Raw genomic sequence first — 68,977 nt, 5'->3', positions numbered from 1 at the left:
AGGATTTAAATGTAAAAAACAAAAACACACATTTTCTAGAAAAAGCCCTGAGGGAATTTCTACAGAAGTTCAGAGTAGGGAAGGCCTTTCAAACTATGACATAAAACCCAGGAGCCATAAGAGAGACTGATACATTCTACTACTGAGAGAGTCAATTCCTAAGCAGGTTGACAAAAAGTCTCGGGGTCCCCAAGGAGAGAGGGGTCTGCGGTTCTCGAGGAGATAGAAGTCTGGAATTCTCAAGAAGGAGGAAAGGACACATTTTTTTTTTCCTCCACATTCCTTAGTCTTAGTCACATAAAATGTTTTTATCTTTAAGCCTCAAACTGATGGCTACACAACAACTCAGTTTAAATGCTATACTAAGGAGTGGCCAAGAGGAGCTACCCCACGTCTGAGGTCAGGGGCGGCGGCCGGGAGGAGCTACCCCACATCCAAGGAGCGGTGGCTGCGCAGGCACAGGAGGGCCAAGAGGAGCTACTCCACCTTCAAGGTCAGGAGGGGCGGCCATAAGGAGATAACCCTCGTCCAAGGTAAGGAGCAGTGGCTGCGTTTTGCTGGAGCAGCTGTGAAGAGATATCTCCACGTCCAAGGTAAGAGAAACCCAAGTAAGACGGTGGATGTTCCAAGAGGGCATCAAAGGGCAGACACATGGAAACCATAATCACAGAAAACTAGTCAATCTGATCACACGGACCACAGCCTTGTCTAACTCAATGAAACTAAGCCATGCTGTGTGGGGCCACCCAAGACGGGTGGGTCATGGTGGAGAGGTCTGACAGAATGTGGTCCACTGGAGAAAGGAATGGCAAACCACTTCAGTATTCTTGCCTTGAGAACCCCATGAACAGTATGAAAAGGCAAAATGATAGGATACTGAAAGGGGAACTCCTTAGGTTGGTAATGCCCAATATGCTACTGGAGATCAGTGGAGAAATAACTCCAGAAAGAATGAAGGGATGCAGCCAAAGCAAAAACAATACCCAGTTGTGGATGGGACTGGTGATAGAAGCAAGGTCCGATGCTGTGAAGAGCAAATACTGCATAGGAATCTGGAATGTCAGGTCCATGAATCAAGGCAAATTGGAAGTGGTCAAACAAGAGATGGCAAGAGTGAATGTCGACATTCTAGGAATCAGCGAACTAAAATGGACTGGAATGGGTGAATTTAACTCAGATGACCATTATATCTACTACTGTGGGCAGGAAAACCTTAGAAGAAATGGAGTAGCCATCATGGTCAACAAAAGAGTCCGAAATGCAGTACTTGGATGCAATCTCAAAAACGACCGAATGATCTCTGTTCATTTCCAAGGCAAACCATTCACTATCACAGTAATCCAAGTCTATGCCCCAACCAGTAACGCTGAAGAAGCTGAAGTTGAACGGTTGTATGAAGACCTACAAGACATTTTAGAACTAACACCCAAAAAAGTTGTCCTTTTCATTATAGGGGACTGGAATGCAAAAGTAGGAAGTCAAGAAACACCTGGAGTAACAGGCATTTGGCCTTGGAATACGGAATGAAGCAGGGCAAAGGCAAACAGAGTTTTGCCAAGAAAATGCACTGGTCATAGCAAACACCCTCTTCCAACACCACAAGAGAAGACTCTACCCATGGACATCACCAGATGGTCAACACTGAAATCAAATTGATTATATTCTTTGCAGACAAAAATGGAGAAGCTCTATACAGTCAGCAAAAACAACTGGGAGCTGATTGTGGCTCAGATCATGAACTCCTTATTGCCAAATTCAGACTGAAATTGAAGAAAGTAGGGAAAACCACTAGACTGTTCAGTTGAGTTCAGTTCAGTTCTGTTGCTCAGTCGTGTACGACTCTTTGAGACCCCATGAATCTCAGAACGCCAGGCCTCCCTGTCCATCACCAACTCCCGGAGTTCACTCAAACTCAGGTCCATCGAGTCAGTGATGCCATCCAGCCATCTCATCCTCTGTCATCCCCTTCTCCTCCTGCCCCCAATCCCTCCCAGCATCAGAGTCTTTTCCAATGAGTCAGCTCTTCGCATGAGGTGGCCAAAGTACTGGAGTTTCAGCTTCAGCATCATTCCTTCCAAAGAAATCCCAGGGCTGATCTCCTTCAGAATGGACTGGTTGGATTTCCTTGCAGTCCAGGGGACTTTCAAGAGACTCTCAAGGGACTCTCCAACACCACAGTTCAAAAGCATCAATTCTTCAGTGCTCAGCCTTCTTCACAGTCCAACTCTCACATCCATACATGACCACAGGAAAAACCATAGCCTTGACTAGACGGAACTTTGTTGGCAAAGTAATGTCTCTGCTTTTGAATATGCTATCTAGGTTGGTCATAACTTTCCTTCCAAGGAGTAAGCGTCTTTTAATTTCATGGCTGCAGTCACCATCTGTAGTGATTTTGGAGCCCAGAAAAATAAAGTCTGACACTGTTTCCCCATCTATTTGCCATAAAGTGATGGGACCAGATGCCATGATCTTCGTTTTCTGAATGTTGAGCTTTAAGCCAACTTTTTCACTCTCGACTTTCACCTTCATCAAGAGGCTTTTTAGTTCCTCTTCACTTTCTGCCATAAGGGTGGTGTCCTCTGCATATCTGAGGTTATAGACCTACAAGACCTTTTAGACCTAACACCCAAAAAAGATGTCCTTTTCATTATAGGGGACTGGAATGCAAAAGTAGGAAGTCAAGAAACACCTGGAGTAACAGGAAAATTTGGCCTTGGAGTACAGAATGAAGCAGGGCAAAGACTAATAGAGTTTTGCCAAGAAAATGCACTGGTCATAGCAAACACCCTCTTCCAACACCACAAGAGAAGACTCTACACATGGACATCACCAGATGGTCAACATTGAAATCAGATTGATTATATTCTTTGCAGCCAAACATGGAGAAGCTCTATACGGTCAGCAAAAACAAGACCGGGAGCTGACTGTGGCTCAGATCATGAACTCCTTATTGCCAAATTCAGACTGGAATTGAAGAAAGTAGGGAAAACCACTAGACCATTCAGGTATGACCTAAATCAAACCCCTTATGATTATACAGTGGAAGTGAGAAATAGATTTAAGGGCCTAGATCTGATAGATAGAGTGCCTGATAAGCTATGGAATGAGGTTCATGACATTGTACAGGAGACAGGGATCAAGACCATCCCCATGGAAAAGAACTGCATAAAAGCAAAATGGCTGTCTGGGGAGGTCTTACAAATAGCTGTGAAAAGAAGAGAAGCGAAAATCAAAGGAGAAAAGGAAAGATATAAACATCGAAGGAGTAAGTGTCTTTTAATTTCATGGCTGCAGTCACCATCTGCAGTGATTTTGGAGCCCAAAAAAATAAAGTCTGACACTGTTTCCACTGTTTCCCTATCTATTTCCCATGAAGTGATGGGACCAGATGCCATGATCTTCGTTTTCTGAATGTTGAGCTTTAAGCCAACTTTTTCACTCTCCACTTTCACTTTCATCAAGAGGCTTTTTAGTTCTTCTTCACTTTCTGCCATAAAGGTGGTGTCATCTGCATATCTGAGGTTATTGGTATTTCTCCCGGCAATCTTGATTCTGGCTTGTGCTTCTTCCAGCCAGGATTTCTCATGATGTACTCTGCATATAAGTTAAATAAGCATGGTGACAATATATAGCCTTGATGTACTCCTTTTCCTATTTAGAACCTGTCTGTTGTTTCATGTCCAGTTCTAAATGTTGCTTCCCGACCTGCATATAGATTTCTCAAGAGGCAGATCAGGTGGTCTGGTATTCCCATCTCTTTCAGAATTTTCCACAGTTTATTGTGATCCACACAGTCAAAGGCTTTGGCATAGGCAATAAAGCAGAAATACATGTTTTTCTGGAACTCTCTTGCTTTTTCCATGATCCCTCAGATGTTGGCAACTTGATCTCTGGTTCCTCTGCCTTTTCTAAAACCAGCTTGAACATCAGGAAGTTCACGGTTCACGTATTGCTGAAGCATGGCTTGGAGAATTTTGCGCATTACTTGACTAGCATGTGAGATGAGTGTAATTGTGCGGTAGTTTGAGCATTCCTTGGCATTGCCTTTCTTTGGGATTGGAATGAAAACTGCCCTTTTCCAGTCCTGTGGCCACTGCTGAGTTTTCCAAATTTGCTGGCATACTGACTGCAGCACTTTGGCAGCATCATCTTTCAGGATTTGAAATAGCTCAACTGGAATTCCATCACCTCCTCTAGCTTTGTTCGTAGTGATGCTTTCTAAGGCCCACTTAACTTCACATTCCAAGATGTCTGGCTCTAGGTCAGTGATCACACCATTGTGATTATCTGGGTTGAGAAGCTCTTTTTTGTACAGTTCTTCTGTGTATTCTCACCACCTCTTCTTAATATCTTCTGCTTCTGTTAGGTCCATACCATTTCTGTCCTTTATCGAGCCCATCTTTGCATGAAATGTTCCCTTGGTATCTCTAATTTTCTTGAAGAGATCCCTAGTCTTTCCCATTCTGTTGTTTTACTCTATTTCTTTGCATTGATCGCTGAGGAAGGCTTTCTTATCTCTCCTTGCTATTCTTTGGAACTCTGCATTCAGATGCTTATATCTTTCCTTTTCTCCTTTGCTTTTCGCTTCTCTTTTCACAGATATTTGTAAGGCTTCCCCAGACAGCCATGTTGCTTTTTTGCATTTCGTTTCCATGGGGATGGTCTTGATCCCCTGTACAATGTCACGAACCTCATTCCATAGTTCATCAGGCACTCTATCTATCAGATCTAGGCCCTTAAATCTATTTCTCACTTCTACTGTATAATCATAAGGGATTTGATTTAGGTCATACCTGAATGGTCTAGTGGTTTTCCCTACTTTCTTCAATTTCAGTCTGAATTTGGCAATAAGGAGTTCATGGTCTGAGCCACAGTCAGCTCCTGGTCTTGTTTTTGCTGACCGTATAGAACTTCTCCGTCTTTGGCTGCAAAGAATATAATCAATCTGATTTCAATGTTGACCATCTGGTGATGTCCATGTGTAGAGTCTTCTCTTGTGGTGTTGGAAGAGGGTGTTTGCTATGACCAGTGCATTTTATTGGCAAAACTCTATTAGTCTAAGCGCGGCGGCTGCAGCTGGCGCACTAAGCGCGGCGGTGGCGGGGGCTGCGGCAGCGGCTGCGGCGGCAGCTGCAGCGGCCACGGCCTGTGCACTAAGCACGGCCGAGAGCAGCTACCCCATGTCCGAGGTCAGGGGCAGAAGCCGGTAGGACCCCATGCCTGAAGGGCGGCAGCCAAGAGGAGTTACCCCACGTCTGAGGTCAGGGGCAGCAGCCGAGAGTGCCAGGCTGCAACAGCACAGGAATGGCCAAGAAGGGCTACCCAAGTCCGAGTTCAGGGTGGCGGCCGAGAGGAGCTACCCCGTGTCCGAGGTCAGGGGCAGCGGCCAGGAGGACCAACCCCACATCCAAGGAGCGGTGGCTGCGCGGGCGCAAGAGGGCCTAGAGAAGCTATCCCACGTTGAAGGTCAGGAAGGGCTGCAGTGAGGAGATACCCCTCGTCCAAGGTAAGAAGCAGCGGCTGCGCTTTGCTGGAGCAGCCATGAAGAGCTACCCCGTGTCCAAGGTAAGAGAAACCCAAGTAAGACGGTAGGTGTTGCAAGAGAGCATCAGAGGGCAGACACGCTGAAACCATACTCACAGAAAACTAGTCAGTCTGGTCACACTAGGACCACAGCCTTGTCTAACTCAATGAAACTAAGCCATGCCCATGGGGCAACCCAGGATGGGCGGGTCATGGTGGAGAGATCTGACAGAATGTGCTCCACTGGAGAAGGGAATGGCAAACCACTTCAGTATTCTTGCCTTGAGAACCCCATGAACAGTATGAAAAGACAAAATCATAGGATACTGAAAGAGGAACTCCCCAGGTCAGTAGGTGCCCAATATGCTACTGGAGATCAGTGGAGAAATAACTCCAGAAAGAATGAAGGGATGCAGCCAAAGCAAAAACAATACCCAGCTGTGGATGTGACTGGTGATAGAAGCAAGGTCCGATGCTGTAAAGAGCAATATTGCATAGGAACCTGGAATGTTAGGTCCATGAATCAAGGCAAATTGGAAGTGGTCAAACAAGAGATGGCAAGAGTGAATGTCGACATTCTAGGAATCAGCGAAATAAAATGGTCTGGAATGGGTGAATTTAACTCAGATGACCATTATATCTACTACTGTGGGCAGGAAAACCTTAGAAGAAATGGTGTAGCCATCATGGTCAACAAAAGAGTCCGAAATGCAGTACTTGGATGCAATCTCAAAAACGACAGAATGATCTCTGTTCATTTCCAAGACAAACCATTCACTATCACAGTAATCCTAGTCTATGCCCCAACCAGTAACACTGAAGAAGCTGAAGTTGAACGGTTGTATGAAGACCTACAAGACCTTTTAGAACTAACACCCAAAAAAGATGTCCTTTTCATTTTAGGGGACTGGAATGCAAAGAAAAAAAAGACCGTTCAGGTATGACCTAAATCAAATCCCTTATGATTATACAGTAGAAGTGAGAAATAGATTTAAGGGACTAGACTTGATAGACAGAGTGCCTGATCAACTATGGACAGAGGTTCGTGACATTGTACAGGAGACAGGGATCAAGACCATCCCCATGGAAAAGAAACGCAAAAAAGCAAAATGGCTGTCTGAGGAGGCCTTACAAATAGCTGTGAAAAGAAGAGAAGCAAAAAGCAAAGGAGAAAAGGAAAGATATAAGCATCTGAATGCAGAGTTCCAAAGAATAGCAAGGAGAGATAAGAAAGCCTTCCCCAGAGATCAATGCAAAGAAATAGAGGAAAACAACAGAATGGGAAAGACTAGAGATCTCTTCAAGAAAATTAGAGATACCAAGGGAACATTTCATGCAAAGATGGGCTCGATAAAGGACAGAAATGGTATGGACCTAACAGAAGCAGAAGATATTAAGAAGAGGTGGTGAGAATACACAGAAGAACTGTACAGAAAAGAGCTTCACGACCCAGATAATCACGATGGTGTGATCACTGACCTAGAGCCAGACATCCTGGGATGTGAAGTTAAGTGGGCCTTAGAAAGCATCACTACGAACAAAGCTAGAGGAGGTGATGGAATTCCAGTTGAGCTATTTCAAATCCTGAAAGATGATGCTGCCAAAGTGCTGCACTCAATATGCCAGCAAGTTTGGAAAACTCAGCAGTGGCCACAGGACTGGAAAGGGGCAGTTTTCATTTCAATCCCAAAGAAGGCAATGCCAAAGAGTGCTCAAACTATGGCACAATTACACTCATCTCACATGCTAGTAAAGTAATGCTCAAAATTGTCCAAGCCAGGCTTCAGCAGTACACGAACCATGAACTTCCTGATGTTCAAGCTGGTTTTAGAAAAGGCAGAGAAACCAGAGATCAAATTGCCAACATCTGCTGGATCGTGGAAAAAGCAAGAGAGTTCCAGAAAAACATCTATTTCTGCTTTATTGCCTATGCCAAAGCCTTTGACTGTGTGGATCACAATAAACTGTGGAAAATTCTGAAAGAGATGAGAATACCAGACCACCTGACCTGCCTCTTGAGAAACCTATATGCAGGTCGGGAAGCAACAGTTAGAACTGGACGTGGAACAACAGACTGGTTCCAAATAGGAAAAGGAGTACATCAAAGCTGGATATTGTCACCCTGCTTTTTTAACTTATATGCAGAGTACATCATGAGAAATCCTGGCTGGAAGAAGCACAAGCTGGAATCAAGATTGCCAGGAGAAATATCAATAACCTCAGATATGCAGATGACACCACCCTTATGGCAGAAAGTGAAGAAGAACTAAAAAGCCTCTTGATGAAAGTGAAAGTGGAGGGTGAAAAAGTTGGCTTAAAGCTCAACATTCAGAAAACTAAGATCATGGCATCTGGTCCCATCACTTCACGGGAAATAGATGGGGAAACAGTGGAAACAGTGTCAGACTTTATTTTTGGGGGCTCCAAAATCACTGCAGATGGTGACTGCAGCCATGAAATTTAAAAGACTCTTACTCCTTGGAAGGAAAGTTATGACCAACCTAGACAGTATATTGAAAAGCAGAGATATTACTTTGCCAACAAAGGTCCATCTAGTCAAGGCTATGGTTTTTCCAGCGGTCATGTATGGATTTAAGAGTTGGACTGTGAAGAAAGCTGAGCACCAAAGAATTGATGCTTTTGAACTGTGGTGTTGGAGAAGACTCTTGAGAGCCCCTTGGACTGCAAGGAGATCCACCCAGTCCATTGTAAAGGAGATCAGTCCTGGGTGTTCACAGGAAGGACCGATGCTAAAGCTGAAACTCCAATACTTTGGCCACCTTATGCGAAGAGTTGACTCATTTGAAAAGACCCTGATGCTGGGAGAGATGGGGGGCAGGAGCAGAAGGGGATGACAGAGGATGAGATGGCTGGATGGCATCACTGACTCAATGGACCTGAGTTTGAGTGAACTCCGGGAGTTGGTGATGGACAGGGAGGCCTGGCATGCTGTGATTCATGGGGTCACAAATAGTCGGACAAACTGAGCGACGGAACTGAACTGACCGAAAACTTATAGGATGTAGCAAAAGCAATTCTAAGAGGCAAGTTTAAAATGATAGATGCCTACCTCAAGAAACAAGAAAAATTTCATATAGCTTAATTTTATACCTCAAGAAACTAAAAAAAGAAGTACAAATAAGATCAAAGTTAGCATAAGAGAGTGCCAGAGGAGTGTAATCTCCTTGGTTCTGTCTCGTCTCAACAAATATTTGAAGCGAGGGACTTAAAGTCCTCTGCATGTCACAGCTCTCAGATTGTGTTATAGCTCTCGGACCGACCATGTTATAGCTCTTAGACAGATCAGTGTTACAGCTCTGTGTTACAGCTCAGTTTTATTTGCAAAATATATCCTCGAGGCGTGAGGGCATGCCTACTGAAAGAGACGAAGAGAAGAGAGGGCCCGGCCCTTTGGCTCTTGTATGTTTTGTTCTCCCCCCTGGGCCTGCCCTGTGTAAATTGGGCTAGCCAGGAGTGCTGTTTGTTCTACCTGAGGTCCTCACTCTGGTCCTTGGACCTTCCTTTGTTCTATTTTCGTGGGCTTTTCCCTTGTCTTTTAGCCACCGCCATTCTGGACTCCTGTTTCCTATTCTACCTACCTAACAGGAGGTCTTTGTAAATAATAAAGATCAGACTGGAAATAAATAAAACAGAGACTAAAAAGACAATAGAAAACATCAATGAAACTAAGTAGTTTTTTTTTTAAAGATTTAATAGACAAAACTTTAGCTACACTCATTAAGAAAAAAGAGAGGACCCAAATAAACAAAATCAGAAATGCAAGAGAAGACTTAACAATTGGCACCATGGAAATACAAAGAACTATATGACACTACTTTGAGCCAACAAACTGGTTAATAACGTAGAAATGAATAAATTCCTAGAAACATACCACCTACCAAGACTGAATCATGAAGAAATAAAAAATCTGAACAGATACTTTACTGTTGTTCAGTTGTTAAGTTGTGTATGATTCTTTGAGACCCCATGGCCTGTGGCACGTCAGGCTCCCCTGTCGTTTACTATATCCCAGAGTTTGCTCAAATTCATGTCCTTTGAGTCAGTGTTGCTAGCTAACCATCTCATCCTCTGCCACAGACTTCTTTTGCCTTCAATCTTTCCCAGCATCAGGGTCTTTTTCAGCAAGTCAGTTCTGCACATCAGGTGGCCAAAGGATTGGAGCTTTAGCATGAATCCTTCCACTGAATACCCAGGGTTGATTTCTTATAGGACTGACTAGTTTGATCCCACTGCAGTCCAAGGAACTTTCAAGAGTCTTCTCCAGCTCCACAATTCATAAGCATCAATTCTTTGATGCTCAGCCTACTTTATAGTCCAATTCTCACATTCATACTTGACTACAGGAAAACCACAGCTTTGACTAGATGGATGTTTAGTGACAAAAAAAAAAAAAAAAAAAGTCTCTGCTTTTTAATATGCTGTATAGGTTTGTCATAGCTTTCTTTTCAAGAAGCAAGCGTCTTTTATGGCTGCAGTCACCATCTGCAGTGATTTAGGGGCTCAAGAAAATAAAATTTGTCACTGCTTCCACTTTTTCCCCTTCTATTTGCAATGAGGTGATGGAACCAGAGGCCATGACCTTAGTTTTTTGAATGATGAGTTTTAAGCCAGCTTTTTCACTCTCATTTTTCACTTTCATCGAGAGGCTCTTTAGTTCCTCTTCATTTTCTGCCATTAGAATGGTATCATTTGAATATCTGAGGTTATTGATATTATGTTTGTGATTGATCTAACCTGGCATTCTCAAGATGTACTCTGCATATAAGTTATTAAGCAGGGTGACAATATACAGCCTTGGTGTATATTACTAGAAGGTTACGAGACAGATTACTGCTGCTGCTGCTAAGTTGCTCAATTCTGTGCGACCCCAGAGACGGCAGCCCACCAGGCTCCGTTGTCCCCGGGATTCTCCAGGGAAGAACACTGGAGTGGGTTGCCATTTCCTTCTCCAATGCATGAAAATGAAAACTGAAAGTGAAGTCACTCAGTCGTGTCCGACTTTTCATGACACCATAAACTGCAGCCTACCAGGCTCCTCCGTCCATGGGATTTTCCAGGCAAGAGTACTGGAGTGGGTTGCCATTGCCTTCTCCAGACAGATTACTAGTAAAGAGATTAAATCAGTAATCAAAAATTATCCAACAAATAAAAGTCTAGGACTAGAGGACTTCACTACTGAACTCTATCAAATATGCAAAGTATTAATACCAAGAATTCTCTAACTCTTCTGAGAAATAGAAGGGGAAGAAATGCTTCCAAACTCATTTCACAAGGACAGCATTATTCTGATACCAAAACCAGACAAGGATGCCACAAGAAAGAAATTTCTGCACTTCTGAAAATACCATTAAAAACACAAGCCGCAGAGTAGGAAAACATTTGCCACATATTTGATACATACATGATTTGATACAAGAAGTCTCAACACATAATAAGAAAATAACCCAATTTAAACATGTTCAGGGGATTCCTTGGCAGGCCAGTGGTTAGGATGCTGCACTTCCACTGCAGGGGGTGCAGCCTCAACCCCTAGCTGGGGAACTAAGAGCCTGCATTCCATTTAGCATGGCCAAAAAAGCAATAATAAAAAATAAAATGTTCAAAAGATTTGAACAGACACTCTGAACAAGATACATGGATGGCAAATAAGCTCATCGAAAGATGCTTGACATCATTGATCATCTGGGAGATGCAAGTTAAAACAACAGTGAGGGACCACTAGATACATTTGAGGATGCCTACAATTAGGACGGCCACACCAAGTGTTGGTGAGGATGTGGAGCAGCTAACTCTCTCATACACTTGCTGGTGGTACAATCAGCCTGGAAAACAGTTTGGCATTTTTCTTTAAGAGGTAAACATATACCTACCATGTGACACTTACATTCTATTAAAGAAATTTATCCATGAGAAATGGAAGCATATGTCCATACAAAGGCTTGTACACTAATGTTCACAGTAGCTTAACTTTAAAACAAAATATGTTTGACCACATTGGGTCTTAGTTGTGGCATGCAGGATCTTTGTTGCATCATTTGGGATCTTTCATTGAGGTGCACGGACTCTCTAGTTGTGACCTGTGGGTTCCAGAGCACTCAGGTTCAGTAGCTGTGGTGTGGGGGTGAGAGGGTACCAGACAGGAAGGCTAGGGGTCTCCAAACGGAAGAAACAGGCTGCAAGTGTCAGACATTTTTTCTCTCTCTCTTAAGCAGCAGGAGGAAACAAACTATAAGTGTTAGTGTTTTTATCCCCTTCTCTGGTGGTGGTGGTGGTATAGTCACTAAGTCGTGTTGAAGGAGGAAACAGACAGAGCTGGACTCCATCTTAGGCCAGGCTGAGAACATTAGGCTACAAGCATGCTCACTCTCCCAGTAGACTCTGAACTTTGTTCCCAGTGTCTATAGAAGTGGCATACCAATGGAAAACCAGACCCCGCCCCCACTCCCTGATAAAAGAGCCTCAGGACTTGTACTTGGACTCTCTGTTGCCTAAAAGAATATGCTAATTATCTCTGTAATAGATCAAAGTGGTAAATTCCATTATGTTTATCGGAATATGACCACAGTCCTATTGATAAATATCCACTGTTCATCTAGTCTTGTGACACATGAATCATGGGTTAACTTTGATCATATCTTTTACCTTGTCCAGACTAGTTTCAAGAAATTTGGGGAGGTGGGTTTGAGCAAGTACACTTAGGATATATAAGGTTTTCACAAAAACTGGTCAGGGTTCTTGGCTAAGAGGAAACTCCGCCTTGGGCCCGCCGGTGTAATAAACTGCACTCCACTATCTGCATTGTCCTTCTGAGTGAGTTTGTTTCCCGGAATGCATGGCTACAACAGTGTCTGACTCTTGCAACCCCATGGGCTTCAGCCTGCCAGGCTCCTCTGTCCATGGGATTCTCCAGGCAGGAATACTGGAGTGGGTTGCCATTTCCTTCTCCAGGGGATCTTCCTGACCCAGGAATTGAACTCAGGTCTCCTGCACTGCAGGCAGATGATTTACCAACTGAGCTATGAGGGAAGCTCTCCCCTCCTCTATATAAATTTAAAAAGAGGTTTCTTTTAAGATCTGTGTTGCCATGATGACACCTGATTCCACCTGAACTTAACTTTTCTCAAACCTTGAGCTAACCAATGTATTTTTCTTATGGAAATGTCTGTCTTAAGCTATGTTAATGAACTATGTATTTACCCTAGACTCTGTCTTCAAGTTAGTTCCACCTAAGATTAAGAACAGACTTTGGAGTCCCAGAGTAGAGCTGGAGCGCAGCCTGGAGCAAAATGGGGGCTGCAGAGTCTGAAGTGGAGACTGCAGCCCGAGAGGTCCTGGCCAAGGTAGCAGACATCCTGGAGCCTGTTGGTTTTCAGGAGGAAGCTGAACTGCCTGCCCAGATCCTGGCTGAGTTTGTGATGGACTCTCGGAAGAAAGACAAGCTCCTTTGCAGCCAGCTTCAAGTAGTAGACTTCCTGCAGAATTTCTTGGTTCAGGAAGGCACTGCCCAGGACCAGAACCCCTTGGCTTCTGAAGACACAAGCCGGGAGAAGGCACTTGAAGCCAAAGAGCAATGGAAAGAGCTGAAGGCCACATATCAAGAGCATGTGGAGGTTATCACAAATTCCCTGACCGAGGCACTGCCCAAGGTGGAGGAGGCCCAAATAAAGCAGGCACAGCTCCAGGAGGCCCTTAAACAGCTCCAGGCCAAGAAGCAAATGGCCATGGAAAAACTCAGAATAGCCCAGAAGCAGTGGCAGCTGGAACAGGAGAAGCATTTGCAGAATCTGGCAGAGGCTTCGTCAGAAGTGAGGGAGCGTCAGACAGGAGCTCAACAGGAACTTCAACGACTATATCAGGAACTTGGAACCCTGAAGCAGCAGGCAGGGCAGGAGAAGGACAAGCGGCAGAGGCACCAGACCTTCCTCCAGCTGCTATACACCCTGCAGGGTAAGCAGCTATTCAATGAGGCAGAGGCAGAGATACCACAGGAGTTGGATCTTCCTAAGGATAAGCTCCAGCAGGTGACCCAGCCCCAGGAACAGAACACTCAGGACACCATGGGAAGAGAGGCTGACAACCCACAGCCTGTTGGAGATGCAGGCATACCATGGCTTCCTGGCAGACAGGAAGGAATCCTAGAGCAGGCCCTGATTTGCTATGAACTGAAGTTGCAGACAGGAAGAATCCTAGAGAAGGCCCTGATTTGCTATGAACTGAAGTTGCAGAAGTGGACTTAACTGACTAGTCACTGGCCACTTGGAGCATAATGATAATGAACAAGTCAATAGGATGATTTCAGCGTGTGTGACAACAGGGTTGCAAACTGAAACATTAATAAAGAGCAATAGTGAAAAAGTATAGAGACCCGCCCCCCCAACCTCTATATTGGTCTATGATATGTGCGTTGGTATTTCTATTTGTGCTGGTATGTTTGTGTTTCTATATTTTTGTTTGTTGCTTTCATTCTCCATTCCTCTGTGTGTCTCACTGAATGTATGAACAGTGGGATCACTACTGTGTTTGAGGAAGTGATTACATCCCTGATCTGTAGCCTATTCTAGGATGTCCTAATGTTATATTCCTGATACATTTTTTGTGTTCTACTGTTTTTTTTTCCTTGACTCATCCTTTCGGATTGTCATTCATCTTCAAATATTCGAATGCTGAAAGACTGGCTTTTGTGATTCTCTGTTGTATGTTTTGTTCTGGTTCATTGATTTGTAGTAGTATCTTGATCATTTTCTGGCTTCTGTTTTTAGGTCAAGAATATGTTTTTTTTTTGGTAAACTTTTTATCAGGTAATAAACTTGTGTATTTGGACCTTTATTTGTTTTCTCAAATAAACATTTAAAGTTATTTTCTTCTGGCTTCCTATTAGTATTTTCACAATCATTCAATTCATAGAATTTTCTATTAAAATTATTTCTTTGATTCATGAGTTTCTTAGAAAAATAATTTTCAAATTTTTTACTCTATGTGAGAGGATAATCTTTCTAGGTTTATTCTAATTTAGTCAGAAAATGTCAAATCTATAATAAAAACTTTGAAATTTAGTGACGGAAGCAGTTGTAGCCTTGAATGTGATTTCTTTAATGTTTCATGTTGATTTTTTTTTCTTTTTTTTTTTATGTTGATTTTTTAAAAGAATGTCTTTTAGAACTGTTGTTTCAATATATGACAGAACCAATACAATATTGTAAAGTTTAAAAATAAAATAAAATTTTTAAAAATTAAAAAAAAAAAAAAAAAGAACAGACTTTGACAAACCAGTATGCTTTACTCATGCAAATGTTCTCTTAAGCTACATTAATGAGACTGTATTTGCTTGGAAACCTGCCTCTCTTCAAAATACATGTCAATCATTTTATGGCCTGGGACATCTCACCTTGTGCCAATGTTATTTCAAAATGCATGTTGTGCGTGAGGGGCCTAGTACCAGTCTCTGAGCTTTGAGACATTTCCTTTCTCTAATTAGCAGACTGCTAGTAGCTATACAATGGCAACCCACTCCAGTACTCTTGCCTGGAAAATCCCATGGACAGAGGAGCTCGGTAGGCTGCAGTCCATGGGGTCGCTAAGGGTCAGACACGACTGAGTGACTTCACTTTCATGCATTGGAGAAGGAAATGGCAACCCCCTCCAGTGTTCTTGCCTGGAGAATCCCATGGACAGAGGAGCTCGGTAGGCTGCAGTCCATGGGGTCGCTAAGGGTCAGACACGACTGAGTGACTTCACTTTCATGCATTGGAGAAGGAAATGGCAACCCCCTCCAGTGTTCTTGCCTGGAGAATCCCAGGGACGGGGGAGCCTGGTGGGCTGCCGTCTATGGTGTAACACAGAGTCACACACGACTGAAGTGACTTAGCAGCAGCAGCAGTAGCTATATAACATCTAGCTAAACACTAGTAGGGGGGCACTCTTTCTGCCCCCTTCTGATGTCTATGTCAGAAGCTTTCTCTGTCTCTTCTATACTTTAATAAAACTTTATTACAAGTTTTCAAGCAATCAAGCCTTGTCACTGGCCCCAGATTGAACTCCTCTCCTAGAGAGGCCAAGAATCCCATCATTTTTCATGGCTCAGCAACAACCTTTCAGGGGCTTAGATGCTATGCAGCATGTGGGATCTTAGTTTCCCAACCAGGGATCGAACCTGAGTCCCCTGCATTGCAAGGAGGGTTCTTAACCACTGGACCACTGGAGAAGTCCCCATAGTAGCTTCATTTGTAATAAGCTACTGTAATAAGCTATGAAAACTGTTAACAACTCAAATATCCATCAAATTCAGGAGAGTAGATAAACAAACTGTTATAGATCCATACAATAGAATACTACTCAGTGGAAAATCAATGGATACATACAACAGTATGAATGACTCTTAATTATGCTGGATGAAAGAAATCAGACAATAAAAGTAGATATTGTATGATTCCAATTAACATAAAATCATAGGATGTATGTGTATGGGCTTAGTCACTCTGTCATGTCCAACTCTTTGTGACCCCATGGACTGTAGCCTGCCAAGACCTCTGTCCATGGAGATTCTCCAGGCAAGAATCCTGGAGTGGGTTGCCATCCTCCTCCAGGGGATCTTCCCAACCGAGGGATCAAACCCAGGTCTCCCACATTGCAGGCAGATTCTTTACCATCTGAGCCACTAGGGAAACCCAAGAATACTGGAGTGGGTACTCTATCCTTTCTCCAGAGGATCATCCTGACCCAGGAATCAACCAGGAATTGAACTGGGGTCTTCTGCATTGCAGGCGGATTCTTGTAAGCCCAACTATAGGAAAGGCAAACTAACTCCAGTGACAGAAAATAGATCAGTGGTGGCCTGGGAATACGGAGGGCAGGAAAGAGGGATCACAAAGGGGCAAGAGGTATTTGGGAGGCAGGGAGTGTGACTGATATATTCATTACCTTGACTGAAGCAGTGATTTCATGTGTGTGTACATGTGCCAGAATTTAACCAAATGATACAGCTTAAATATGTGTAGTTTATTTTATGTTAATTCTACCTCAAGAAAGCTGTTAAGATGGAGCACATATTTATAAAATACGTATTGGGTATAACATATAATGAAACAAAACACTCCCTGTGTCCATCACATGGTTTTAAAAAGTAAACATTACCATTATTTTTGAGCATTTCTATGTTTCCTGAACACCCTAAGGCCCAGGTTTCTGAAAATATTTTCTTAACACTTTAAGTTCCCAAAAGTGAATATTCTGGGGACTATTTTTATGTAAGTTAATTCAGTCGTGTCCGACTCTGTGCGTCCCCATAGACAGCAGCCCACCAGGCTCCCCCATCCCTGGGATTCTCCAGGCAAGAACACTGGAGTGGGTTGCCATTTCCTTCTCCAATGCATGAAAGTGAAAAGTGAAAGCGAAAGTGAAGTCGCTCAGTCGTGTCTGACTCTTAGCGACCCCACAGACTGCAGCCTACCAGGCTCCTCCATCCATGGGATTTTCCAGGCAAAAGTACTGGAGTGGGGTGCCATTGCCTTCTCTGGTAAGTTAATTCAGTAATGTAGTAATTTGGCACAGTTTGAAGGTGAAACTTGCCCTTTAAAAATGGGCAGCCCAAAACAGTGACTTAAAAATAATCCCACTGTGCAGTTATGAACATCTAAGAACCTCTGCCTAGAATGCAAAAGGGAAAACTCTTGCTGTGACCAGACAGGCATGTGCTTTCACTTCTTTTTTAAAAAAAAATGAGGCAGAGGTGGGAAGGATGGAACAGAAGTAGGACGGGGCACAGAGTAATAAATCGGGTTTACCAACGGCCTTCTGGTGTGTTTTAACCAGGCTCCACCCACAGATTGTTTTCTTAGGCGACTGGAGAACAGAAGCTGTGAGTACACTCTGCATTTAAAACTGCAGCAGTAGTCTCCAAGCAGGAATAAGGGGCTGTAATCAGCTTTCCTTCTAAGGAAAAGCTGGGAACCTTCTCATTTCACTTCATGAAAAATAAGCCATGAGGCAATTTCTGCCAAACATCTATTAACGGAATAAAATGGGTCTCTTGCCTGAGATCTGACTTCAGCTGTGTATTTCCAGCACAGCCAGTTCTTCTTTCCTCTGCAGCTGATTGGCTCTGGAGTGTGACCAGAAACCTACTTCCTGCAATTAAAGGAGTCAGCTCTTTGACTGCTGGCCTGTTTTCTTCTCTTCTGAGTGATGGCGCTCACCATTTTTATCCTCCGGCTGGCTGTCTGCATCCTGGCATTTCCCATGTACCTGCTGGACTTTCTGGGCTTGTGGAACTGGATATGCAAACAGTGGTTCCCTTACTTCCTGGCAAGGTTGACTGTGATGTACAATAAACAGATGGAGAGCAAAAAGCAGGAGCTCTTCAGCAACCTGCGGGAGTTCACGGGCCCCTCTGGGAAGCTCTCCTTGCTGGAGCTGGGCTGTGGCACGGGGGCCAACTTCAAGTTCTACCCCTCTGGATGCCAGGTGACCTGTGTTGATCCCAACCCCAACTTTGAGAAGTTCTTGATCAAGAGCATTGCCCAGAACCGACACCTGCAGTTTGAGCGCTTCATAGTGGCTGCCGGGGAGAACATGCACCAGGTGGCCTCAGGCTCCATGGATGTGGTGGTCTGCACCCTGGTGCTCTGCTCCGTGAAGAACCAGGAGCAGATCCTCCAGGAAGTGTGCCGAGTGCTGAGGCCGGTGAGTGTGGGCATGAGGAGGGCTGCTTAGTGGCAAGCACATCACCACGGGCAGTCCTCCCAATTTCAGTAGATCAAACACCCTAACATAAAAGTAAAGCTACTAGAAAAAATACTGTTGAATTTTTAAAAAAATATTCGAGTGCAGAAGCTATGAAGCAAAAGATTGATAGTACATGAATAAAAAAAAAATGTTAGAACTCCTGCAGGGAAAAGGACCATAAATAAATTTGAAGTACAAAAATATTTTGTAAAAAATATTTACCAAGGACGATAATGAGTTAACTTCCTTCATAAAGGTGTTACAAATCAACAAGATCAACAGGATTCTTAAATTATTTTTAAAAAGAGGGAAAAAAAGCAAAGCACAGGAACAGAAATATAAATAAAAATAGCCAATATATGATTTAAATATCTAGTCTTGTAATTAAAGAACAAATTAAAGCATGATATTTTATAGTGGAATCTTGAAAATAAAACAAATGAATATAATAAAACAGAAATAAATTCATAGATATACAGAACAAACTAGTGGTTACCACCTGGGAGAGGGAAAAAGGGAGGAGCAAGAGTGGTATGGGATTAAGAGATACAAACTAGGATGTGTAAAATAAATAGGCAACAAGGATATATTCTACAGCACAGTGTAGTCATTATTTTGTAATAACTTTAAATGGAGTATAAACTATAAAAATTTTGAATCACTTTGTTGTACACCTGAAACTAATATTATAATCAACCATGCTGCTGCTGTTCCTGTTAAGTCGCTTCAGTCGTGTCTGACTCTGTGCAACCCCATACACGGCAGCCCACCAGGCTCCTCCGTCCCTGGGATTCTCCAGGCAAGAACACTGGAGTGGGTTGTCATTTCCTTCTCCATAATCAACCATACTTCAATTAAAAAGAAATTAAAGCAAGACCCTTTTTATCTATTATTCTGTCAGAGACTTTTAAGTTCAATATGGTATTGGGGTGGGTCTGGGGGTCTGGACACCCAACTGGAGGAACTGTCCTCTTTGGAGGGCAATTTAATAATATCAAATTTTCAAGTAATTTACATCTTCATCCAACAGGAATTTATCCTATAGCTATTGTGCAAAAATACACAAAAACTCATTTAAAGGTAAAAATATTCATTACAGTATTTTTAATATAATAAATTGGAAATAACATCCATCAATGGGAAGTTGTTAAGTAAATTGTCACATAGTATAAAGGATTTCTTTGCAGCTGTTAAAACAAGAAATTTTTACCTATGTCAATGAAAAACATCCTCAAGAGACAGTGTTAATTTTAAAAGCAATGAAAACGGAATATTATGTAGAGTGCTAATCCATTTGTGTGGGGGATAGAATATACTTATATAAGTATTTATGTTAATGGGAATTATAAATATGTAACGATTAACAGTGGTTACCTTACTTAACATTTTAAGTTAATTGGGAAGGGAACTGGATGAGGGGAAAGAATTTCTTTTCATTTTATACCTCTCCGTACAGTTTGAAATTCTTTATACCTGTATGTAATTTTCACATATTACCTTTATTGTTTACTTAAAAGCTAGTTTTAAATAGAAGCTTGGTGTGCTGCAGTTCATGGGGTTGCAAAGAGTCAGACATGACTGAGAAACTGAACAACAATTCTAAACAAAGCTGAACATACATAAAATATGAGTATTTTAACATTTGAATTTACTCTTCTAGGGGGAAAAGATGGTCTGTAATCCCCAGTTTTATTTTCTCCCATCCAAGTACCAACCAGACCCAACCCTGCTTAGCTTCTGAGATCAGATGAGATGGCCATGTTTAGGGTGATACCACCGGAGACCTCAGTTTTATTTTCTAACAGAGGAAGTTCCTCAGGAAGAAATGGACTTAAAGATAGTGTTTAGAGGCAATAATATACAGTTGTCCCTGAGAGTCACTCCCTACCCCCACCACAGATACCAAAATCTATACAAGCTCAAGTCCCTTACATAAAATGGTATAGAATCTGCATATAACCCACACATAACCTCCCACATACCTTAAATCATCTCTAGATTATTTTAATATCTAATACAAAGTAAATGCTACATAAATAGTTGCCAGCATGTGGGAAATTCAAGTTTGGCCTTTTTTGAACTTTCTGGATTTTTTCCTAATATTTTTTATCTGTTGATTGAAGCCAAGGATACTGAGGGCCGACTGTAATTCTGTGTTTGGCTCAAGAATAGGCCGACATCAAAACTGTAACTGAAAAAGGTCTGATTCTAACATTCAAATCCTGGGTTCATCTGTCCCAAGACTGGGCATTAACTGGGCACATTTAAGAGACATTTTGCTTATGTGTTACTAATCTCACAACGCCTCTGCAAAGCAAATAATGATCACCTCGGGTTTAAGCACTGATAATGCTCTTAGGGGATCATATTCTTCCTTTAGCTCCTACAAAGCACCCACTCACTGCTGAATAGAACCAGAGGCTTTCCTGCATTGTCATTCACCCCATCACACAGTCCTTAACGCAGGGACTGTCTTCATGTTGGGCTGGGGAAACAGACCTAGGGAAGTTAAGAAACTTGCCCCACATTACGCAGTCAGCTGCTGCTGCTAAGTTATTTCAGTCGTGTCCGACTTTGTGCGACCCCATAGATGGCAGCCCACCAGGCTCCCCCATGCCTGGGATTCTCCAGGCACGAATACTGGAGTGGGTTGCCATTTCCTCCTCCAATCCATGAAACTAAAAAGTGAAAGTGAAGTTGCTTAGTCGTGTCCGACTCGTAGTGACCCTATGGACTGCAGCCTACCAGGCTCCTCCATCCATGGGATTTTCCAGGCAAGAGTACTGGAGTGGGGTGCCATTGCCTTCTCCGACGCAGCCAGCAGATCTGACTTTAACGCACATATTCTTAACACTGCACCACAGTGTTTATCACTGGGGCTTTGTATTGCTTCAACTTCAACATTTCTACCATTTTTGCCGGCTATTCTTCCTCTGCCCATCCCTTAAACACTGGAGTTTCTATTTTGGCTCTAATTTTGCTTATATACACCCCCTGTGTAATCTCATGTACCACCAAAGTTTTCAATTACCACACACACAGATGGTTTCCAAATCTAAGTATCAAGCTCAGATCTCTCTTCTAATCCCAAATCTTCATGCCCAGTTGGCTACACAAGTCACCTGAAAGGGTAACAGGCTCTCTAGTCTAACCTGTGCAACCCAGAGGGCATCAGCAACCTCCTCAGACCTGGGTCTCCTCTTCTCTCCTGTCCTCTTCCATGGAAAAATTTTTTTCCATCAGGAAATTTCAAGTTTTCCATTCCTGAACACATGTCTCGTACTTGCCCACAGAGGGGCAAGTAGGGGGAACTCCCTCTCTAAACTCTGCCTGGACAGCTAAGACTAGGGAAGCTAGAAGAGGCTAAGGAGAATGGGTTTTGGAGGTACTCATTGGTCCCTTTCCTCCTTCTCGCCCCAGAGGTAGGTTAAGTAGAAAACTTCTGAAGACTCGTTAATAATGTGTACCCTCTACTGTGTCCAGACTTGATCTATATTTACAGGACTGTCCTAGATGAAACCAGCAGTTACTGCTATTTGACAGTTATTTACATACAGTATCCACTGATTGGGGAAAAAAATCAAATTACAAAATATTATCATGAATTCAGTAACACTTTTAGATGGCTCAGTATCTTTGTCTTTTTTTAAAAAATAATATTTTTTAGTTGAAAGATAACTGCTTATAGAATTTTGTTTTCTGTCAAATCTCAACATGAATCAGCAATAGGTATACATATGTCCACTTCCTCTTGAACCTCCCTCCCATCTCTCCCCCCATCCCACCTCTCCACATTGATACAGAGCCCCTATTTGAGTTTCCTGAGATATACAGCAAATTCCCATTGGCTATCTATTTTATATATGGTAATGTAAGTTTCCATATTACTCTCTCCATACAGCTCACCCTCTCCTCCCCTCTCCCCATGTCCATAAATTTGCTCTCTATATCTGTTTCTCCATTGCTGCCCTGCAAATAAATTCTTCAGTACCATCTTTCTAGATTCTGTATATATGTGTTAATATATGGTATTTCTCTTTCTGACTTACTTCACTCTAATAGGCTCTAGGTTCATCCACCTCATTAGAACTCACTCAAATGTGTTCCTCTTTATGGCTGAGTAATATTCCATTGTGTATATGTACCACAACTTCTTTATCCATTCATGTGTCGATGGACATCTAGGTTGCTTCCACATTCTAGCTATTGTAAATAGTGCTACAATGAACAATGGGGTACATGTGTCTTTTTCAGTTTTGGTTTCCTCAGGGTACATGCCTAGGAGTGGGATTACTGGGTCATATGGTGGTTTTATTCCTAGTTTCTTAATGACTCTCCATACTGTCTTCCATAGTGACTGTATCAACTTAAATTCCCACCAAAAATGCAAGAGGGTTCCCTTTTCTCCACACCTTCTCCAGCATTTATTGTTTGTAGACTTTTTGATGATGGTCATTCTGACTCATGTGAGGTGGTATCTCATTGTAGTTTTGATTTGCATTTTTCTAATAATGAGTGATGTTGAGCATCTTTTCATGTGTTTGTTAGCCATCTGTATGACTTCTTTGCAGAAATGTCTGTTTAGGTCTTTTTGCCACTTTTTGATTGGGTTGTTTGTTTTCTGGTACCGAGTTGTATGAGCTGCTTGTATATTTTGGAAATTAACCCTTGTTTCATTTGCTATTATTTTCTCCAATTCTGAGAGCTGTCTGTTCACCTTGCTTATAGTTTCTTTGGTGTGCAAAAGTTTTTAAGTTTAACTACGTCCCACTTGTTTACTTTTGTTTTTATTTCCATTACTCTAGGAGGTGGGTCACAGAGGATCTTGCTTTATGTCATCAAGTGTTCTCCCTATGTTTTCCTCCTAAGGGTTTTACAGTTTCTGGTCTTACATTTAGGTCTTTAATCCATTTTGAGTTTATCTTTGTTTATGGTGTTAGGAAGTGTCCTAATTTCATTCTTTTATGTGTAACTGTCCAGTTTTCCTAGCACCACTTACTGAAGAGGTGTCTTTGCCCCATTGGATATTCTTGCCTCTTCTGTCAAAAATAAGGTATCCATATTGCATGGGCTTATTTCTGGGTTTTCTATCTTGTTCCATTGGTCTGTATTTCTGTTTTTGTGCCAGTACCATACTGTCTTGATGACTGTAGCTTTGTAGTATAATCTGAAGTCAGGAAGGTTGATTCCTCCAGCTCCATTCTCCTTTCTCAAGACTGCTTTGGCTATTTAGGGTCTTTTGTGTTTCCATATGAATTGTGAAATTTTTAGTTCTAGTTCTGTGACAAATGCCATTGGTAATTTGATAGGGATTACACTGAATTTGTAGATTGCATTTGGTAGTATAGTCATTTTCACAATATGGAGTCTTCCTACCCAGGAACATGGAATATCTCTCCATCTGTTTAAGTTGTCTTTGATTTCTTTCATCAGTGTCTTATAATTTTCTGTATACAGTTATTTTGTCTCCTTAGGTAGGTTTATTCCTAGATATTTTATTCTTTTTGTTGCAATGGTGAATGGGACTGATTCCTTAATTTCTCTTTCTGATTTTTCATTGTTTGTATACAGGAATGCAAGTGACTCCTGTGTATTGATTTTGTCTCCTGCAACTTTGCTAAATTCACTGATTAGCTCTAGTAATTTTCTAATAATATCTTTAGGGTTTTCTATGTATAGTATCATGTCATCTGCAAACAGGGAGCACTCTCCTTTTCTGATCTGGATTCCTTTTATTTCTTTTTCTTCTCTGATTGCTGTAACTAGGACTTCCAAAATTATGTTGAATAATGGTGGTGAGAGTGGATACCTTTGTCTTCTTCCTGAACTTTGGGTGAATGCTTTCAGTTTTTCACCACTGAGAATAATGTTTGCTGTGGGCTTATCATATATGGCCCTTACCATGTTGAGGTAGGTTCCTTCCATGCCCATTTTTTTAACAGTTTAAATCATAAATGGGTGCTGAATTTTGTCAAAGGCTTTTTCTATTGAGGTTTCTACTGAGATTATCATATGGTTTTTATCTTTCAATTTGTTAATATGGTGTATCACATTGATTTGCATATATTGAAGAATCCTTGCATCCCTGGAATAAACCCAACTTGATCATGGTGTATGAGTTTTTTAATGTATTGGTGAATTCTGTTTGCTAAAATTTTGTTGAGGATTTTTGCATCTATGTTCATCAGTGATATAGGCCTGTAGTTTTCTTTTTTTGTGTTGTCTTTGTCTGGTTTTGGAATCAGGGTGATGGTGGCCTTGTAGAATGAGTTTGGAAGTGTTCCTTCCTCTGCAACTTTTTGAAAGAGTTTTAGAAGGATGGGTATTAGCTCCTCTCTAAACGTTTGACAGAATTCACCTGTGAAGCCATCTGCTCCCGGGTTTGCTTTTTGGCAAATTTTGATCAGTTTCGATTTCTGTGCTTGTAATTGGGTTGTTCATAATTTCTAATTCTTCCTGGTTCAGTCTTGGAAGATTGAACTTTTCTAAGAATTTGCCCATTTCTTCCAGATTATCCATTTTAGGTTATGCCATATAGTTGCTCAGAAGTCTCCTATAATCCTTTGTATTTCTGCATTGTCTGTTGTAACCTCTCCTTTTTCATTTCTTATTTTGTTGATTTGATTCTTCTCTCTTTTTTTCTTGATGAGTCTGGCAAAAGGTTTGTCAATTTTGTTTATCTTCTCAGAGAACCAGCTTTTATTTTTATTAATCTTTACGATTGTTTCTTTCATTTCTTTTTCATTTATTTCTGCTCTGATCTTTATGATTTGTTTCCTTCTGCTAATTTGGGGTTTTTTTTTTGTTCTTCTTTTTCCCAGTTGTTTTAGGTATAAAGTTAGGTTGTCTATTCAATGTTTTTGTTTCTTGAGGTAGGACTGTATTGCTATAAATTCCCCTCTTAGAACTGCTTTTGCTGTATCCCATAGGTTTTGAGTTGTGTTTTCATTGTCATTTGTTTCTAGGAAATTTTTAATTTCTCTTTTGATTCCTTCAGTAACCTGTTCATAATTTAGACACATATTGTTTAATCTCACAGTGCAGCTTGTCACTTGTGTGTATCTTGCAGGTGGACTTTCCTCCACCTCACGGACAGGGTCTCCAAGATGATGCGGTGGAGAATCCTCCAGGTTCACAGGAAATTTCACTTTGCTTGCTTCTCCTGCTCAATGATCTCTTTGAACCCTTTGGAAAGGCTGTTTTTCTGCGTCTCAGTCTTCTTCAGCTTGGCCTTATCGAAGCTGTTGATTTCCCCATGTTGGGCTTGTCTGCCATTTTCTTAAAACAATCCAAGAAGTTCCACTTCAAGTCTCCTGTCCCAGTGCTCCCACTTGTGTCACTGACAAAGAGACCTAGTGGTTTTTGTTTGTTTGTTTTTTTCAAAAACTTGTGCTTTTATTTTTTCCCTACTTTTTAAAATTAATCTTTATTAAAGTATAGTTGCTTTACAATGTTGCATTAGTTTCTACCATACAGCAAAGTGAATCCCTTTTGGACTTCCTTCCCATTCAGGTCACCACAGTGCATTAAGTAGAGTTCCCTGTGCTGTACAGTATGTTCTCATTTGTTAGATGATTAATTTTCTGAAATTAATCCTATCACTTTCATTCTATGATAATGGTACAAAAGTACAGGACATGGTTATTTAGCCTCAGACAGTGGTTGGTATGGTTTCAGACTCCCACAGGCTTGCAAAGTGGAGCCTAAGAAAAATTTTCAGAAGAATTTAAAGGTTTTTTTTTCTTCTATTTTTAAATAAAGAGAAATTTAAAAATTGTAATTAAAAGGCAAACAAAAAATGGGGGAAACGTTTGTAGTGTATGTAGTTTATAATAAAAGCCCTTACTGCTGCTAAGTCACTTCAGTCGTGTCCGACTCTGTGCGACCCCATAGACGGCAGCCCACCAGGCTCCCCCGTCCCTGGGATTCTCCAGGCAGAACACTGGAGTGGGTTGCCATTTCCTTCTCCAATGCATGAAAGTGAAAAGTGAAAGGGAAGTCGCTCAGTCGTATCCAACTCTTAGCGACCCCATGGACTGCAGCCCACCAGGCTCCTCCGTCCATGGGATTTTCCAGGCAAGAGTACTGGAATGGGGTGCCATTGCCTTCTCCGAAAAGCCCTTACTAATCAGTAAAAAAAAAAAAAAAAAAAAAAGCCAATAGCCTATTAGAAAACTGATAATGGACATTAACAGACAAATCAGAAAAACAGAAATCCAAACAGCCAGTATTAGTAGTCAAAGAGTTAGTCACTCAGTCATGTCAGACTCTTTAAGACCCCATGGACTGTACAGCCCACCAGGCTCTTCTGTCCATGTAATTCTCTAGGCAAGAATACTAGAGTGGGTTGCCATTCCTTTCTACAGGGGATCTTTCCAACACATAACGTTTAGTAAAAGATGTCATAATTAAAAATACTAAAGATATGCATGTTATAAAAAATACCACATTACACATCAAATAGATTTTTTAAAATATAGATGAGCATTTATTGAAAATGGGCACTCACATCTATTGCTGGTATGAATACAAACTGGGGCAACTCTTCCAAAGGGCAGCTTGACAACCAGGCTTCTGAGGTGGCTCAGTGGTAAAGAATCCACCTGCCAATGCAGGAGATGCAAGAGACATGGGTTCAGTCCCTGGATTGGGAAGATCCCCTGGAGGAGGGCATGGCAACCCACTCGTATTCTTGTCTGAAGAATCCCATGGACAGAGGAGCCTGGTGGACTACAGTCCATGGTGTCACAGAGTTGGAAGTGACTGAGCACGCAAGCATGCATGTGACAGGCATTAAGAATAGGCCTTGAATGCTTTAAATTGCTTTAAATTTAGCTATCATTATGTATTACTTTTATGAACAGACAATATAGACTGGCAGCTCTGTATACAATCTGACAGAAGATGACACTATTAACCACAATGGTATCGTAGTAAGTTTGGATTTCTCCATGTCTTCTCGTGAAGTGGACCTCTGGGGCCACTGAAATCTGACATTTAAACATCTTATCGAATTGTTTGTCCCAAACTAAAATTCTTGGTGTGGTTTTCTTTCCTCCTTTTCTTTCTCAGGGAGGAGCTTTTTATTTCATGGAGCATGTAGCAGATAAGCCTTCCACCTGGAATTACTTCTGGCAACAGGTCCTGGATCCCGTCTGGTACCTACTGTTTGATGGATGCAACCTGACCAGAGAGAGCTGGAAGGCCCTGGAGAAGGCCCGCTTCTCCAAGCTGAAGCTGCAGCACTTACAGGCCCCTCTGTCCTGGGAGCTAGTGCGCCCTCACATCTATGGATATGCTGTGAAATAGTGGAAGCAGGGAGCTGAGACCCAAAGGGCTCAAATAATTTAAGGTTTTGGCTTCACACTTAAAATAGTAACTGGAAGATGGGAACTCCCTTTTTTGAGTAAATTTGCATTTCATCCCTCAAAGTTTATGTTATAACCTAGTTAGCCATTTTCTATCATCTCCCAAGAATCAAAAACAAAACAACTTTGAACTCTCTCTTGAAAGAAACAGTGGGCTTCCATAATTAAATTCCACCATTATCCTCAGATCTTATTTTATTCCAGAACTTCACAATTTGTCTTATTTAAATTATGACCCAACAGATTTTAATTTCACCATTTCTATGAGGCTGATGCTAATAAAAATTAAATCACACAGAAGAAGATTTTGAAAAGGGAGATGCAAAAGATCTTAATAATTCACAAACTGAATAAAGAAATACTAAGCACAGATTTTTTTTTTTTTTTAAGGAATCTGAATCTACTTGCTGTTCTTAGTATCAATGGGCTGGCTTTCAAAGTTAATGTACCAGGACGCCACACCTGATTCTGCCCAGCTCTGTTATGTTTTTTATTCCAGTATTCCACCAGAGTTTGTTCTCCTGCATTCCAGTCTTTAATTCTTACAAGGAAGATTGTACAATACACTTTAGTATATCCATAAAACTTCATGAAGCAAAGTTCTTGGGTTCACTTTGCCTATTATCTAGCATGTTCTTGGCTGAATGTTTTAAACTGTAAGCAAAGAAAATGCCCACTGTAATGAGGGAAACACTGAAAGCTTGGGTACACTTTGTAAGAGCCCCCTCAAAATAGGCAACCTGTGAGTCTGTAAAGAGGTAGACAAATATTGTTTGGATTATTCTGGTCAAATTTCTACTCTGGTCCCAAGATGATTTCTTTGTTCCTTGTAACCACAGAAACCTTGGGAAATCATCACAAGTGCATTGAAAACAAGTTAATCAGTTAGAGGATTTAGAATTTTCAGCAAAAGTTTGTATGCATTTTAATAAATTTAGTATGTTTTCTGAGATGATTTTGCAAAAGGACTATTTTAAATATCAAATCAATAAATTCACATATAATTTAGGAATGGAAATAAAATGAATGATTTATATCTTTGCTGGCTTACTTTCATTTTTCTTAGCATCTCTGGGAGGGCTTTCCTTCATGGTGGAAAATTAAGCTATTTGAAAGTACAGATTTTTCCTTCTACAGCCAAATAACTAAATACAGCTAGCAGATTTCAGAAAAAGCAATTTGGGGACTTTCCTGGTTGTCCAATGGTTAAGACTTGCACTTCAAATGACAGAGGATGCTGGTTCAGTCCCTGGTCAGGAAACTAAGATCACATATGCCATGTAGCATGGCCAAAAAGTAAAAATAAAAGGCAATTTTGGAAGGGTCTGAATGGGTTTTGAAAAGTTCAAGTCCAAAAACTCCCTTTGTGAAATCCATAGAGCAGAAAGAAAGAAAGTTTACTGTTCTCTCGTGCATGAAAACAGTTAACAACTGTTAACACCTAATTAATTAGCTAAACACCTAATTAGTTAAACACCTAATCTCATTACGGTGAGGTTAGAACATGAGTCTACAGTCTCCTGAACTATGGAATGTGAATATCCCCCCACCAGGGTCTCCTAAAAGTAGGGATGTCTTTATTTGCCCAACTTACTACTGGTTAGGTCAGTCTAGGGATTGAGAAATCTGAAAAACCAAGGTTGATCTGCTGAAGTATTATTGGCTTGCTGGAAGGTGTGTAATACCAAAGTACAAAGTACTGGGCACATTCTTCTCAACTCCCTTTTGTTTAAACGGTGTAGCAAATATTATCCTTACTCTCTACAGGTGGGGGGGGGCGGTAATAAATAAGTGAAGTTTCTCACATTCCACAAGGTACTCAGCTAGTCTTAGAGCCCTGATTCCTAAAACCACAATACCTGTTTTGACAAGCATCGCTGCTATACTACCTTCTCAGGCCCAGAAAACACACATTTATGATCATTCCAAGAACCTAAGGACATGGCTTAAGCCTATGCAAAATGGAAACAGATAAGAGGCAAAACATGTCAATGCTTTTTAGGTCCTGTGTTGGTTAGATTCCCTTGATTTCTGGTGACAGAACTCCCAACCCAAAAAGACTTAAGTCGAAAAGAACTCTGACTCAAATTAGTGAAAGGTTTAGGAACAGAGGGGCTTCCCTGGTGGCTCAGAGGGTAAAGCGTCTGCCTGCAATGTGGGAAACCTGGGTTCGATCCCTGGTTCAGGAAGAGCCCCTAGAGAAGGAAATGGAAACCCACTCCGGTACTCTTGCCTGGAAAATCCCATGGATGGAGAAGCCTGGTAGGCTTCATGGGGTCGCAAAGAGTCAGACATGACTGAGCAACTTCACTTTCACTTTAGGAACAGAGAGCCCGAGGCACAGCCTGGGCAAGGCTCAGATAATGTTATCAGTGGCCAGACAGTGTCTAGGGCCACATCTGCCCTCTTCTCTCTTTCAGGTGGTAAAGTCTTTGGAAATAATGCCAGTCTTCATGCTTCCAGGACCCATGGCCAGTTGAAAAGATCAAGACAACTTTTTGAAACACTCCAGAGTTCTACATTTGAGTCTCAGTTGATTCTTCAATTGACAATACTAGGTCAGAAGTCCATCCCTGAGTCATTCATCCTATTTCAATGGGATGGGTCATGCTGATGGGCACAGCACTTCATCCCAGGGGCTGAGGACACCCAAACCATGGGGACTGAGACAAGGAGAGTTGTGTATCCTCCAAATGAAAGCAGGGCCTGTGATTAGGGAAAGCAGAAATGTATGGTGGGAAGGCACACTACAAATGGCCATTATAAATACATCTCTGCCTTCTGATCCGACCCTCCTGTTTGTCTTTCTAAGCATAGTGCCATGTTCAGAATACTGGCTTTTTCATGGGAAAATAGCATGCAATGAGAGAAATAAAAGAAAAAAAGGACACTGGCTTTGCCATCAAAATGACATGAATCAAGTTCTGGCTGCGGCATTCATTGACTATATGACCTGGGGCAAGTTACTTTGCTAGTGTCACTCTCGTCATCTGTTAATGGGGATAATCTACCTAAAGGGTAACTGTGAGGAGTTAATGAGGTGAGGTACTTAGTGCTTAATAAATGCTGAACTTCATTCAACATTTACTGCATGCCTACTGTGTACTCTGCTCTTGGTGCTTGGCTTAGAGCCCTGAATAAGCTAGACTTGTTCTCTGCCCTAGGGAGCATATACAGTTGTGATCAGTGCTCTCTCTGAGGAAGAAGTTCAGGAGAATGAAATCTGGCCCTCTCAGGGAGAGTATCAGAGGCTTCCTTGAGGAAGTGACATCTGAGCTGAATTTCAGAGGATGAATAGAGTCTTTCAGCATAATGGATCAGCTTGTGTCACAAACAAACAAACAAAAAAAAGAAAAACAATATCTTCAAGGAACTGAAAGACAGTAGGCAGGGCTGGGAACCCGAAGGGCAGATTTTGGGATGGCTACTATTTCCATCAGCTTGTTCCTAATTTTGTTAAGACCCTGGGTCCATAAGCTCAACACTTATTTTAATGGCTAACAACAAAAAAAACTTACTAAATTTTATTATATTTATATATTTATTATATCCTATTCCTAACTGTTCCAATAATCCAGCTGCTTCCCCTGAATTCCTACATATTTCACACTTGAATAGAAAGTGAGGAAAACAATACATAATAGTTCCTTTTGTACTCTTGACCCTAATATAAGCCTTTCTCTTTGGTATTGCTTTAGAAAACACAGAACTTAACATAACTGGAATTCAATTCTTATTTATCTGCTAAGGAGTTCACAGTGTAATGAATCATAGCAGACTAATGTCAACAAAAGCAAAAAATAAAGCAATTCAATAAGTGTCACTTTAAATACCTCAATATTTAAAACTAAAAGCATTCAGGTTACATAAAGAATAACCAGGATTCCCTGAACCATGGAATCACCACAGACCTGAGGCAAATGTCATATTAACTGAAGGCCCGGGAAATGAACATAAAGTGGCCAATGTTCCCCATTTCTAGTTCAGTTTTTAAAATAATAATAATACACAGATAATATATGACATTATTTTGTTTCTAAAGGAAACTATTTGGGAACCTACAGAGAATTACATGGGAACAAGGAAAATTACCACTCAGAATTTACCTTTTGTTTTTGGATGATTGGCATATGGGATCTTAGCTCCTTGACCAGAGATCGAACTCACACCCCCTGCATTGGAAGTATAGTCTTAACCACTGGACCGCCAGGGAAGTTCCCAGAATTCACCATTTTTAAAGATAAAAATCTCTCACATCCCATAGTGCAACCCAGGCTGCATCCTTCACGTATCTGAATCTTCCAATGTATCTGAAACTGATATCAACCTTCTCCTTGGAATGATTTGTTTATTCCATGACTCTAACAGCTAATAATAAAAATTTTCATTTATTACCCACCTTCTTTATAGTAGGGAGTTTTACAGAATTATTTCATACAGTACTCACAACTTTACCAGGCAGGTGTAAGTATCTGCACCCGACAAAGAAGAAAGCAGACCAGCGGATGTTCTGTCACTTCCAGGCCACCGAGTGAATGGCCATCCTGGTATTCCCACGTAGTTCAACTGACTCCAAAGCCCAGACTTCCCTACAATGCTGCCCTGCCTCTCCAGCTCTTCTGAATCCTAGTCTCTATAACCATTTGCCCCTTCCTCCACCAATTCTCTTGAATCATCCCTTAGGACTCATTTGGTCTGTGTTCAGTCCCTTGAGAGTTTCTTATAAACTTAGGTTGTGAACCACCATCTATGTGAAGAAGATTCCTAAACCTCACAATTGCCATGACTTTAATATTTCAGATTTACCACATCAAAAAATAATTCACTCTCTTCTTCCCTAAACAAACAACATTTTCCAGCTTCCTCAATATCTGTAATGATGTCCTAAGAAAGAGGTAAAGTGATGCCCTAGAAAGCATTTGCTGGCTGTTTCAAGACGCTGGATCTTTGAGAAATCTCTTAGCACTCATCAATAGCCACCAGTCTGTTCCTCCTTTCTTCTACATGCCCAATACAGTGTGTACTATATAGCAGGCACTCACTCTGAAGCCAATGGATTCATCATGAAGTCCTGCCTCTTCTTCAAATCTCTCAACTGGTCCCTTCTACTGCACTTCCACAGCAACCATCTTAGCCTCAGAATTAATGCCTGGATGACCACATGTATAGACTGAACGGAGATGGCTAGAGTGATAAACCATTTACGCTGGGACTTGGCCAGGTGTTACCTGATTCAAGGGTATGACAGAAGTAGCTCTAAGGCAAGGAGGGGATAATACATCTGGATACAGTAGTACAAAGACATTCCTTTTACAACTGACTTAACCTTCCTTTCCCTCTTTCACCCAGTTCAACCCACAATAAAGCAGAAGTTCAGCAAACAACTTTCCTGGGGTACAAAGAAGTGGCTTCCTAAGGCAGGCACAGATATCTCACCCAAGTCCTGGTCTCTCATACCAGAAAATGCTTCAAACAGGTCTCCATGCCTCCACTCCTTCATCACCCCTTTCTGAGCATGAGCTCATAATTTCCAGAACAATTTAATTCGATCATTCCCACAACTCAAAATCACAAAGATATCTATTCAGCATTAAACTGAGTTTAAGCTGCTCAACTCTTTATTTAAGGCCTCTGTCAAATGACACCTCAATGTTTTTTCCCGCATTGTGGTCCAGTGAAAAAAAGCTTCCAGAATGTTTGTTTTTAAATATTTCTTTATTTTGGCTGTGCCAGGTGCAGGATCTTTAGTTGCAGTATGCGGGATCTAGTCACTTGCTGCTCAGTTTTGTTCAGTTCTCTGTGGCCCCATGGACTCCTGCCAGACTCCTCTGTCCATAGGATTTCCCAAGCAAGAATACCGGGGCAGGCTGCCATTTCCTACTCCGGGGGATCTTCCCAACCCAGTGACCAAACCCACATTGCTTGCATTTCCTGCATTGGCAGGCAGACTCTTTAACCCTATCGCCACCAGGGAAGCTCCCTCGTCCCCTGACCAGGGATCAAACTCAGGCCCCCTGCTTTGGAAGTGCAGAGTCTTAGCCACTGGACCACCAAGGAAGTCCCTGAAGTCAGAATATTTGAACAAATCTCATCACCACATTTTATTAATATTTTAGTCACTTAGCATAAGAGGGTAACAGTACCCACACGTCCTAGGATTTTTGTGAGGATGAAACACTATATAAGATGGTTAGTAAGAGCACTGGAACTGCTCCACATGGCCCCTCACTGTGGTCAAGACCCTGCCTCCCTAAGTATTTGTGAGAGGAATAAAGACTACTTTCCTATCAGAAAAGATCCTTCATTTCTATAAATGTCATCCTGGAATTCCAACTGACTTAATTATTTACACAGTATAATGTTTTCTGAAGAGTCCGTATTTTTAAAATCTTTCATAAAAATTTGGAAAAGCTCTCATTTTTGTACCTGACAATAAAAAATTGGCACCTGCATGAAATGTGTTTGTTTCAGCTGCTGAAAATAACTTCTACAGGGAGTACTGTGGATACTTACAGGATTTTCTTAGTCCCTCCAATATTGGCTTCCATCTTACCTGTCAAGCTAAGCAGGTAGTATTAAGCTTATAAAAGAAACATCACTCCTTTCAAATTCTCTCTCACTTCTCAGGTTATGGGAACAAATTATTAACTCTGATCCCAGAGGAAGAGCTTTTTGTTCCACTTTATTGTCCACCAAAGCTTAGGAACAAAGAAATCGAAAAACTTTCTTTCTAAAAAACCAAAGGCTTAAACAGTAAGATATACATTTATTTATAAACATAAATGATGCCATATACCAAACTGCATGCCAATGCATACCCCTCATCTGCCCCAATATTAAAAGTGGGAGGAAACACTGGAGAGAGCAGACACTATTAATAAATTGCTAACCTGTCAGCTACCTTTTTGCTATTGTGCTTTTATTTTCTTCCCTTCATATTCTGTAGGGCCCTTCTGAGTTAAATTTTATAAAGAAACATTTGCCTTCTGCTCATATAGCAACTACATGACAGGTATGTTTGAAAATATGAGAAACAGGTTATGATGGGGCTAATACCAATTCTTTATTTTTATAGGGTCCTAAGAGATTTCCTTGGGAGTCTGATGAAAGATACAGATCCTCTCCTTGGGAAAAAAATGCTCCTACAAATAAACTTACCACTTCTAGAGGAAAACAGACATACTAAACATCTATCGAACCACATCATCATTACCTCCAAAGTGCCTCATATAAAATTTTACTCTAAAGTTTCATTCTTGAAACCCAGCCTTCCAGCCTTTTACCTCTCCCACCCATTTTTCAACTTAGAAACCTCAGATAAGTCTAATCTGTCTTGGTTACCAACCAAGATTGATTCCCTTTTCTAACCAGGCTGGACTGCAGTGTAAATCAATTCATCACCACTCTCCCATTCATGCCTAATTTTCCTATTGCCATAAAATCTGCCAATATCTGACTATGGGTCTCCTTTACCTCTAACCTGCTTCTTATTTGTTTAATCTCAGCAAATTGCAAAATCACTGTTTGTCACTGTTACTCAAGCTGGGAACCCAAGACATCATCCTAGCTTTCTCTTTCTTCCTACAACCAGATACCGACCCTTCCCTTCTTCTTCCATTGCTTCTGCACACACCACTCCTTACTTCAATTAAGTAAGCCTCACCACAGCCCCATCCCTCCCAAACTTCTCTATGATGCTTCTAGAAGCTAAATAAAAAACCACTTCCTGCCTGAAATACTTTGGTGGCTTCTCATGGCTTTCAGATCAAAGTTCAAAATCCTTAGCTTAAAATGCAAGATTCTGTAGTATAGTCTGAAATCAGGAAGCCTGATCCCCCCAGCTCCGTTTTCCTATTTAAAGACTATTTGGCTATTCGAGGTCTTTTGTGTTTCCATACAAATTTAAAACATTTTTGTTCCATTTCTATGACAAATGGCATTGGTAATTTGAGAGGGATTGCACTGAATCTGTGGAGAAGGCAATGGCACCCCAACTCCAGTACTCTTGCCTGGAAAATCCCATGGATGGAGGAGCCTGTTGGGCTGTAGTCCATGGGGTCGCTAAGAGTCGGACACGACTGAACAACTTCACTATCACTTTTCACTTTCATGCATTGGAGAAGGAAATGGCAACCCACTCCAGTGTTCTTGCCTGGAGAATCCCAGGGATGGGGGAGCCTGGTGGGCTGCCGTCTATAGGGTCACAGAGAGTCGGACATAACTGAAGCGACGCAGCAGCAGCACTGAATCTGTAGATTGCCTCGGGTAGTAACAGGAGTTACTCCCTAAAGTAACAGGCAAATTTGGCCTTGGAATACGGAATGAAGCAGGGCAAAGGCTAATAGAGTTTTGCCAAGAAAACGCACTGGTCATAGAAAACACCCTCTTCCAACAACACAAGAGAAGACTCTACACATGGACATCACCAGATGGTCAACATTGAAATCAGATTGATTATATTCTTTGCAGCCAAAGATGGAGAAGCTCTATACACTCAGCAAAAACAAGACCAGGAGCTGACTGTGGCTCAGATCATGAACTCCTTATTGCCAAATTCAGACTGAAATTGAAGAAAGTAGGGAAAACCACTAAACCATTCAGGTTTGACCTAAATCAAATCCCTTATGATTATACCTTGGAAGTGAGAAATAGATTTAAGGGACCAGATCTGATAGACAGAGTGCCTGATGAACTATGGACGAAGGTTCGTGACATTGTACAGGAGACAGGGATCAAGACCATCCCCATGGAAAAGAAATGCAAAAAAGCAAAATGGCTGTCTGGGGAGGTTTTACAAATAGCTGTGAAAAGAAGAGAAGCAAAAAGCAAAGGAGAAAAGGAAAGATATAAGCATCTGAATGCAGAGTTCCAAAGAATAGCAAGAGATAAGAAAGCCTTCCTCAGCAATCAATGCAAAGAAATAGAGCAAAACAACAGAATGAGAAAGACTAGAGATCTCTTCCAGAAAATTAGAGATACCATGGGAACATTTCTTGCAAAGCTGGGCTCGATAAGGGACAGAAATGGTATGGACCTAACAGAAGCAGAAGATATTAAGAAGAGGTGGCAAGAATACACAGAAGAACTGTACAAAAAAGATCTTCACAACCCAGATAATCACGATGGTGTGATCACTGACCTAGAGCCAGAGATCCTGGAATGTGAAGTCAAGTGGGCCTTAGAGAGCATCACTACGAACAAAGCTAGTGGAGGTGATGGAATTCCAGTTGAGCTATTTCAAATCCTAAAAGATGATGCTGTGAAAGTGCTACACTCAATATGCCAGCAAATTTGGAAAACTTAGCAATGCCCACAGGACTGGAAAAGGTCAGTTTTCATTCCAATCCCAAAGAAAGGCAATGCCAAAGAATGCTCAAACTACTGCACAATTGCACTCATCTCACACGCTAGTAAAGTAATGCTCAAAATTCTCCAAGCCAGGCTTCAGCAATATGTGAACCATGAATTTCCAGATGTTCAAGCTGGTTTTAGAAAAAGCAGAGGAACCAGAGATCAAATTGCCAACATCCCCTGGATCATCGAGAAAGCAAGAGAGTTCCAGAAAAGCACCTATTTCTGCCTTATTGACTATGCCAAAGCCTTTGACTGTGTGGATCACAATAAACTGTGGAAAATTCTGAAAGAGATGGGAATACCAGACCACCTGACCTGCCTCTTGAGAAACCTATATGCAGGTCAGGAAGCAACAGTTAGAACTGGACATGGAACAACAGACTGGTTCCAAATAGGAAAAGGAGTACGTCAAGGCTGTATATTGTCACCCTGCTTATTTAACTTCTATGCAGAGTACATCATGAGAAACGCTGGGCTGGAAGAAGCACAAGCGGGAATCAGATTGCCGGGAGAAATATCAAATACCTCAGATATGCAGATGACACCACCCTTATGGCAGAAAGTGAAGAGGAAGTAAAGAGCCTCCTGATGAAAATGAAAGAGGAGAGTGAAAAAGTTGGCTTAAAACTCAACATTCAGAAAGCGAAGATCATGGCATCTGGTCCCACCACTTCATGGCAAATAGATGGGAAAACAGTATTTTTGGGGGCTCCAAAATCACTGCAGATGGTGACTGCAGCCATGAAAGTAAATGACGCTTACTCCTTGGAGGGAAAGTTATGACCAACCTAGATAGCATATTCAAAAGCAGAGACATTACTTTGCCAACAAAGGTCCATCTAGTCAAGGCTATGGTTTTTCCAGTGGTCACGTATGGATGTGAGAGTTGGACTGTGAAGAAGGCTGAGCACCAAAGAATTGATACTTTTGAACTGTGGTGTTGGAGAAGACTCTTGAGAGTCCCTTGGACTGCAAGGAGATCCAACCAGTCCATTCTAAAGGAGATCAGTCCTGAGTGTTCTTTGGTAGGACTGTGCTAACGCTGAAACTCCAATACTTTGGCCACCTCATGCGAAGAGCTGACTCATTGGAAAAGACTCTGCTGCTGGGAGGGATTGGGGGCAGGAGGAGAAGGGGACGACAGAGGATGAGATGGCTGGATGGCATCACCAACTCGATGGACATGAGTTTGAGTGAACTCTGGGAGTTGGTGATGGACAGGAAGGCCTGGCATGCTGCGATTCATGGGGTCGCAAAGAGTCGGACAAGACTGAGTGACTGAACTGAACTCAACTGATCCTTTTACTCAAACAAGATTTAGCCCCTCTCTGTTCCTGCCATGACTGTTATTTTATGGTGTCCTCAGGGGACAAAGCCTGGCTATTTACCCTGTTTCAGTTGTTACTTCCATGTGGAAGAGAAACTGGAGGCTGGTTGTAAGTATCTAACCTTTTTCCACTGTTTTCTTGCACCAAGAAATGTAAACAAGAGTATAATAATCTCTGGGTCCATCCATTTTGCTGCAAATGGCATTATGTCATTCTTTTTTATGGCTGAGTAATATTCCATTGTATACACGTACCATGTTTTCTTTATCTGTTCATCTGCTGATGGACATTTTGGTTGCTTCTACGTCTTGGCTATTGTAAATTGTGCTGCTGTGAACATTGGGATGCATGTATTTTTTTGAATTATGTTTTTTTGTGAACATATACCAAGGACTGAGACTGCTGGATCATATGGTAGATTGATATTTAGTTTTTTAAGGAACCTCCATATTGTTCTCCATAATGATTATACCACTTTAAATTCCCACCAATCGTGTAGGAGGGTTCCCCTTTCTCCACACCCTCTTCAGCATTTTTTTTGTTTGTTTTTAGACTATTTGATGATGGCCATTCTGACTGGTGATGCTCAATATCACTAATCATTAGAAAAATGCAATGCTGAATCACCTCACACCAGTCAGAATGGCCATCATCAAATAGTCTAAAAACAAACAAAAAAAATGCTGAAGAGGGTGTGGAGAAAGGGGAACCCTCCTACACGATTGGTGGGAATTTAAAGTGGTATAATCATTATGGAGAACAATATGGAGGTTCCTTAAAAAACTAAATATCAATCTACCATATGATCCAGCAGTCTCAGTCCTTGGTATATGTTCACAAAAAAACATAATTCAAAAAAATACATGCATCCCAATGTTCACAGCAGCACAATTTACAATAGCCAAGACGTAGAAGCAACCAAAATGTCCATCAGCAGATGAACAGATAAAGAAAACATGGTACGTGTATACAATGGAATATTACTCAGCCATAAAAAAGAATGACATAATGCCATTTGCAGCAAAATGGATGGACCCAGAGATTATTATACTAAGTGAAGTGAGTCAGAGAAAGACAAATATCACATGATATCACTTATATGTGGAATCTAATTTTAAAAACAACACAAGGAACTTATTTACAAATAGTAACAAACTCACAAATCTTGAAATCAAACTTACTGTTACCAAAGGGAAAACGTGGGAGTAAGTGATAAATTAGGAGATTGGGATTAACATATACACACTACTATATATAAAATAGGTAACTAACAAAGACTTATACAGCACAGGGAACTCTACTCAATATTTTGTTAACAACTTACATGGGAAAAGAACCTAAAAAAAGAATGGATATATGTTTATGGAGAGAGAGAACTGATTCACTTTGCTATACACTTGAAACTAACACAATATTGTAAATCAACTATACTCCAATAAAAAAATTTTAATGAATAAAATGCAAGGGTCTCATGATCTGGCCCCACTGGTCGTATAGCTCCATCCTCTACAAGCCACTCCCACCCAATTCTACACCTTGAACCACTTTTGCTGTTTGCCTCTGTGCCTTTCCACAAGTTGTACCCTCTGCCTGCAACATCCCTACCATCTCTTCACCTAAAATCTATAAGTTTTCTTTAAAAAAAAATCCCATAAGTCACTTTCTCTAAAAGAATTCTTTAACTCTGCAGTTTGAATTTTAAGATCCTTTAGCTCCTATAAGTCCATACCTCTTCCTCCCATCATCTCAACAGGTTCTCACGTGACACTGCTTTACTCATCCATCTCCCCAACTTGATTCTGAGCTTCTTGAGGACAGGGCATTTGTATTAACACATCTTTCTGTCTGCAGCACTCAATTAACCTTTGTTAAACAAACAGTTGATCCCAGCCATTTTCTTCCTCTGCTGCTCTCAGGAGAAAGTACAAAATCTGAGTTAGACTTTCATTGTTGCTAAGAAATCTCATAATTTGCCCTCAGTTGCCACAAAGGACAAACCTTCACCACACTCATTTCCACAATGTTCCTCTCAGCAGACAGCTTCACTCTTCATTTCACAGAAGGGGAAAAAAAAAGTCACTGAGTAAGATCAGAAATTTAAGAATCTGCAACTACTAAAGCCCACTGAGCTCTAGAGTTCGTGAGACAAAACTAGAGGGTCCATGGGTTACAATGAAGATCCCGTGTGCCGCAGCTAAGACCCAACAGAGCCAAAGAAACAAATGAATATTAAAAAAAAAAAAAAAAAAACAACCTATCAATTCTGTTTCTCTGAAGAATCTTGAGTAATGGACCAACTAAGGAAATGTTCCAGATTAAAGGAGTCTAAAAGACACTTGACAACCAAATGTAATGTGTATTGGAGTGGACTGGATCCTTGACAAGAAAAAAAATTTTTTTTTTTTGCTGTTAAGGATTATTGGGACCATTAGTGAAATGTGAATAAAATCTTGAGATTATCATATTATAGCACTGTTAATTTCCTATTTTTGCTCTTTGTACGATGGTTATGTAACAAAATGCCCCAAGTGCACACAAAGTACATAGGGGTACAGGCCTATCCATGTGCAACTTTCTTCAGGTGGCTCATAGGAAGGAAGAAACCATATCCAGAGGAAAATGATAAAGCAAACGCGACTAAATGTTAACAAAGGGGGATCTAAGTTATCAGATATACAGTTTTCTTGTAGTATTCTGGGAACTTTTCTGTAAATCTAAAATAATTAAAAACTTCAAACTTCTAAGGTAAAAGCGCAAACTCTACCTGGTCCTCTGTCCTCCACCTGAGGCGTTCGTGGCTGCAGTTGGGAGACCGGAGTCAGAATTTCTCTGAGGCCTCAAGGCTGCACCCTCACAGAAGCAGCGAAGACAGCGTCCACCACCACCTGCAGGGAAAGACAGTAGCTTCGCGCCGAGCAGGCGCAGCTCACTCACACCGTCTGTCTCCCAGCCCCGGGCCTTCGGATTGGCCGAGGGCGCAGTGATGTCACGTCCTTCCTGGCAGGGCAAGCGTGCAGCTCCCAGCTCCACGTGGAGCTCAGGTGCGAGGGCTTGGCGGTCAGATGAGGTCCCAACAGGCTCGCGGCTCCTCAGCCTCAGATCTCGGCCACCGTGGGCGGCCATCTGGCAAGCGCACTAAAAGACAACAAGAATCTTGGCCTCATAAAGCTAACCCTACTCCCACCTACAAACCCACTGTTGTAACCCTGCCCCCACTTTCCATTCAATTTCTGGACTAGGAGTTGGGTAACGGGGACTCAACCACAGAGGGAATTGGGAGCACCCTTTTGAAGGCAGAAGGAAAGGCCTTTTCTTGAAAAGCTTAATGTTTCCTTGAGTGTTATCTTCGAAAACCTAATGTTTGTGGTCCAGGTCCTGCTACTAATAAGTTTCCAGCTGGGGCTTATGAAACCTTGGCCAATACCAGCCGGCCACTCCCCCTTGCTGGGGCGAGGGTACTGGCTTTCCCATTATCAATTAGTTAGAAATTGCACCTGAACGTGTTCCGTCTTTGCAAAGCCTGTTCTGATCCACGGCTTCCTGCTAAGCGAACACCAGAAGACAGGCTGCAGGTGGTGGAGTACGCTAAAGGTATTGTGCTTCTGCCGTTTACCAGATTACATTTTCTGATGAAAGCTGGTTGATATCAAAGAATGAAGCCATCGTATTTCAGATTTGAGGGTTAAAAATAGAGGGTTGCACGGATAACAAACAGATAATTCCAGCTCATGTTGATTGTGATTATAGTTGCTCTTGCTAGCTTCCTCATTCATCCTATGCAGACAAGGAAGATTATTTCAATTGACTAGGTACACCTGGTACATGGTAGGTGCTTGGTAAAAATCTCAATGACTTTATAGTACCCTACACATTCTGCAGAACTGGAGTGGTCATTCTCCCAGCAACTGTAAATCTGGAGTAATTTTTGCCTATGTTGGCTTTGCCATCATTCTTTGAAACTGTATTTTGTAATAGAAACTCTGCTCTTACTCTTTGTGGAAGTTCTGAGATTCCCAATGATTACAAATGCCGAACAGTGAAAGGGGACTGAGTAACACTCCTATGATCTATGGTTTTACTCTGTATTCATGGAATCTGATTATTATTTACCACTCTGTATATTTCTTTTTCCTCCACCCCTAAACAAAATGAAAGGATTCCACAATGCAGAGGGTGAAAGAAAGATAACTTTATTTCAGCTGAGCAGACAGTCATGTCAAGCAAATGAAGAACACATAAGAGTATATTGGAAGAGGGAAACGGATTCTTTCTGATCATTCATAGCAACCACATTTATCCCCTAGTTATTAGAGAGAAAAATGTCTTCAGATAACCAGTGGTCAGCAGATGAAGACGAAGGCCAGTTATCCCGACTGATCAGAAAATCTAGAGACTCCCCATTTGTCCCTGTAGGTAAGTACAAGCCTTGACTGGATACTGTAAAACTGTAATAACACAATAATACCTCGACCAGTATCTTTGAGTATTGAAATATTTTATATAATTGAATACTTTCAGATAATTGAAGCTAAGCCCTGCTATGCATGTATGAGTTAAACTTTCAGCACGGTTCCTAGTATATGACAAATACTCAGTAAATGTTAGCTATTATTATTATGAAGCATCAGATTTTTATTCCATTTAATTCATTTTCATTCACAGTCTATTTAAAAGTACTCATTGCCAAGTACTTCCCTGGTGGTCCAGTGGTTAAGATTCTGCATGTCCAGTGCAGGGGGGATGGGTTCAATCCCTAATTGGGGAACTAAGATCCCACATGCCTCTTGGCACAGCCAATAAATAAATATAAAAAATAAAATTACAGTTTTATATAAAAATTTTTTTTTAAAACTTCCCAACCAGTCTAAATAGAATTGAGTGAATAGACTGTAACTTTCCTATAATGATTCAGAATCAGTAGCAGCCAAATCAGTTTATTAGACTGAGTCTGTTAGGAACTATTAAGATGTATACAGAGATTCTGTATACAGAGTTATGACTTTTTGACTTTGAGATGATGAGAAAGCAATGTGCATTCAAGTAGAAATCATCCTTTGAATGTTGGTCTTTTCCTGGGCTAACGATGTGTGATACAATACTCTTATGATGGTGCTGGCTAGCAGCAGCTCCCAGTCAGCCTCACCATCATGAAGGTAAACACCCAATACCTTTACAACCACTCTGTACCCAACATCCTGTTTTTCACTTTCAGTATGATATTCAATCAGTTACATGAGATATTCAACACTGTATTATAAAATAGGCTTTGCATTCAATGATTTTGCCTAACTACAGGCTAATGTAGGTACTCTGAGCACGTTTAAAGTAGGCTCGGCTTCAATAGGTGAGGTTGTATTAAATGAATTTTTGACTTACAGTATTTTCAACTTATGGGTTTATCAAGATGTAATCCCATCACGAGTTAAGGAAGATCTACATATCTCTTTAAGTTCTTGTGTCCAATGTTTATAGATTTTTCTCTTTCTTCCATTACTGTTGGGTACCATCAGAAACTTTTGCTTCTAATATTTTGTGTTGCCAGAAGCTAGATACCCAAGCTCAAAGAACTGTGAGTCAATTCAGAGTTAAGAAGCTCTGAATGAAAGTCTGGGCCTACCTATATAATTGAGAGCATGAACTTTGGTGTTCATTCTCTGAGGCTTGTTGTTGGCTTCCTGATGTGTTCCAGATGCTAAGATTGATGGTTAAATAAATGCTTGATGCAAGAAGTATCAATATTATTATAATTGTATCTGGAGTCTTGGCCTCTTTATCCTTTCCCAACACATTTAATGTGTTTACATTTTTATCAAATACTATATATATGTGGAATTAAAAAAAAAATCTAAGCACCAGTATTTTGTTTCAAAAGCTAAACTTTCTTTTCCTTCTCTTTTGGATACTTTAGCTGCCCTAAGCATTATTAGTGTATACTTCAGCCATCCCTCTCTCCTAGTGTTTAGTCTGGAAACTATTTTTAAAAAAAGTATTTAAATCATACATATATACAGGTAACTATACTCAATATAGTGTGATTAACTATAAATGGAAAAGAATATGAATAAGAATATATATATGTAAAACAGAATCACTTTGTTGTACAGCAGAAATTAACACAAGGTTGTAAATCAATTATACTTCAATAAAATTTAAATGTATATATATATATAAATCAGACAAACATAAGTTTGTGATTAATTCCACAAAAGCTTCTAGATAGGTATAAGTCATATGTTTCCATTAAATGTCACTACAAATCTAGCAACTTTATGTGTCATTATTCATGTATCAAAAATAATCAAAATTTTACTTTAAAGTAGTATTCTGTGTTTAAAAGTTTCACTTAATTTGATTAAGGCTTGTAATAGCACAAGAAAGGGAGGCAAATAATTTTATAGTGATTATTTTATCATCTTTAGCATTTTTAACTAGAAAAAAAATTCAAGAACTCAGTGTCACTTGAACAGATCACTATAATGAACAGATTAATCACTGTGTCTGTTGTAAATTAAATTGTTTTTCCAGAGACATTTAGGGTGATTAAAGTAGAAAGATGAAAGTGTTTCCAGCTAAACTCAATTATATACAAACTACAGAGATTCTGTATGGAAAACAGTAAAGGGTCTGACTTTAATCTCTAAAAGAAGCAAAACAAATTTCAGTAAGAACAGAGTCTTGATAAGGGAAGAGAGCCAAGTTTTTGCTAGAAAACTAAATGATAAAATTTGTGTTATATATTATTAGTTTGTTTTACTCGTTTTATTAAGAATATCTACTAAGTATTTTCTTCCGCAGGATGGAGTATTCTATGCAGATAATTTATAGAACGTTTTAATTTCTTATCTTGACTTCTGTCGTTATAATTGATTTATATTGTTTAAAATCTTATGCTCACTGCTAAGGTCTAAATAATGACACTTCAAAACATTACATGTTATTTAAACTCTGTGTCAATAGATTATTTATTTTTGCTTCTTTTACTTAATATTTCATAGTAGTATATTATACTATAATGTAAGTATAATTATATTTACAATTTTTTTTACAGCTCTGATAGTTTTTCCTCTGTTTGGGCCATTTGGGTTGTTTTGTTTTTCCTCATTCATAGTGTAGCCATAAACATCTGTGTCAACTTCTTGACTTTTCTTTTGCTTACTTCCTTGGAGTATTTTCCCCAAAGTAGAATTTTCAGGGCATGAAGCATGTTCAGTTTTTTTTTAATTTTATTTTTAATTGGAGGGTAATTACTTTACAATATTGTGATGGTTTCTGTCATATATCAACATGAATCAGTCATAGGTACACATATGTCCCTTCCCTCTTAAACTTCTCATATGTTAGTTTAATATCAATTATTATATCTTTTCAGATTTCTTTCCAGAATGATTTGGCTAAATCTTTACAGAGCTTTCAGCATTGTACCTGTTTCTCAGTGTACCTGCCATCACTGTTTTACTGTAATTTGTTTTTTGCTGTTTTTGTTTGTCATTTTTATTTCAATTTCACTTATTGCTAATTAGCATACAAAATTTTCATATAAATGTGATTATTTACTCTGATTCTTAGAATAAATACATCCTCACCCACCCATAGAGACAAACACACGCCAACATAGTTAGTCAAAACTTGCTATTCTAGTTAAGCACCAATTGCATTTCCATATACTAACATCAAACACATGGAAGCCAAAATTAAAGCCATGAGACCATTTACAGTCACTCTAAAGAAAATGAAATGATTAGGGTTTTCCTGGTGGCTCAGACAGTAAAGAATCTGCTTGTAGTGCAGGAGACGTGGGTTCAATCCCTGAGTCAGGAAGATTCCCTAGAGAAGAGAATAGCTACCCACTTCAGTACTCTTGCCTGGAAAATTCCATTGACAGGGGACAGGGGAGCCTGGCAGGCTACAGTCCATGGTGTTGCAAAGAGTCAGACACGACTGAGCAACTAACACTTTCACTTTCAAGCTTCAGAAAACATGTATAAAATCTGTATGGTGAAAAATACAAAATGCTAATGAAAGAAATCAAAGAAGACCTAAATGAATATAGAGACTGTTGTGTTCGTGGATTGTATGACTCAATAAAGATGTCAGTTTTCCCCAAACTCATCTATGGGTTTAGTGTAATTCCTATCAAAATACCAGCAATGGGGTTTTTTTGTAGATGTAAACAAACTTATTCTAAAATTCATATAAAGGCAAAAGTTCTAGAATGACTAAAACAACCTCTTTTTAAATTTATTTATTTTTTATTGAAGGATAATTGCTTTGCTGTATGGCTCAGGAAATTCAAACAGGGGCTCTGTATTAACCTAGAGGGCTGGGATGGGGAGGGAGATGGGAGGGAGCTTCAAGAGGGGATACATGTATACCTACGGCTGATTCATGTTGAGATTTGACATAAAGCAACCTTTTTGAGAAAAAGCGGGAGGAATCATCCTTACCTGAAGTTAAGGGTTACTATAGAGATATAGTAGTCAAGACAATGTGGTATTGATGAAAGTAGGTGCATAAATCAGTAGAAGAGAGAGCCCCCAAATAGAGCCACACTTTTACCATGCAGAAGTTTCCTTTATTCTGTCATCAAAATACAGCATTTTTGTCCTCACTTTAAGTCTACCTTACCCCTTTTTTAGATGTCATAAATATTCTGTTCTATTTTCTTCTATATTTTCTTAATAAATTTGTTTTGTTTTCATACTTAACTCTAACCCATCCAGAGTTTTTTGGAGGGTCTGGTGTGAGATGTAAATTCAAGCTAATTCAGATAGTCATCCCCTTATTTGTTATATGGTTATTTTGATTTGTCATGGATTAACTTCTCACACTGTTTCAAATCACTTACTAGAATTTTCCCTATTCAGTTGATTGCTATTCAGGTTTCTGTTTTAGAGTCAACTGCATACAATCTTGGTTGTCACAGCTGTATATTCAGTTCTTGACATGTGTAAGGAATACAAAAATATTTGTATGGGCTTCTGGAATTTTTTAGAATCACAGTTCTTCCCAGATTCACAGGCTTCTCATGCAAATATTCACACCTTTTTACCTCTTATTAAAAATCAACAGGTCATTTTCACTTAAGATATTAAAGTTTCTTTCACTTCACTAGATTTACTCCTTATTTAATATTAATAAAAAGTAGAGAGGAATAAAGCCAAACATCCAAAAGCTATGAATGCTGAGATTTTGGTTGGTTCACTCACTGGTTAAACAGCTTGCCCCAAATAAAAGTCTTACTGCTTACAAATTTGAAACCATGCCTCAGGAAAACTACTAGACAAGTTTCTATACTATATAATTTGATTTTTTCTGAAAGAGTCAAAACTGCAGATACTGAATCCATTAATGAAGTATTTTTTTGGTGTTTTGCTTGCTTATCTTCCACATACTGATCCCATGGGCAGCCCTTTATTCAAATCTCTAAGTTCTTGGGAAATTTTAGCCTGCTATTTATATAATCTCTACTTTTTTAATTTACAGGGATAGCAGGCTTTGTGACTGTGGTGTCCTATGGTCTTTACAAGTTAAAATACAGAAGAGATCAGAAAATGTCCATTCATCTTATTCACATGAGAGTTGCTGCCCAAGGATTTGTTGTAGGAGCTGTGACTCTAGGTAACCTACTTAATTTGTATATGATTTAACCATCTTTGAGAGTATTTTCATTATTCATTCATTCAGATTAGAGAGTATTTTTATTTATTCATTCATTTATATTCATTCATGAATATTGGATCAAGATGATTAATGGAGGAGGATTGGAAAGAAAGGCAGCGATCTTCACTTGGTTGAGGTTGCTGCCCAGTTATAGGCTTAATGTCGTGGTATTTTAAGCACTGAAAAAACCTCAGTAGGCAAAGGTACAAAATTCCAGTTATAAAATGCATAAGTCATGGGGATATAATGTATAGCATGGTGACTATAGTTAATAATGCTGTATTGCATATTTGAAGGTTGCCTAGAGAGTAGATCTTGAAAGTTCTCATCAAAAGGAAAAATTCTGTAACTATATCTGGTGATAAATGTTAACTAGGCTTATTGTGATGATCATTTCACAATACATACAAATACAGAATCATTATGTTGTATACCATAATGTTGTATGTGAAATATACTTCAATTTTTAAAAGGAAAAACCCGGTAAATAACTAAGTTATAGTTTGTATTATCCTCTGTGATAAAAGGACCAGTGAATAGTTTATACCCTATGTAACTCAGCTATTCAGCTTGAGCAATAGGCAATTTTTTTTTATTAGTCTGTAAATTAAGTGACATTTACACAGTAAAATCCAAAGAATGGTGTAAAATTATCTGGTTTATTCAGGCTATATCAACAGCTAAATCAGATAGTTCAGATAGACAAAGAATTTACTTTGGGACCTAAATTATCTAGGTTTTTTTGTCTACATTAATAAGAACAAGTCACAATGTTCTTAGCTCCCCTTCATACTGTGCAAAGTAGATTCTGCCTGAGTAGATCTAGGATTATGAGATGATGAGTGTGGGACTTGCCTAGAGGGAGTTATATGGTAATTATCTTCTTACTGTGAGTTGTGATATGTGATACTTGAACAAAATACAACAGGAAACGTTACTACAGAGTAATGTGTTCTCATTTTCATCATTCAGCAAACACTGAGCACGTGCTATGTGCAAGGCACTGTGCTGGTCTAGGGATATAAAAAGTAACTCCCTACCCTCCAACAGTTTAGTCTCCTTAGGGAGAGAGACCAAGAGCTGCTGCTGCTGCTAAGTCGCTTCAGTCGTGTGCGACTCTGTGCGTCCCCATAGACAGCAGCCCACCAGGCTCCCCCATCCCTGGGATTCTCAAGGCAAGAACACTGGAGTGGGTTGTCATTTCCTTCTCCAATACATGAAAATGAAGAGTGAAAGTGAAGTCCCTCAGTCGTGTCTGACTCTTAGCGACCCCATGGACTGCAGCCTACCAGGCTCCTCCGTCCATGGGATTTTCCAGGCAAGAGTACTGGAGTGGGGTGCCATTGCCTTCTCTGAGACCAAGAGCAGGAAAAGACAGTATAAAGTCAAATGTATGACAGCAAAATAACACAGGTTGCCATGGAAGCACAAGCACAAAGGAGGGGCATCTAGAGCTGAGAATCCAGGGGAGGCCTCTCTAAGGATGCAAACCATGTGGTGAGCCAAGAATATAGAGGAAATAACTAAGCAGAGAAGGAAGTTGGGGCTCTAGGCAGAGGAAAAAGTCACAAAAGCATGGCATGTTAGTGGAACTCTACATAGCTTGGTATGGTAGGAGATAAATCTGTGTTTGTTGAGACTGTAGAACTACTAGTAGTAACATAAAGTAAGAGAATTGTTATAGGTATTTGGATTTATGTAATCACAAGGCTCTTGCTTATGTATCAGGAACTGGGACCTGAAGTGGTCAGAGCAAGCAGTTATTAAGAAATGGTAGATGAAAAATGAGAAAAGCAAGGAAAATCGAGAACCTACAAGGATGACCTAGAACACACAGGATATTCTGGAATCCTTGTGGAGTTCTCACCATTTCTAAGCCTTCAAAGTAGATGCTGGGAGTGACATAGAAAAAGCTGATGCCCCTCATCCTGGAACTAAACACAGACCTGGCCAAGGAGTCAGAGAAAGTGAAAGAGGAAAGTCAGCGGGAGCCATGGTAGTGCACTCCTGATTGCTGCCCCATGCCAACGAAGTGGTCCAGCGGATAAGCAAAAACAGGCTGCAGCAGTGCCTTGTCGGGTTAAGAGACCTTGGCTGTTGCTTTACCTCGGCCTTCTAGGCTCATGCTAAATATCTCCTGTGCAGTTTTTCAGGGAATGAAAGTGTCAACTTAAAAAAATGCACAATGTGACAGTTGCGAGTTGAGGTTTATTTGGGGCAAAATGAAGATTTCAGCCTGGGAGGCAGCACCTCAGATAGCTCTGAGAAATTACTCCAAAGAGGCAGGGGTCGGGTGGAGTAGGGGTAACATCATTCTGTATGTGATTTTGGTGAAGGGGGAATACATGGAGTCAAACACATATCTTCCAGAAGGTTTCTGCTAGTCTTGTGAAGCTTTCTGGTGGTCACAAAGAATAGTCATCACTATGAAGGATTTTAGTGCTTTTCTAGATAGGAGATATAAGAATTGGGCTCATTAAGTCAGCTCCTGAAAATATCTAACTATCTGAAGACCTGCCTTCCCAGTTTTTCCCTGAGCACAGAGTGCCTCATTTCTGCTTTCTACCCTAAACTCCTTTCGGGGGGTGTTGAAAATCAAGAGCTGCAGCAGCAGCGCACGATTTAATACTTATCAAGGTAGATGGCAAGTTCCAATTTGTAGTTGACAAAAGGAAAGGAATTTTGGAAAACCTAGTTACATTTTAGCTAAGTTGACACAACACAAATCCATCACCTTCTACTACTTGTCCACCTGGTATCCATATATACATCTCTTAATACACTTACCTTCAAATAAAAACAAATGGCAAAATCAAACATGCCTTGTATAACCGAAAACATGCTCTCTCCCCAAGTTTCCCTTTGGGTGATGTTGATTCATTTTTGAGCTGAGTCATGTTCCCTTTTGATATCCTGTGACTTAAATACTGAGATATAAGTTTAACTACTATTAACACTTTTTATATTAGATGGTAGGTAAATGAAAGTGGCAAACAGTAAAAACAAAAACAAAAACAAAAACTGGTGAATATACACAAGTGTATTCATATAAAAACAAGGAATAAATATTCCTAACCATCACAGTCTTTGTTTTTGCAACTGGTCAGGTAAGCATGGCTCATATTATAACCATGTTTTTCCACTAGGCATTTTCCCATCCTTTGCCTTCCAAAAACACCTTGGCTATTCATAGTTATTTGACTGGGCTGTTAACCCAAACCTTCATTCTTAAATGATGTGGGTCATTAATCATCCTTCCTGTATTGGGTGTAATTTTCCACCTTCTTTAATCACAGGACATGGGAGTACTAAGAAATGCCCCAGAAGGTATACATTCCAGACACCCTTTTCCCTAGCCTAATAATATAGCAGCAATTTCCCCTTGATAGATCAGATCAGTGTAATGGACTGATATGCTATCCTGTGGAATAGAGATGATCAAGGTCCTACAGACTAGATTGTGGCATAGGGCTGAAAAGTTCACACAGTCCTGAGACTGAACACTGAAAGTATACCACTGGCCCTGCCAGATGAAAGCAAACTGCTTCTGACAGTCTTTTTATACTAAAAGGTGTACAGAAAAAAGCAATCCATCAGATTAACAGCTGCAAATCAGGTAGCAAAAATTATGTTGGTTTGCTATAGCACTGAAACCACACCTGTATGATAGCTGCAATTAGACTGATCACCTGATTAAGTTTTTATAAATCCATTATCATTCTCTAAGATCTCTCTGCCTTCTGGCAAAAGAGGCAAAATGAATAGAGATGTGGTAGAAATCGCCAACCTGGCATCTTTAAAGGTGTTGCTGATGACACTAAGCTGTACAGTCCCCCTGGGAATGCAGTATTACTTTGATAATAGATGCATATAGAATGGTTTACACTTAGCTTTCCCTACCATAAGAGCCCTTACTCCACAGGTCAGAAGAACCACTGCTCTACCATGGAAGCGTACTAAGGAAGTTCTGGTATTTCAGCTTCATTTAGTGGAGACTACTTTTTGGTCCAAGTTTCAATCTTTCTCAGACAGATGTAGAGGACTGTTTCTCCTGGCAAAGGAGTGTCAGTAAGATATCGGGGCTCAAGGACCCACTTTCACTGAAATCTGACCATATGTCCCCATTTCAATTTTCAGAATCCCATTCCTTCCAAAGCAATGCCCTGAACTTTAATATAAGAGGTGTTGTGAGGTTGGGAATTCATTTTGTGTTGTGATTAATCACTCACAAGATGAGACTCTGTGGATATTTTTCAAAAGTAGCAATCTCATGGCCATAGGAATTGAGTTTCTTTTTGGAAAGTCATAAAGCTTTCAGATCCCTCATGCAAACCTGAGCTAGGAATTAAAAGCTATGAGCCCAGGGACTTCCCTGGAGGTCCAGTGGCTAAGGCTCCAAGCTCCCAATGCAGGGACTTGGGTTTGATCCCACATGCTGCAACTTTGTGAGACCTTGTGTATCTAAATAAAAAAATAAATTGCATCTTTAAAAAAAAAAAAGCCATGAGCCCATTGTATAGTTTTCCCAAGTTTTCCAGTACACTTAGAAGTAACCAGCTATATTATACTTCATATTCCCACTAAATGTTCTACGGCAGTATATACTTGATCACCTAAGGCCTTGCTTTCTACAGGCACCTGGTTAAGGGTATCTGCAAGGTGATAATTTTTTAAATGTTTTGCTAATGTATGCCATGGACTGCCAGCATACTCTTAGCCACTGAAAGTGGGGAGAAAGGCCATTAATACCTTTAAATCTAATCAGATTAGAGAACCAACTCCAAATAACCCAGAACTAATTCACAGAACCAATCCTCTGGGTTATGTTATGTTATGTTAGGGTTATGTTCCTCTGGGAGCTTCTAATACCAAATTCTGTATCATTCTGTTCAATCCGATAAGCAAACCTACTAGCTATTTTTGTTGTTAGTCACTAAGTCATGTCCAGCTCTTTCATAACCTCATGGACTATAGCCAGGCTCCTCTGTCCATGGGATTTCCCAGGCAAGAATACTGGAGTGGGTTGCCATTTCCTTCGAAAACTACTAGTAGTGATACAGAAAAAGGGATTTATTATAGAGATATGACCTTAAGCAATTTGGGGAGCTGGTCAAACAGTCCATGTTAGGCTGTTGGTTATATTTCTAATCCTGGCACCTGAATAACGCAGCAGTTGGGAAGGAAAAAGAAACTAGACTCTGCAAGGATGAAGTGGAACCCACAAAGACAGGTGGAAACTTGAGTCAGAATCTTGTCGACTCTGACCTAGATGGCATGCCTGTTCAGAAAAGCTGGCACCTTCTATTATCCACATCTGGCCCAGGAGCCAGAAAAGCTAATAGAGGAGATTCACAAGGAGCTGAAAGGCCTGTGGGCTTGACTGCTGCCCAACAGTAGCAGAGACAGCCAGCAGATAAACAACACACACAAACTATAATAGCACCTGGTCCTCTATACTAAGCCTAACAAGTGCAAAAAGTATTTGGCAGGTGCTGCTTCACTTTTCACCTTCAGATCTCAAGTCAAATGTCTCTCATGGCCAAGCTAACTCAGAACTATGCAGAAAAGGAGGCTTCCCTAGTAGCTCAGTTGGTAAAGAATCTGCCTGCAGTGCAAGAGACACGAGTTTGATCCCTGGGTCAGGTAAGATCCCTGGAGAAGGAAATGGCAAACTACTAGAGTATTCTTGGACAGAGGATTCTGACGGGCTACAGTCCATGGGATCGCGAGAGTCGGACACGACTTAGCAACTAAACTACCACCACCACCATGCAGAGAAGGGAATCCTGGAAAACATAGTGACAGCTGAGCTAAATTGATATAAAACAGATCCCCCTGTAGATTTTCATGGTTGCTAGTTGAGGAGTAACAAGATGAAGTAAACCAGCGAAGGGTTTAAACAGGGGAGGGTTTAAACATAGTCAGGATAACAGTTTAGAAAGATGCCTGTGGGGGGACTTCCCTGGTAGTCCAGTGATTAAGACTCCCCACTCCCAATTCAGGGGGCATGGGTTCTATCCCTGGTGGAAGAATTAAGATCCTGCATGCCTTACTGAGCTTCCCGGGTGGTGCTAGTGGTAAAGAACCTGCCTGCCAATGCAGGAGATACGTGTTTGATCCCTGGTTCAGGAAGATCCCCTGGAGGAGGGCATGGCAACCCATGCCAGTATTCTTGCTTGGAGAATCCCATGGACAGAGGAGCCCAGTGTGCTACAGTCCATAAGGTCATAAAGAGTCAGACACAACCGAGATGATTTTGCACCCAAGCACACATGCCACACTGCGCAGCCAAAGCCAAAAACAAAACAAAACAAAGAAGATTTATCAGTATATTGACTGACTATAGTACATTTATTTTGTTTATAAGTGCACATTTTGAGGGGCATGCTCAACATATTTGCTTATATACAAGTTTTGGAGACCATCTACATATGGGATGTAGAAATGTCACATTTAATATAGTCTATATGTGGGTCTCACTCTCAGAAGAGAGATCTACTTGCTTACAAGTGAAACAACAGGTGTGAATGAGGTGAGAAAAGCATTGGGATCAGAACTCCAGGAAACACCTACATTTAAGAGGTAGCGTGCATGTGTCCAACTCTTTGTGACCCCACGGACTGTATAGCCCAGCAGGCTTCTCTGTCCATGGGATTTTCCAGGCGAGAATACTGGGTTGGTTCAAGTGTGTTGCTGTTTCCTACTCTGGGGATCTTCCCAACTCAGGGATCGAAGTTGAGTTTTGTTTTGTTTTTTCCTGGAGCCACTTGTATGATCTAAACCCAAAATTAATAAGATAGAGGGTGTTTGTTTTTAATTGTAGGTTAGTTTTAGAAAAAATACAAGTGAAGAAATGCAGTGTTTGTTTCCCGTGAATACTCTATTGATATACGTATTTTGTTTCTAGGTGTTCTCTACTCTATGTACAAGGATTACATTAGACCTCGATTCTTCAATAGGTACAAAAAATGAAGTTACACACAAGAAAAATAAGAAGCCTTCTGAAAAGTACCTACGAAGAATGAGTTTTCAATATGTGGCCAATTATACTGCAGAAGTTTCAGCCAGCATTCTCATAGCCTTCAATTGTTTAAGATGTTGACTTCCAAATCAACAATCATAAATAGTCAACTAAAAAATGTATTTGTTGATGTCTTTTAGAACCTAGGACATGATTTTCTGACTTTTAAATTTCTTATTTTTTAGTTAGTGGCAGAAAATAATCTATATTATGCCAAATCAATCTGAAAATTAGAAGTTATATAATGGCTATAGAAAAAATTTCTTCATATTAAATGTGATGCTGTATTCATCGCTTAATTCTCTCCAGACAGGGCAGGGTAATTAAGGCTTTCACAAAGTCCTTTTTAGAATCGGCAAAAATTACATCAGAGGCAAATGAATGGCCACGTTGTTATTTAAATTTGGTTCTGCCCTGAGGGCCCCTGTGGGGCAGCAGGGCTGTGCACTGCAAGGGGGTGCCAGTGAAATTAAAAAAAACAAAAATTGGTTTACCACTCTACACCTCACTCTCATACAGAAACTTGACTTATTTACCACAAACATAAATGTCTAACATTAAATACTTGTGTATTCATCTTTATACTTTTTGAAAGTATTTCTAAGAATACAAAGGTAAATTGCTACAACAATCCCTTTTCCCTCAAATGGCAGTATTGTGGGAGTGGAAAGATTTAGTCCTTTTGGGCTACTGCTAATCTGGCATGACACTGCAGAAAACACAAGAAACAAAGAAGATAATAAATGTGAAGTATACCTGAGGCCCCAAGCTCCTCTGTAAGCCCGAGGGTTGTAAAAACTAGTTCCATCTTGTTGAAGTCCTAACTGCTATGCCTCAGATTTATTCTGACTCCAGGCATGGGAAAGAAAACCAAAGTGGGGAAAAGAAAGTACCCACTGAGATAAAAACAAGAATGCAAGGTAAAAAAACAAAAAATACACTAAAATGCATGTAATATGATCTGTGGTGATGATTTCCTCTTCCTTGATATTTTCTGTAGTAGAGAAATACTCTGACTGGAAGGTGAAGTCTAGCGTTTGGGGAAGGGAAAAATGCAGGAATGTTTGAACGTCTATCTGCAGTCTAGACACTAACTCACTGTTCTATGTATTATATGCACTCTTCTCTACTGGCTCAGGGTAATTATTTTTAAAGTTGCCATCTGCACCTACTATGAGGCTCTTCAGATGCCACCAACAAACAGACGTGTTTCAGTCAACACTTTAGAAAACATGATGTGGCCAAAGTACTGGAGTTTCAGCTTTAGCATCATTCCTTCCAAAGAAATCCTAGGGCTGATCTCCTTTAGAATGGACTGGTTGGATCTCCTTGCAGTCCAGGGACTCTCAAGAGTCTTTTCCAACACCACAGTTCAAAAGCATCAATTCTTCGGTGCTCAGCTTTCTTCACAGTCCAACTCTCACATCCATAAGTGACCACTGGAAAAACCCTACCCTTGACTAGACAGACCTTTGTTGGCAAAGTAATATTTCTGCTTTTGAATATGCTATCTAGGTTGGTCATAACTTTCCTTCCAAGGAGTAAGCGTCTTTTAATTTCATGGCTGCAGTCACCATCTGCAGTGATTTTGGAGCCCAAAAAAATAAAGTCTGACACTGTTTTCACTATTTCCCCATCTAATTCCCATGAAGTGATGGGACCAGATGCCATGATCTTCGCTTTCTGAATGTTGAGTTTTAAGCCAACTTTTCCACTCTCCTCTTTCACCTTCATCAAGAGGCTTTTTAGTTCCTCTTCACTTTCTGCCATAAGGGTGGTGTCATCTGCATATCTGAGGTTATTGATATTTCTCCCAGCAATATTGATTCCAGCTTGTGCTTCTTCCAGCCCAGCATTTCTCATGATGTACTCTGCATATAAGTTAAATAAGCAGGGTGACAATATACAGCCTTGATGTACTCCTTTTCCTATTTGGAACCAGTCTGTTGTTCCATGTCCAGTTCTAACTGTTGCTTCCTGACCTGCATACAAATTTCTCAAGAGGCAGATCAGGTGGTCTGGTATTCCCATCTCTTTCAGAATTTTCCACAGTTTATTGTGATCCACACAGTCAAAGGCTTTGGCACAGTCAATAAAGCAGAAATAGATGTTTTTCTGGAACTCTCTTGCTTTTTCCATGATCCAGTGGATGTTGGCAATTTGATCTCTGGTTCCTCTGCCTTTTCTAAAACCAGCTTGAACATCTGCAAGTTCATGGTTCACGTATTGCTGAAGCCTGGCTTGGAGAATTTTGAGCATTACTTTACTAGCGTGTGAGATGAGTGCAATTGTGAGGTAGTTTGAGCATTCTTTGGCATTGCCTTTCTTTGGGACTGGAATGAAAACTGCCCTTTTCCAGTCCTGTGGCCACTGCTGAGTTTTCCAAATTTGCTGGCATACTGAGTGCAGCACTTTCACAGCATCATCTTTCAGGATTTGAAATAGCTCAACTGGAATTCCATCACCTCCACTAGCTTTGTTCATAGTGATGCTTTCTAAGGCCCACTTGACTTCACATTCCAGGATCTCTGGCTCTAGGTGAGTGATTACACCATTGTGATTATCTGGGTCGTGAAGATCTTTTTTGTACAGTTCTTCTGTGTATTCTTGCCACCTCTTCTTAATATCTTCTGCTTCTAATAGGTCCATACCATTTCTGTCCTTTATTGAGCCCATCTTCGCATGAAATGTTCCCTTGGTATCTCTAATTTTCTGGAAGAGATCTCTAGTCTTTGCCATTCTGTTGTTTTCCTCTATTTCTTTGCAGTGATCACTGAGGAAGGCTTTCTTATCTCTTCTTGCTATTCTTTGGAACTCTGCATTCAGATGCTTATATCTTTCCTTTTCTCCTTTGCTTTTTGCTTCTCTTCTTTTCACAGCTATTTGTAAGGCCTCCCCAGACAGCCATTTTGCTTTTTTGCGTTTCTTTTCCATGGGGATGGTCTTGATCCCTGTCTCCTGTACAATGTCATGAACCTCCGTCCATAGTTCATCAGGCACTCTATCAGATCTAGTCCCTTAAATCTATTTCTCACTTCCACTGTATAATCATAAGGGGTTTGATTTAGGTCATACCTGAATGGTTTAGTGGTTTTCCCTACTTTCTTCAATTTCAGTCTGAATTTGGCAATAAGGAGTTCATGATCTGAGCCACAGTCAGCTCCTGGTCTTGTTTTTGCTGAGTGTATAGAGCTTCTCCATCTTTGGCTGCAAAGAATATAATCAATTTGATTTCGGTGTTGACCATCTGGTGATGTCCATGTGTAGAGTCTTCTCTTGTGTTGTTGGAAGAGGGTGTTTGCTATGACCAGTGCATTTTCTTGGCAAAACTTGATTAGCCTTTGCCCTGCTTCATTCCATATTCCAAGGCCAAATTTGCCTGTTACTCCAGGTGTTTCTTGACTTCCTACTTTTGCATTCCAGTCCCCTAAAATGAAAAGGACATCTTTTTTGGGTGTTAGTTCTAAAAGGTCTTGTAGGTCTTCATAGAACCGTTCAACTTCAGCTTCTTCAGCATTACTGGTTGGGGCATAGACTTGGATTACTGTGATACTGAATGGTTTGCCTTGGAAATGAACAGAGATCATTCTGTCGTTTTTGAGATAGCATCCAAGTACTGCATTTCAACTGTTTTGTTGACCATGATGGCTACTCCATTTCTTCTAAGGGATTCCTGCCCAGAGTAGTAGATATAATGGTCATCTGAGTTAAATTCACCCATTCCAGTCCATTTTAGTTCGCTGATTCCTAGAATGTCAACGTTCACTCTTGCCATCTCTTGTTTGACCACTTCCAATTTGCCTTGACTCATGGACCTGACATTCCAGGTTCCTATGCAATATTGCTCTTTACAGCATCAGACCTTGCTTCTATCACCAGTCACATCCACAACTGGGTATTGTTTTTGCTTTGGCTCCATCCCTTCATTCTTTCTGGAGTTATTTCTCCACTGATCTCCAGTAGCATATTGGGCACCTACTGACCTGGGGAGTTCCTCTTTCAGTATCCTATCATTTTGCCTTTTCATACTGTTCATAGGGTTCTCAAGGCAAGAATACTAAGTGGTTTGCCATTCCCTTCTCCAGTGGACCACATTCTGTCAGACCTCTGGGTCAAAATAAAAAGCTATAACCCACATGCAGGCAGGCAGTTTGTGACCTGTGGACTAATCTTCCAAGCCCCAGTCTAGTTGTAATCTCATACCACTTGCTATAAATAACTTAAAATGCTTAACATTCCCTAGGAGAGTCAGCATTAGAAACATTAGCCACTACAGAAATAGACTTTGACCTAGAAATCATGTCTGGAGTATTAATGGGAAAAGGGGGAAGAAAAGACATGGTGGGACTATACATACATTAGGAAGAAAATTATCATTATCTTCTGTTGGGCCTTACAAAGCTCAGTGTTAGAATTCTTTTTATACCCACAATGTTAGAATGGGCTGAGTTACAGTGCAGAATGGAAAACCGATCATTGGTTAAAGTATAATTTCTGGATCCTGTTCCTAGGTATTAAGCTCTTTGGAAAATACCATCATATCTCTGGGGAAAAAATTTCAAGAAAAACAATAGAGAAAATGACAATCATGGAGGATACTGACAACCAGGATGAAATATAACTGTCAAATAAAGAAAAGTCTTCTTTGGAAATGATGTGCTAATACTGGAGAAGGCAATGGCAACTCACTCCAGTACTCTTGCCTGGAAAATCCCATAGACGGAGGAGCCTGGTAGGCTGCAGTCCATGGGGTCGCTAGGACTTGGAAACGACTGAGCGACTTCACTTTCACTTTTCACCTTCATGCATTGGAGAAGGAAATGGCAACCCACTCCAGTGTTCTTGCCTGGAGAATCCCAGGGACGGGGGAGCCTGGCGGGGTCCATCTCTGGGGTCGCAAATGGTGTAAATCCTGAGCCCTATTATCTGGGCCTTAATATCCTTTGACACCTGAGCCCTATTATTTGGGCCTTAATATCCTTTGACACCTGAGCAGAGAAAAGCCTTTCATTAAAAATAATAATAAAATGGCATGTGCTAAGAGAAAAGGAGATGACTAACGGTCCCAAACGTTTATCAGATTGAATAAGAATTACTTTAGCTGCTTCTAAAACACATTACCAGGAACTTCCTTGTGATCTAATGGTTAAAAATCCACCTTGTCAGGCAGAGACGTAGGTTTGAGCCCTGGTCTGGGAACTATGACTCCATATGCCTGGAGGCAACTAAGCAAGCTCTGGCTCTGGAGCCCACAAGCAGCAACCAGAGAGAAGCCTGCGCATGGCAATGAAAGATCCTGCGAGATGCAACCAAGACCCAGTGTGGACAAAAAATAAATATGAAAACAAAGCAAAAAAATATATTGCCAGACTCACTCCTAGAGACCTAATCCCAATGGTTTGTACTGGCATTTGTGAAGTTGTATCTTACTCTTTTTCTCTCCTCTGCATTCACCATGGGACAATCACTGAGTCTCCTTTTAGCCCACTGGTATTACCTGGGGTTTTAGGAACGTTGTTGCCGCTAGGTACCAACAGCCTCTTTTTGGCCTTTCAGTTACTTCATCTGTATAGAGGCTAATTCTTTAGTTGTAAGAATTAAAATGAGATCATATGAGTGCTCAGGACACCAAATGCACACTGTAAAATCATAGAAAGAAAACATTTCTAGTATAGTATAGTGGAAAATGAGATATCAAGGTGGCAGAGTAGAAGGACGTGTGCCCATCGTCTCCTGCAAGAACGCCCAAAACACAACTAGCTGCTGAGCAACCTTCGACAGGAGGATGTTGGAACCCATGAAGAAAGATTCCCCATGTCTAAGGACCAAGGAGTAGCCACAGTGAGATGGTGGGAGGGGTGCAATCATGTCTAAGTCAAATCCCATACTGGCCAGGTGGGCAACCCACAAACTGGAGAGCAGTAATCCCAAAGAAGATTTCTCACTACTGTGAAGGTTCTAGGCCCCATGTCAGACTTTCCAACCTGGGGGTCCAGCAAAGGAACTGGGAATCCCCAGGGAATCTGACTTTGAAGGGCAGCGGGATTTGATTACAGAACTTCCACAGGACTTGGGGAAGCAGAAACTCTTGGAAGCTACAAACAAAACCTTCTGTGGACCAGGACCCAGGGAAAGGAGCAGTGACCCCACAAGAGACTAAGCTAGACCTGCTTGTGACTGTTTGAGAGTCTCCTGTGAGGCACTGATCAGCAGTAGCCTGCCACAGGGACGGGGCACTGGCAGCAGCAGTCCTGGGAGGCACCTGTTGGCATAAGTCCTTTTAGAGTTCACCTTTAGCCCTACAACAGAGCCTATAGACTCCAGGACTAGGCCTCCTCAGGCCAAACAACTAACAGGGAGGGAGCACAGGCCCACTCATCAGCAGAAAACTGGATTAAAGATTTACTGAGCATGGCCCTGACCACCAGAGCAATACCAAGCTTACCCCACAGCCAGTCCCTCCCATCAAGAAGCTTGCACACGCCTCTTATCCTCATCCATCAGAGGGCAGAAAGAAGAAGCAAGAACTACAATCCCACAGACTCCAGAACAAAAATCACAATCACAAAGCTAACCAAAATGAACATATGGATCACAGCCTTGTGCAACTCAATGAAACTATGATCCATGTCGTGCAGGGGCACCCAATGCAGACGGGTTGTGGTGTAAATTCTGACAAAATGTGGTCCACTGGAAATGGGAATGCAAACCACTTCAGTAAGAACACACTGGTCATAGTGAACACTCTCTTTCAACAACACAAAACTCTACGCATGAACATCACCAGATGGTCAATACTGAAATCAGATTGGTTATATTCTTTGTAGCCAAAGACGGGGAAGCTCTATACAGTCACCAAAAATAAGACCTGGAGCTGACTGTGGCTCAGATCGTGAGCTCCTTATTGCAAAATTCAGATTTAAATTGAAGATAGTAGGGGAAACCACTGGACCATTCAGGTATGACCTAAATCAAATCCCTTATGATTAGACAGTGGAGGTGATGAATAGATTCAAGGGACTAGATTTGGTAGACAGAGTGCCTGAAGAACTATGGACAGAGGTTTTAACACTGTTCAGGAGGTGGTGACCAAAACCATCCCAAAGAAAAAGAAATACAAGAAGGCAAAGTGGTTGTCTTAGGAGGCCTTACAAATAGCTGAGAAAAGAAGAGAAGCGAAAGGCAAAGGAGAAAAGGAAAGATATACCCAACTGAATGCAGAGTTCCAGAACAGCAAGGAGAGGTAAGAAAGCCTTCTTAAGTGAACAGTGCAAAGAAATAGAGGGAAACAATAGAATAGGAAAGACTAGAGATCTCTTCAAGAAAATTGAAGGTATCAAGGGAACATTTCACACAAGGATGGGCACGATAAAGGATAGAAATGGTAAGGACCAAACAGAAGCAGAAGAAATTAAGAAGAGGTGGCAAGAATACACAGAAGAACTATACAAAAGAGTTCTTAATGACCCAGATAACCACAATGATGTGGGCACTCACCTAGAGCCATACATCCTGGAGTGTGAAGTCAAATAGCTCAGCTGGAATTCTGTCACCTCCACTAGCTTTGTTGGTAGTGATGCTTCCTAAGGCCCACTTTACTTCACACTGCAGGATGTCCAGCTCTAGGTGAGTGAGCACACCTCTGTGTTTATTTGGATCATTAAGACCTTTTCTGTATAATTCTTCTGTGTATTCTTGCCACTTTTTAATATCTTCTGCTTCTATTAGATATTTACCATTTCTGTCCTTTACTGAGCCCATATTTGGATGAAATTCCTTTGATATTTCCAAAGACATATCAATAGATTGATATTTATATCAAATATCAATAATTGATAGACTCTTGAACAGATCTCTAGTCTTACCCTTTCTGTGGTTTTCCTCTATTTCTTTGTATCGTTCACTGAAGAAAGTCTTCTTGTCTCTCATCACTCATCTCTGGAACTCTGCATTTAGTTGGGTGTACCTTTCCTTTTCTCCCTTGCTTTCAATTCTCTTCTTTCCTCAGCTATTTGTAAGGCCTCCTAAGACAACCACTTTGCCTTCTTGCATTTCTTTTTCTTGGGGATAGTTTTGGTCACTGCCTCCTGTAAAATGTTACAAAGCTCTGTCCATAGTTCTTCAGGCACTCTGTCTACCAGATCTAGTCCCGTGAATCTATTTATCACCTCCACTGTCTAATCATAAGGGATTTGATTTAGGTCATACATGAATGGCCTAGTGTTTTTCTCTGGAAGTGAAAGTGTTAGTCTCTCAAACGTGTCTAATTCTATGCATCCCCATGAACTGTAGCCTGCCAAGTTCCTCTGTCCATGGAATTCTCTAGGGAAGAATACTGGAGTGGGTAGCCATACTCTTCTCCAGGGGATCTTCCTGACCCAGAGATTGAAGCCAGGTCTCCTGCATTGCAGGCAATTCTTTACCATCTGAGTCACCAGGGAAGCCCCAGTGGTTTTTTCTACTTTCTTCATTTAAGCCTGAATTTTGCAATAAATAAGGAGCTCATGATCTGAGCCACAGTCAGCTCCAGGTCTTGTTTTTGCTGACTGTATAGAGCTTCTTCATCTTCAGCTGCAAAGAATATAATCAATCTGATTTCAGTGTTGACCATCTGATTTTAGCAACCAAGAGCAATTGTCAGATACATTGACAATTCACTGCAGCCTTTTCTCAAGAGAGCTAAGGTTGGGGGGTGGGTTCATAGTAAACAAGGGCTGGTTCTTTAGTTCCATGATCTCCAGGTTGTATCATTTGATGACTTAGTAGAGGGAACTCCTTCATTGGAGAAGTTTGTTGTATCTCTGGGGCTAAATGGTAGAGGAATTGGCTAAAACTTTCAAGGGCAGTGCTGTGCTGTGCTTAGTTGCTCAGCTGTGTCTGACTCTCTGCAACCCCAGACACTATAACCCACCAGGCTCTTCTGTCCATGTGGATTCTCCAGGCAAGAATCCTGGGGTGACCATGACCTCCTCCAGGGGATCTTCCCAACCCAGGGATGCAACCCAGGTCTCCTGCATTGCAGGAGGATTCTTTACTGTCTGAGCCACCAGAAAATGAATAAGCTATCAGTTCTTACTTATTGCTGGGATAGGATCATACAGGACCCTGCCACTTTCCACATATACCTGAAAAAGCATTCAGGTAGTTTGGAAAATGTAGGACAGGCCAAACAAAATTAGCCTATCAATTGGCAGTTTTTGACCTAAAACATATTCTAACCCTAATCAGAGTATTAAGCAAAGTGTCTTTGATATGGTGCTGTTCTTGGTGCTGTTAAACACCAAAGTTGGTGTCTTAAAGTATATACTATGAAATAAATACTGATTGGTAATGGTAACATGGGCTCTGGAATTTAGCTAGTCAGATTCAAATGACAACTACACAGTTATTAGCAATGTTATTCTACTTTGGGCCCTTCAGTTGTCTTATTTTTGTCTTTTGTTGTAAGAATTACAAGAGATCTTATGAGTGTTAAAGGCTTCCCCAGTGGCACAGTGGTAAAGAATCCTCCTGCCAATGCAGGAGGCCCAAGGACACGGGTTTGATCCCTGGGTCAGGAAGATGCCCTGGAGTAGGAAATGGCAACACACACTAGTATTCTTGCCTGGAAAATTGCATGGACAGAGGAGCCTGGTGGGCTACAGTCCATGGAGTCACAAGGAGTCAGACATGACTGAGTGACTGAGCATACATACACACACGAGTGCTTAGACCCCAACTAGCATAGTAATGTGTTAGTCATTTTTAACATTCCAAAGCTAAGATGTCAAAAGAAGGTGACACGTCTAGACTCACTGGTTCTGTCCAAGGAAGGAACAGAAAGCGCTGCAGAGGGCAGAGCTAAAGCAGGATCTTCAAATGGTTATGCATCCTATTTTAGTTCTGAAATTAAACCCAAATAAGGAGTTCCCCATGGCTTAATGGTTACGATTCCAGACTGTCACTGCCGTTAGTCTGGGTTCAATCCCTGGGTGGGGAGCTAAGATCACATAAACCACATGGCACAGCCAAAAAAAAGAAAAAAAGAGCTAAATGAGAAAGGACAACATGGAGAACAAAATTCTCATAACTTCTATGGTGGTACTTATAGAATTCAGTTCCTGTTAAGACAGACAGGGGAAGCTTGCAACACAGAAAGGGAAAATGAAGTTCTAGTGACACCTCTGGAGCAAATTAAGTGCTGACTTAGCTTTTCCTGCCCTGTGTTTGGTGACAATCCTAGCAGTTTACTGTTTCTGATCTTTGTCCCTGTATTTATATCTGGTCTCCAAAAATGTTTTCATTTCTAAGCTAAACAATTTTGGCTTCTCTTTTCAAATACACATACTTTTCACTGGCCACATATACAGAATATAAAACCCTACATCAATGGTAAAACAAGACTACAGACAGAAAAATGTTCAGCTTAGAGTGGAGAAAGGCAGAATGACAATTATCTTTCAACTTTAAATATGGTAATGATGTCATCTTTAGCAATGGCAAAACTAAATTGGTGATAGAGATTAGTGTTTGGTGTCAACAATTCATCAAGTCTTCTGGGAACTAAACCTATGTTGAGCCTTGAACAACATGAATTTGGACCCCATGAGTCTCCTCATACAGGGATTTTTTTCAATGGTAAATATGACAGAAATACATGATCCCAGACAGGGTGAATCTGAGAATGAGGAACCACAGATGTGGATGAACACTGGCCATGGAAGGCCAAGTATAAACATGAAGAGCTGACTATAAATTACATGCAGATTTTCTATTCCATGGAAGATCGACACGCCTAACCCCTGCATGTCCAGAGATCAACTGTATACCTCTATACCTTCTAAAGAGAAAATCACTAACAGTATGAGTCTAATATGTCAATCCAAGTGGTAATTGATGTTTCAGTATTTCAAAGTTGGTGTGTGTGTGTGCTCACTCTGTGTCTGACTCTTTGTGACCCTTTGGACTGTAGCCTGGCAGGCTCCTTGTCCATGGGATTTTCCCAGCAAGAATACTGAAGTAGGTTGCCTTGCCCTCCTCCGGAGATCGTCTTGACCAGGATTTAAACCTGAGTCCTCTGCGTATCCCGTGTTGCAGGAGGATTCTTTACCGCTGGGCCACCAGGTGAAAGTAGCTCAGTTGTGTCTAATTCTTTGTGACACCACGGACTGTAGCCCGCCGGGCTTCTCTGTTCATGGAATACTGGAGTGGGTTGCCATTTTCTTCTCCAGGGGATCTTCCTGACCCAGAGATTGAACCCGGGTCTCTCTCATTGCAGGGAGATTCTTTACCATCTGAGCCATCAGGGAATCCCCACAAACTGTTTACATATTGTTAAATGTCAGTAAAAGTTCATTGTAACCACTCCTAAAACCACTAGCAGGACCTCACAGGAACCAAAATACAGCTCTTCCCCATCCCTGTTAATTCCCAGTACACTGTAGCAGCACAGTTTTATGGAGAACAAGGACCAACTTACATACAGTACAATTGTATATCCTTAAACATTTCACACAAACAGAGTGCACACGCTGGCACTGGAAGATGTCAGCTCTAAACACTGTGTACTGTACCCGAAGTAGTGGCTGAAGAGAAAGCACACTTTTCATGTGAGAGCTCCAATGGAATACAGCATGGGAGTGTTGTTAACACTGTAAAATACTATACACATAGTGATATAAACTGCCATTTAACTGGAAAGAAATTTTCATCATTGCAAGTCACATATATAACTTCTAAAAGAGAACTAGCAGCTTTTACCTGGGCTTCTGAATATTTGTGAATCTGAGACTGACTGGACCCACTCAAACTCCCGGCAAAGGTAAATGTTAGTGTACCACCTTTACAAAGAATTTCATCAACATGGCCCTCACCTACTGAGGCCAGACGAGAGCTTAAGAGGTCAGTCCCCGATGTCTCCAGAGTGCCCTTGTGAACAGCTTAGGGGATGAAGGTAGGGGAGACGGAGGAACGGTTGGGGAATTTGTCTCTCATGATTCTGTGCTATGTCACTGGAGGGGCTGAGGTAAAGGTATTGTCAGTGGAACACACAAGTTTACCCTTAAAGCCATGTAAAAGACAGTCCATTCAGTCTGTGCTTTTGACTGTGTACAAAGTACTGGAAACAATGCCTTTAGGGGCTCAGGTGATCAGAGAACATCAATCAACAGGCACTTCAGAAGGAAGACACCAGAAATGCAAAGTCCTTCAATTGCATTCCCATTACTGTTCTCACCAAGTCAGTGGCTATAAAAGACCTGATTATTTATCTCCACCGGACAATGTGACTTGGTTTGACATAATCACATGGTGTCAGGCTCCACATGTAAAAACATCAGAAGTGGCTGAAGAGCAGCAGCTCCATGCTGAAGGGACCCATTTCCTCTGACTCCAGAGCTCCACCATCTGGTCTCAAAGTTTTTCCCTCTGAGGGAATGGCTGAAGAGAGGTAGCCCAGTGCAACCCTGCAGAGAGAACTTGGAAACCAGTGACACCAAAGGACTCGCTGAGAGGGAGCGAGCTTTCCAACGCTTACATCTAGAGCTCCTGAGATTGCCTTGCAAGTCGTCTTGGGCATGCTTCAGAAAAACATGATGATTCTGGTAGAAGGTGTTTTTTAGGAATAAAACAGATGGCTCCTCTTCTTTCAAGTTTTTTCTCCTCACTCCAAAGTCTCTTGAGAACATCAATTCATAAATGCTACCATCTTTTTCTATCACTACCATCCTGGAGATGGAAGGGGAAGGTTTCCCAACTCTAATTGCTCAAGAAGAAATACCATCAAGAGAGCTCTGTAACATGAGAGTTATTAAAATCAGGACTCCCAAGAACATTTCAGTAAGCTCTCAATCTCTGAGGGAAATCATCAGAGTGATTTTCAGAAGAGATTAGTATTAGTCACCATGACCACAAGTGAGTTTTACCATCTGTCCATTTATCATCTTAATGCTTTCTCACCCCTCTTAACTTCCACTGAGAAATTTAAAGTGAAAATAAGTTAAAAAAATCCTGAACCTGATAGATGAAGATTATCTCATAATTAAATATAATATGAATCAAACTACTCTAGTTGAGATTTTATTTTTTATAATAAAAATAATTCAAAGGATTTGTATAAGGAAAGTATTTCTCAGCCCTTTATTTTTTTGCTGTATACTTTTTATTTTTTTCAAACTTTAAACTTTTTGTTTTGTATTGGAACATAGCTGATTAACAATGTTGTGGAGGCGGGGGTGAACAGTGAAGGGACTCAGCCATACATATACATGTGTCCATTCTCCCCCAAATCCCCCTCCCCTGCAGGCTGGCACATAACATTGAGTAGAGTTCCATGTGCTATACAATAGATCCTTGTTGGGTATCATTTTGACTATAGCAGTGTGTACATGACCGTCCTAAACTCCCTAACTATCCCTTCCCCCAGCAACCACAAATTCGGTTTTTTTTTTTTAATTTATTTATTTTTTTACTTTACAATATTGTATTGGTTTTGCCATACATCAACATGAATCTGCCATGGGTGTACACGTGTTCCCAATCCTGAACCCCCTTCCCACCTCCCTCCCCATACCATCCCTCTGGGTCATCCCAGTGCACCAGCCCCAAGCTTCCTGTATCCTGCATCGAATCTGGACTGGTGATTTGTTTCTTATATGATATTATACATGTTTCAATGCCATTCTCCCAAATCATCCCACCCTCGCCCTCTCCCACAGAGTCCAAAAGACTGTTCTATACATCTGTGTCTCTTTTGCTGTCTCGCATACAGGGTTATCATTACCATCTTTCTAAATTCCATATATATGTGTTAGTATACTGTATTGGTGTTTTTCTTTCTGGCTTACTTCACTCTGTATAATAGGCTCCAGTTTCATCCACCTCATTAGAACTGATGCAAATGTATTCTTTTTAATGGCTGAGTAATACTCCATTGTGTATATGTACCACAGGTTTCTTATCCATTCATCTGCTGATGGACACCTAGGTTGCTTCCACATCCT

The 68,977-nt window shown here is 40.8% G+C and overlaps 4 protein-coding genes and 1 pseudogene across 5 annotated transcripts in view; 3 read left to right on the top strand and 2 right to left on the bottom strand.

Annotated features, from left to right (window-relative positions):
- Nucleotides 1-12,802: 12,802 nt before the first annotated feature.
- On the top strand, nucleotides 12,803-13,784 carry LOC133248656 (ZW10 interactor-like). The gene has a single exon (XM_061419027.1). It carries the CDS (start codon nucleotides 12,834-12,836, stop codon nucleotides 13,782-13,784), a length of 951 nt encoding a protein of 316 aa, XP_061275011.1. The 5' UTR covers nucleotides 12,803-12,833.
- A 3,187-nt stretch (nucleotides 13,785-16,971) lies between these two features.
- On the top strand, nucleotides 16,972-28,676 carry TMT1A (thiol methyltransferase 1A). Of its 2 annotated transcripts, XM_061416124.1 has the most exons (3): nucleotides 16,972-17,059; nucleotides 17,608-18,225; nucleotides 27,340-28,676. In XM_061416124.1, the coding sequence occupies exons 2-3, from the start codon at nucleotides 17,728-17,730 to the stop codon at nucleotides 27,574-27,576; spliced, it is 735 nt and encodes a 244-aa protein (XP_061272108.1). In that variant the 5' UTR covers nucleotides 16,972-17,059; nucleotides 17,608-17,727; the 3' UTR covers nucleotides 27,577-28,676. The 2 variants fall into 2 exon arrangements, with proteins under 2 accessions (XP_061272108.1, XP_061272107.1); XM_061416123.1 differs by lacking the exon at nucleotides 16,972-17,059 and having other exon boundaries at nucleotides 17,407-18,225.
- LOC133247394 (thymosin beta-10-like) lies at nucleotides 24,026-26,529 on the bottom strand (annotated as a pseudogene).
- Nucleotides 28,677-42,629: 13,953 nt separating the features above from the next.
- On the top strand, nucleotides 42,630-55,869 carry HIGD1C (HIG1 hypoxia inducible domain family member 1C). Its single transcript, XM_061416122.1, has 3 exons — nucleotides 42,630-42,730; nucleotides 47,801-47,935; nucleotides 54,885-55,869. Exons 1-3 carry the CDS (start codon nucleotides 42,637-42,639, stop codon nucleotides 54,947-54,949), a joined length of 294 nt encoding a protein of 97 aa, XP_061272106.1. The 5' UTR covers nucleotides 42,630-42,636; the 3' UTR covers nucleotides 54,950-55,869.
- A 12,705-nt stretch (nucleotides 55,870-68,574) lies between these two features.
- The window catches only part of LOC133247391 (natural resistance-associated macrophage protein 2-like), a 15,017-nt gene continuing 14,614 nt past the window's right edge, over nucleotides 68,575-68,977 (bottom strand). The window contains exon 12 of the mRNA XM_061416121.1: nucleotides 68,575-68,977. This exon is cut by the window's right edge and continues 310 nt beyond it. The gene's annotated coding sequence lies outside the window, so the exon portion shown is untranslated.

This window comes from Bos javanicus, chromosome 5, assembly GCF_032452875.1.
Source record: "Bos javanicus breed banteng chromosome 5, ARS-OSU_banteng_1.0, whole genome shotgun sequence".
In the NCBI taxonomy this organism is placed as follows: domain Eukaryota; kingdom Metazoa; phylum Chordata; class Mammalia; order Artiodactyla; family Bovidae; genus Bos; species Bos javanicus.
This window is presented reverse-complemented; position numbering and strand designations above follow the sequence as displayed.

Excerpts from the sequence above, each read along its gene's own strand:
- HIGD1C (XM_061416122.1), top strand. The coding sequence starts at position 42,637 with ATGTCTTCAGATAACCAGTGGTCAGCAGATGAAGACGAAGGCCAGTTA. Across the intron at positions 42,731-47,800 it reads CTCCCCATTTGTCCCTGTAG|GGATAGCAGGCTTTGTGACT; the intron begins GTAAGTACAAGC and ends TTTAATTTACAG. Across the intron at positions 47,936-54,884 it reads TGTAGGAGCTGTGACTCTAG|GTGTTCTCTACTCTATGTAC; the intron begins GTAACCTACTTA and ends TTTTGTTTCTAG.
- TMT1A (XM_061416124.1), top strand. The coding sequence starts at position 17,728 with ATGGCGCTCACCATTTTTATCCTCCGGCTGGCTGTCTGCATCCTGGCA. Across the intron at positions 18,226-27,339 it reads TGTGCCGAGTGCTGAGGCCG|GGAGGAGCTTTTTATTTCAT; the intron begins GTGAGTGTGGGC and ends TTTCTTTCTCAG.
- LOC133248656 (XM_061419027.1), top strand. The coding sequence starts at position 12,834 with ATGGGGGCTGCAGAGTCTGAAGTGGAGACTGCAGCCCGAGAGGTCCTG.